General features: G+C 44.0%; 1 protein-coding gene across 1 annotated transcript; it reads left to right on the top strand.

Moving 5' to 3' along the window:
- The first annotated feature begins 32,971 nt into the window (after positions 1 to 32,971).
- On the top strand, positions 32,972 to 71,595 carry LOC142049378 (Golgi phosphoprotein 3-like). Its single transcript, XM_075077044.1, has 4 exons — positions 32,972 to 33,684; positions 58,947 to 59,078; positions 65,139 to 65,253; positions 70,567 to 71,595. Exons 1-4 carry the CDS (start codon positions 33,472 to 33,474, stop codon positions 70,989 to 70,991), a joined length of 885 nt encoding a protein of 294 aa, XP_074933145.1. The 5' UTR covers positions 32,972 to 33,471; the 3' UTR covers positions 70,992 to 71,595.
- The last annotated feature ends 494 nt before the right edge of the window (positions 71,596 to 72,089 follow it).

The raw sequence follows: 72,089 nt of genomic DNA, 5'->3' as shown, positions 1-72,089 counted from the left end.
TTTCCCTTGTTGTTTAAGAGGTTTGTGGGACATGCCTTCCCATATACAATCTCAAAGGGCTTACTCCCTCCTTAACCCTAGGGGTTATTTGAATTCGCAAGAGAACTAAAGGTAAGGCTTCTATCCACTTAAGGTGTGCTTCCTGGTAAAGTTTATAGACTTGCCTCTTGAGGGTCTGATTCAGCCTTTCTACTTTTCCACTAGATTGAGGCCTCCCAGAGGTGTGTAATTCCCACTTAATCTGTAAAAACTTGGAAATTCCCTGTACTACTTCTGTATAACATGAGGCCCATTGTCAGAGGAGATACCTTCTAGAATACCAAAACTAGGAATAACTTCTTTGAATAAAATCCTAATCACTTCTCTAGCTTTGTGGTGTGACAAGGAAAAGCCTCTGGCCAACCAATGAAAGTATCTACTAATACCAATAAATATTTATACTGATTACATTTACGTAATTCTGCAACCTCCTTTGGTTGGAGACCTGCTTGCAGAAGTCTCATAATTTCTGTTCCATATTTTATTGGAGCCCCTTGTGAGTTTAACAGTCCTCTTTCTTTCCACATTGCCCCGTGTGCATGTACCACTCCAAATGCATATTTGGAATCAGTGTATATATTAACTCTTTTCCCTTGACTCAGTTCTAAAGCTTGAGTCAGTGCTATCAACTCTGCCTTTTGAGCAGATGTATTACCAGGTAATGCTCCAGTTTCTAATATTTGGGTATTTGTTACCACCACGTATCCAGCTCTGCATTTTCCTTCCAACAGGTAGCTGCTACCATCGGTGAAGAGCTCCACTCTGCGTCAGGCAGAGGCTCGTCCTGTAAATCTGGCCTGCTGGAATACACTTGTTCAAAGGTGGTTAGACAATCATGCTGTAATTCATCAGACTCAGAAATTGGGAGTAAAGCGGCAGGATTTAAGGTAGAAGTTAGGGAAAGTGTGACATCATCTTGTTCTAGTAATACGGCTTGATATCTCACTAACCTATTCGGGGAAATCCAGTGGTGTCCCTTGTTTTCAAGGAGAGACGATACAGCATGAGGTACAAACACAGTAATCGGTTGACCCAGTGTCAGTTTTTGAGATTCCTCAATTAAGGCTACAGTTGTCCCTACTGCCCTGAAGCAGGCAGGTCAGCCTTTACTAACCTCATCTAATCATTTGGAAGAGTATCCCACTGGTCCCTTCCAGCTACCCAGCTTCTGTGTCAGCACTTTCAACGCCACTTGTTGTCTTTCATGTATGTATTGATAGAGTTAGAACTGTTGTGACTAAGACTTGTTGTTTTGGGGGAGTCAGAAAGGCTTCAAGACAAGAAGCACCTAAACAGAAAATTACAACGACAACATTTGACCTTAGAAAAGCAGATGTACAGAACCATAAAGATAAGGAACTGCAGAGCAAACACTAAACCAGAACAGACTATCCCTCAAGGACAGTATATACATGATCTCAGAACTTTGTGCAAAAGCAAAAGTTAAGTAGTGGCCACAGTGAGGAAGAGTATATCCTTCATCCAGAGACCCCTGATGACCACCTGGAGACACCAACAGGCACGTGCAAAGGACATTTGTGTATGATAATGAGTTATTGGAAAATAATGAATATGTATATGTTTTCTCGGAAAACTAATGAATATGTATGTAAAGCTTGTATAAGTTATGCAAGTAACCCTGTGCAGGCATGCACATTAGGAGTACTGATTTCCCCTGTGTGTCCAGCGCTGCAGTAAAGAATACCTGCTTAATAGTCGTTCAGACTACTGAGTACTGATTTCGGCTTTTCACGGCATCAGAGTGTACCCTCAGCAAGTTTGCTGATGATACCAAGGTGGGAGGAGTGGCTGATACACCAGAAGGCTGTGCTGCCATCCAACAAGACCTGGATAGGCTGGAGAGCTGGGCAGAGGGGAACCTGATGAAATTCAACAAGAGCAAGTATAAGGTCCTACACCTGGGGAGGAACAACCCCATGCACCAGCACATGTTGGGGGTTGACCTACTGGAAAGTAGCTCTGTTGAGAGGGACCTGGGAGTGCTGGTGGACAGCAAGCTGACCCTGACCCAGCAATGTGCCCTTGTGGCCAAGACAGCCAATGGTAGCCTGGTCTGCATTAAAAGGAGCGTGGCCAGCAGGTCAAGGGAGGTTATCCTACCCCTCTACTCTGCCCTAGTGAGACCACATTTGGAGTACTGTGTCCAGTTTTGGAACCCCCCAGTTTAAGAAGGACAGGGAACTGCTCGAGCAAGTCCAGTGGAGAGCTACGAAGATGAACATGGGACTGGAGCATCTCCCTTATGAGGAAAGGCTGAGAGACTTGGGTTTGTTCATCCTGGAGAAGAGAAGACTGAGGGGATTTCATCAATACTTGTAAATATTTTTAGATATCTATTTTTAGATGATCTCCAGAGGTCCCTTCCAACCCCTACCATTCTGTGAAAAGATTGGAGAAAACAACATCTAATGTAAACAGAACTGACTAGGGAACTTTGAAGATGAATTCTAATTATTAAGTTGTGGAGAACTTGTTTCTGTGGCCAGGGAAAGATAGTTTGGTGGGTTTTTTTTAAAGTGTGTAATGAACAGAATGAGGGGCACAAGCAGACATGGAGGCAGAACAGCTACAGGAACAAAATCAATAGATATATCCTTGTGCACTTGATCATAGTTGCAAGCTGTAGGGTAGGTAAGGGAGGTAGTGTGGTATATCTCAATCGTTTCTTAGTACTAGAGCTGTTGTAGACCTTGGGCTTCAAGGTTTATGCCTTATGCAGGAAAGGTGATCTGTTCTGGTTTTAATTGAGCATATTCGCTTGTGAGAGCTTTTCAGTTTCTGAATACTGCCTTTGATAGAAATAAAAGCAGTAGAGATTTAGGTTGCATTTAATCAGCTACAAAAAGTCCTAGTGAAATTTATGAGAGTGTAATGTTGCACTGGCCTCCTGATTTATCTTAGTTATTCCCTTTTTGATGTATTTTAACGCTTCTCTTCAGTTGCAGTGAAAACTGTTTAAAACTTTTCCAGGTAATCTTACATCTCATAAATTTGTGTAACCACCTTCTAAACCCCTTTTGTGTTTCTGGCTCTAATAGTAATCACTTCCAAAATCCAGCCTCCTTATGTTAAGCGTTAGATCATGCTTTAGAGTCAAGGCGACTGGAATGTGGAAGTAAGAATTCAATCTCTTCTGATTAAACCTTTTCCTTTTCCATTTTGTCAGCAGATTTATTTACTTGGTTTGGTTGCTATGAACCTATAGCATACTTTTTCTAAAAGTCTATGGTGCTACAAAACTTTACTGGTGTTTGTAGGACTACTTTACTTCCTCATTTAGTTATAGGGTGTTGACTTTAACAGTGATTAGGATTTACTGACTCCTTGATATTGGCTGTTGTATTACCCTTCATAACTGAAGGGTAATACAATGGATGACTGTTAATTAGCACTACGTATATGTGAGTAAGCCAATTTTGGGGTTTGGTTGGTTGTGGGTTTTTGGGTTTTTTTTATATGCTTCTGGGCAACTGATGTGAAATGGTTTTCATTATTGGAGAGCACGAACTGGCTAGAGATAATCAGGTTTTCTATATCTGTAATTTTCTGGGTTTCAAATTGCTGTTTAATGCATTTGTAGTGGTTTTTCTAGCTAGTTTCTTGAAATATGAAGACATTCTTCACCTCCAGTAGGAAATAAAATTGACAGGCTTATGGTCCCATTTATATCTTTTATTTCTACAACTTGAGACAGTATTTTTACAGTGCAGAATTGTGTTAAGCCTCCTGCATTAAAGGATGCGAGAAGCAGCAGATGATTCCAACTACAACTCTTCCAGCAAACCTCTTATAACTATAGATCCAGTAATTTCCCTTCTGCACTTAGTCACCTTCTTTCCAAACTGAAGAATATAATTTGTTTCTTGCATGAAACCTGTTCCGTGTCTCTGACTCACCTTGCTGTTCTTCTCTGTACTCTCTATTTCTGCAATATTCTTCAGGGTGGGATGAACTGCAGTATTCGAGATGTTAGCCTACTAAAGATTTAGAAAATGACAGTTGTTCTCAGTTTTGTCCCCTTTCTCTCCTGATTGTTCCTCAAGTTCTTTTTTCTTATCTCAGCAGTCCACAGTGAGTAAGTGTTGGAATGTTGTTGGCTAACGTAAGGCTAGTTATAGTGAAATGTTGAGGGGGTTTATTTGTTTTCAGTGTTACTTTGTGCTAGCTCTGTCTGCAAGTTTATTCTGTTATCAGCTTGTTACCATGAAGTGCTGCTGCACTTTTCTGCAGTCAGCTTCAATTCTTTCTAGTCTGAATAACAATCAATAAATATTGATAGCTATTCATTCCTTATTCCAGAATTTACATGTATGTTGAATGAGAGGTTCTAGCAAAGATCATGTGTTGAGAAATGCATTGACTAAACAGAGGTTACAAGTAGTTTAAAGTAAATGCCAGCCGAAGTTCCTAGCCTTACATTGTTTTGAGACTGGTCATTCCTATGCTTGGATCCAGTTGCTTCCTGGATCAGCCTGTTTTTGGCTCTTGCAGTCAGGAGTGCCTTCTCAGCTATTCTAGATGGTGGAAGAAAGAATCTGACAACTTCACACTTATGAAATAAACTGTCAGCTTCCATTAGTGGCCTAAGCAGCTGCAAGAATTCTAGTTTGTGTGTAAACTTTTGCTGAAAATAAAAACTTTATGAAGAGTTAGGTCTGGAAACTGTGCTGGTTTTGGCTGAGAAAGGGTTAATTCTCCTCACCGTGGGGGTGGGCTACCTTTCCAGCTTCCCGCGCTCTGCCGCGTGGCGGGGTGGGGGGGCTGGGAGGGGCAGGGCCATGGTGGGGACGGCTGACCCCGACTGGCCAATGGCAGGTTCATTCCATACCATGTGACACCATGACCAGTATATTGGGGGGGGGGGGTAGTGGCAGCGCGGTAGGCGGCGCGGCGTCTGGTCGGCGGGCGGCGAGCGGCTGCGGCGCATGCAGTTTGTTCCGGCGGTTCGTTCCCCCTCTCCCCCGGGGCTTTGCGCCTCTCGTTGTTCTCCTTTACATTGCATTTCTACTGTTGTTTCTTTTAATTTTAATTATTAAACTGTTCTTATCCCAACCCACGAGCGTTACCCTTCTGATTCTCTCCCCCATCTACCGGTGGGGGAGTGAGCGAGCGACTGTGTGGGGCTGAGCTGCCGCTAAACCACGACAGTCATTTTGGCGCCCAATGTGGGGCTCAAGGGTTGGAGATAACAACAGCTGCTGGTCACAGCACCATGTTGTCCTTTTTGCAGTTGGTGTTAAAAATCAGTGTTGGTTTGTTGAGTCTGCTGTGTTCTGCTGTGATTAGTAATGTTTTGCCTACAAGATTTGTTATACAAACACTCGTTTTCAGCTTTATCTGGTATTTGGGGTTTTTGCTGAAACCGTTACTGTACTTTGGATACCACCTTGTTGAGGCAATTAGCAATTATACCTCCTCCTCTGAGAGACTTTATATGGAGGAAATACAGAATAGTACCTTTGCAACTTTGTTCTATGATGTCTGTGCCTTTGTGACAACAACCTTTTTGTATCTTGACCATCCTTGGGTGGTTAAGGTGCACTTATTGTTAGTTTTTGGGCATGTTGTTTTGGTTTTGACTAAGCAACTTAAGAATATCACCCAGAAATCTGCCCCGAGGCTTGATAGTTAGGAGTGGCAGGGCATGTGGGATAGCATGGGCAAATACCTAGGGCAGTGGGCATCCCCAGTGTTTTGGAGTTTCACCCCCGAACAAGTGCAGAATCCTAAAAAACTAGTAGAATATTTGGAGAAAGTATGTTGTTACGCTGGGAACTCCAGAGAGACACAGATAACTGCAACATGCTGGGGTCTGGCCCATGCATACCGAGCCCTGCTCAACAGTATTCAGTGCCCCCAGGGGGAAGAGAATGTCTCTGGATTGAAATGCAAAGTGACTGGCACAGTAGACACTCCAGCCATGACAACAGGCACTGCAGCCACTCAAACCCCCACAACAAGTACCAGAGCTAGCTCAGAAAATAAACCCGTACCAGTATCAGTTGCCCCCATACACAAGACGAAATATTGGAAGCAGACATCAACTCGTTTAGAACGGGATGATGAAGAACCAGGGCCATCGCGGGGAGAGGAGGGAGAAGTAATAAATGAAATAGAGACCACCCGATCCCTGTCCTTAAGCGAGTTGCGAGATATGCGAAAAGATTATAGCCGTCGTTCAGGTGAGCACATTGTCACCTGGCTGCTCCGATGCTGGGATAATGGGGCCAGTAGCCTGGAACTAGAGGGAAAAGAAGCCAAACAATTGGGATCCCTTTCTGGGGAAGGGGGCGTTGACAAAGCAATTGGAAAAAAACCACAAGCCCTCAGCCTCTGGAGGCGACTCCTGTCTGGAGTGAAGGAAAGGTATCCCTTTAAAGAAGATGTTACATATCGCCCAGGGAAATGGACAACTATGGAGAAAGGCATCCAGTATCTAAGGGAATTAGCTGTGCTTGAGGTGATTTATGGTGACCTGGACGATCAACGGTCATCCAAAGATCCAGATGAAGCCAAGTGCACACGACCCATGTGGCGGAAGTTTGTACGGAGCGCACCATCTTCGCATGCAAACTCATTGGCAGTGATGTCCTGGAAAGATGACGAGACACCAACGGTGGCAGAGGTGATAGATAGACTCCGGGATTATGACACAAATATCTCTTCGTCGCTTGTCTCTGCTGTGGAGAAACTATCCCAAGAGGTCCAGCAACTCAAAGAAGATCTGTCCTACTCCCCACCTTGACAGAGCAGTGTCTCAGCTGTTAGGAATAAGCGTCCTTTGGCTCAAAGAAGGGGATACACACCACGGGCCACCCTATGGTTCTACCTGCGTGACCACGGAGAGGACATGATGAGGTGGGATGGCAAGCCTACCTCGACCCTAGAGGCACGAGTACATGAACTGCAAGGAAGAACAGTCACTCAGGGAGGCTCTTCCAGGAAAGCTGCTGCTCCAGTTTCCAGCGAGCAAGTCCCCAGACAGAGGAGTAGAAGCGCAGATTTTATTTCTAAGCATAATAGAGGGACTCCTGATTCACATTTACAGGAAGTGAGTTGTGACTGCTACGATGAGGACTAGAGGGGCCCTGCCTCCAGCCGGGTGGAGGAAAGGGATAACCGGGCTTACTGGACTGTGTGGATCCGATGGCCTGGCACGTCCGACCCACAGGAGTATAAAGCTTTAGGGGACACCGGCGCACAGTGCACCTTAATGCCATCAAACTATATAGGGGCAGAACCCATCAGCATTGCTGGAGTGACAGGGGGATCCCAAGAGCTAACTGTATTGGAGGCTGAAGTGAGCCTAACTGGCAATGAGTGGCAGAAGCACCCCATTGTGACTGGCCCCGAGGCTCCGTGCATCCTTGGCATATACTTCCTCAGGAGAGGGTATTTCAAGGACCCAAAAGGGTACAAGTGGGCTTTTGGTGTAGCTGCCTTGGAGACGGAGGAAACTGAACAGCTGTCTACCTTGCCCGGTCTCTCAAAGGACCCTTCTGTGGTGGGGTTGCTGAGGGTCAAAGAACAACAGGTGCCAATCGCCACCACAACAGTGCACCGGCGGCATTATCGCACCAACAGAGACTCTCTGATCCCCATCCATAAACTCATTCACCAACTGAGGAGCCAAGGAGTCATCAGTAAGACCCACTCACCCTTTAACAGTCCCATATGGCCAGTCCGGAAGTCTAATGGAGAGTGGAGACTAACAGTAGACTATCGTGGCCTGAATGAAGTCACTCCACCGTTGAGTGCTGCTGTGCCAGACATGCTAGAACTTCAATACGAACTGGAGTCAAAGGCGGCCAAGTGGTATGCCACAATTGATATTGCTAATGCATTCTTCTCAATCCCTCTGGCAGCAGAGTGCAGGCCACAGTTTGCTTTTACTTGGAGGGGCGTCCAGTACACCTGGACTCGACTGCCCCAGGGGTGGAAACACAGTACTACCATTTGCCATGGACTGATTCAGACTGTACTGGAACAGGGAGAAGCTCCAGAACACCTTCAATACATTGATGACATCATTGTGTGGGGCAACACAGCGGAAGAAGTTTTTGAGAAAGGAGAGAAAATAGTCCAAATCCTCCTGAAAGCTGGTTTTGCCATAAAACAAAGTAAGGTGAAGGGACCTGCATGAGAAATCCAGTTCTTAGGAATTAATAGGCAAGATGGCCGTCGTCAGATTCCAATGGATGTGATCAACAAAATAGCAGCCATGTCTCCACCAACTAGCAAAAAGGAAACACAAGCTTTCTTGGGCATTGTGGGTTTTTGGAGAATGCATATTCCAAATTACAGTATGATTGTAAGCCCTCTGTATCAAGTGACCCGGAAAAAGAATGATTTCAAATGGGGCCCTGAGCAACGACAAGCCTTTGAACAGATTAAACGAGAAATAGTTCATGCAGTAGCTCTTGGGCCAGTCCAGGCAGGACAAGATGTAAAAAATGTGCTCTACACTGCAGCCGGGGAGAATGGCCCTACCTGGAGCCTCTGGCAGAAAGCACATGGGGAGACCCGGGGTCGACCCCTAGGGTTTTGGAGTCGGGGATACAGAGGGTCCGCAGCCCGCTATACTCCAACTGAAAAAGAGATATTGGCAGCATATGAAGGGGTTCGAGCTGCTTCAGAAGTGGTTGGTACTGAAGCACAGTTGCTCCTGGCACCCTGACTGCCAGTGCTGGGCTGGATGTTCAAAGGAAACAGCCCCTCTACACACCATGCAACTGATGCTATGTGGAGTAAATGGGTTGCACTGACCACCCAGCAGGCTTGAGTAGGAAACCCCAGTCGCCCAGGAATCTTGGAAGTGATTATGGACTGGCCAGAAGGCAAAGATTTTGGAATATCACCAGAGGAGGAGGAGGTCACACGTGCTGAAGAAGCCCCACTGTATAACAAACTGCCAGAAGATGAGAAGCAATATGCCCTGTTCACTGATGGGTCCTGTCGCCTTGTGGGAAAGCACCGGAGATGGAAGGCTGCTGTATGGAGTCCTACACGACAAGTAGCAGAAACTGCTGAAGGAGAAGGTGAATCGAGCCAGTTTGCAGAGGTAAAGGCCATCCAGCTGGCCTTAGATATCGCTGAACGGGAAAAGTGGCCAGTGCTCTGCCTCTATACTGACTCCTGGATGGTGGCAAATGCCCTGTGGGGCTGGCTACAGCAGTGGAAGCAAAGCAACTGGCAGCATAGAGGTAAACCCATCTGGGCTGTCACATTGTGGCAAGATATTGCTGCCCGGGTAGAAATCTGGTTGTGAAAGTATGTCGTGGATGCTCACAAACGCAAGAGTTGGGCCACTAAGAACATCAAAACAACCAGCAGGTGGATCAGGCTGCCAAGATTGAAGTGGCTGAGGTGGATCTGGACTGGCAGCATAAGGGTGAACTATTTCTAGCTCAGTGGGCCCATGACACCTCAGGCCATCAAGGGAGAGATGCAACATACAGGTGGGCTCGTGATCGAGGGGTGGACTTGACCATGGATATTATTGCACAGGTTATCCACGAATGTGACACATGCACTGCAATCAAGCAAGCGAAGCGGGTAAAGCCTCCATGGTATGGGGGACGATGGCTGAAATATAAATATGGGGAGGCCTGGCAAATTGACTATATCACACTCCCACAGACCCGCCAAGGCAAGCGCCATGTGCTTACAATGGTAGAAACAACGACTGGCTGGCTGGCAACATATCCTGTCCCCCACGCCACTGCCCGGAACACTATCCTGGGTCTTGAGAAACAAGTCCTGTGGCGACATGGCACCCCAGAGAGAATTGAGTCAGACAACGGGACTCATTTCCGAAATAGCCTCATAGACACCTGGGCCAAAGAGCATGGCATTGAGTGGGTGTATCACATCCCCTATCACGCACCAGCCTCTGGGAAAATTGAACGGTACAATGGACTGTTAAAAACTACACTGAGAGCAATGGGGGGTGGAACATTCAAGCACTGGGATACACATTTAGCAAAAGCCACGTGGTTAGTCAACACGAGGGGATCTGCCAACCGAGCTGGCCCTGCCCAGTCAGAAATCCTACATACTGTGGAAGGGGACAGAGTCCCTGCAGTGCACACAAAAAGTATGCTGGGCAAAACAGTCTGGGTTCTTCCTGCCTCCAGCAAAGGCAAACCCATTCGTGGGATTGCTTTTGCTCGAGTACCTGGGTGCACTTGGTGCGTGATGCGGGAGGATGGAGAAATCTGATGTGTGCCTCAAGGGGATTTGATTTTGGGCGAAAACAGTCAATGAACTGAATGGCACAATGTGAACTGCTATATAATACTGTGTGTCACCTCTGTGTTGTATCAATGATATCAGAGTACGAGCCTCCCAACCCATGGAAGATCAACTATGAAACAAGCCGTGCAGCAGTGATGGAACGATGACTGACTCGGTATGCAGCAACCCAACGCCACACACCATCTCTCCCACCCTGAAAGACTGATACAACAGATGGAGCCCAGAGTCATGGACTGGGTGAACTCAATGGGCATTTTAATGGACATTTTACAGGGAAGGTCCATGAACTAAGGGAATGATGCCGGTGTATTATGTTAAAGGATGGGAAGGGGAGGGGAGGTGGTTGGTACGGTTGTATTGCATCATATGGGACCTGGGCATGGTGTAAATGGTATGGAATAAGGGGTGGAGAATGTGCTGGTTTTGGCTGAGAAGGGGTTAATTCTCCTCACTGTGGGGGTCGGCTACCTTTCCAGCTTCCCGCGCTCTGCCGCGTGGCGGGGGCGGGGCTGGGAGGGGCAGGGCCATGGTGGGGGCGGCTGACCCCGACTGGCCAATGGCAGGTTCATTCCATACCACGTGACACCATGACCAATATATTGAAGGGGGGGGGGCAGTGGCAGCGCGGAGGCGCCTGGTCGGTGGGTGGCGAGTGGCTGCGGCGCATGCAGTTTGTTTCGGCGGTTCGTTCCCCCTCTCCCCTCCCTTCCCCCCTCCCCCGGGGCTTTGCGCCTCTCGTTGTTCTCCTTTACATTGCGTTTCTACTGTTGTTTCTTTTAATTTTAATTATTAAACTGTTCTTATCCCAACCCACGAGCGTTACCCTTCTGATTCTCTCCCCCATCTACTGGTGGGGGAGTGAGCGAGCGACTGTGTGGGGCTGGGCTGCCGGCTAAACCATGACAGAAACCAGCAGCGTTACGTCTGGGTGTTTGATCTTTAATTCCACTCTGTGTTTCCTTGTGTAATGATAATCTCTGAATAAACTTTGCATGTTTACAAGATCTGATTGCTGATCCTTCCCTCTGCCTCTTAAAACCAGATTATGGGAGAAATATACCATGTAGTAGATTAGAACATAAGTGTGGCGATGTTGACTCTTTCCAGGTTAAAGTTCTGGCTCTTAGCAATTGTAATACTTTAGTGTGTGTGGTGGCTGATATTGATCCAGAATACAGTATTGTACTACAAAGGTACAAAGATGATAACTGGAAATGCATGACTAATGGCCAAGTAAAGATACCTCTTGAAAGTTTGCTCTTGAAGCTAAAGTTCTTAATTTACAGAAGTTGAGTGTGATTTTTGTTGTTTTAAAGGACTAGGCAAGTTTTAGTAGTCTGAAGTTCTAACCCCTTTTAGGGGACACTAATGTAAGAATCTTTTCTTTTTAGCTTCTTTAGATGTAGCTTAAGCTGCATAATATGGAGCATGAAAACTTTCTGAAAGGATATTTTTATGTTCTAGATATACACTGAATACCATAAAGTCTCTTTATTAAAAACACATGAAAGAATATGCTTATTGTATACAGAGCAGTTTATTTTCCTAGATTAAATAATCACATGGAAAACCAAACTTAATGTTAACCATTAAGCAATTTTTTTAATTAGTGATTTAGGTTTGTGTTTTTTTTCCTTTTTTCCCCCCAACACAAACACTGCCATTTGAGAAACCTAGCATGGGGAGGAGATGTTTCTAGGAGGCACCTGAAAGGGTGAAGAATTCATGTTGCATGAGGATGCAATTTCACACCTTGTGAAAAGACACATACAGGATAGGAAGGGTAAGGGTGGATAACTGGCCTGATAGCATGGGGCAGGAGGGGCAGACTGTGGGGGAGACTGAAGGGTGTAGACATCAAGGTGGTTGTCATAAAAGATTGCTTTTTGCGATTTTATTGTCAAAGTATTATCCTAGTATAAGCATACAAGAAACCTTAAGTTTTCACAAAAAGGAGTATTGGAAACATGGATTAACTTCTCTTTGATGGTATAACACTTTTAAGAAATGGTGAGCTTCTCTGAGCTTGAAATACAGTTTTGCTTGTGAAGCTAGAAATACATTGCTTTCTTACCCAAAGTTTTAGGAATGGCTTAGTAGACGATGTGGTTTCTGCTCTCTTCTGTAGAAGAGAGTGCTACTGATCTGTGCTGTGGAATCATAGAATCATAGAATGGTTTAGGTTGGAAGGGAGCTTTAGAGGTCATCTAGTCCAACCCCCCTGCAGTGAGCAGGGACATCTTCAACTAGATCAGGTTGCTCAAAGCCCAGCCAACCTGACCTTGAATAGTTCCAGGGATGGGGCATCTACCACCTCTCTGGGCAACCTGTTCCAGTGTTTCACCACTCTCATCATAAAAAAATTTCTTCCTTATATCTTGTCTAAATCTACCCTCCTTTATTTTAAAACCATTACTCCTTGTCCTGTCACAACAGGCCTTGTTAAAGAGGTTGCCCCCATCTTTCCTATAGTCCCATTTAAGTACTGGAAGGCCACAATAAAGTCTCCCCGCAGCCTTCTCTTCTCCAGCCTGAACAACCCCAACTCTCTCAGCCTTTCTTCACAGGAGAGGTGCTCCAGCACGTGGATCATTTTTGTGGCCCTCCTCTGAACCCACTCCAACAGGTCCATGTCCTTCTTGTGCTGAGGACCCCAGAGCTGGACACAGAACTCCAGGTGGGGTCTCACCATAGTGGAATAGAGGGGCAGAATGCCCTCCCTTGACCTGCTGGCCATGCTCCTTTTGATGCAGCCCAGGATACAGTTGGCCTTCTGGGCTGCAAGCGCACATTGTTGGCTCATGTCCAGCTTTTCATCCACCAGTAGCCCCAAGTCCTCCTCTGCAGGGCTGCTCTCAATCTCTTCATCCCCCAGCCTGTATTGATACTGGGGGTTGCCCTGACCCAGGTGCAGGACCTTGCACTTGGCCTTGTTGAACCTCATGAGGTTCTTACAGGCCCACATCTCCAGCTTGTCTCGGTCTCTCTGGATGACATCCCATCCTTCTGGTGTGACAACTGCACTGCTCAGCTTGGTGTCATCTGAACACTTGCTGAGGGTGAACTTGATCCCACTGTCTATGTCATTGATTAAGATATTAAACAGTACTGGTCCCAGTACGGACCCCTGAGGGACATCACTCATCACCAGTCTCCATCTGGACACTGAGCCATTGACTACTACCCTCTGGATGTGACTAGCCAACCAATTCCTTATCCACAGAACAGTCCATCCATCAAAACTGTATCTCCCCAGTTTAGAGAGAAGGATGCTGTGGGGGACTGTGTCAAAGGCCTTACAGAAGTCCAGATATATGACATCCATAGCTCTTCCCTTGTCCACTGATGTAATCTCCAGTCTTGTTCAAGTGATGATGGATTCATACAGCAGAACAAAGTCAGGGTTTCAGAGCCTTATTCAGAAGGAGTGGGTAGTTGGCGGACATGGCTTTTTGGATCATTGTAACCACTTACATAAAAGTGACAAAGAAGAAGTATGATTTATTTTTTATTATTTTCCTTACATACTATTTAAAAGCTTACTTGGCATAAGGAGGCATTTAGATGTCAGTCCAGAAGTTCTAATTACTCTGAGGATCTTTTAATTTTTTTTGTTTTATGGGTTGATGTTTTGTACAGTGTCACTATTTTTGCTGTTTAGAGTTCAGCAATGTCTTTATAACTAAAAAATAAATGTAAAAATTCCCATTCGATCTTGGACTCTTTAGAAAGATGTGTATCTTGTATTCTTTTAAACTGTGTTAAATGGTAGTGTCCATAGAAATAATTAAAGTGAACTGCATATTCTTGTCACATCTAGAGTTTAACTTCATACTGTCTTGCTAAATGTTGCAGTCTCACGTCTCCATTTTTGTTTGTATTTTGGGACTAGATCACATTGCTATAAAGAATGGAAATCATAAGTGTAAACTAATTGGTTCTGATCAAGAATTGCTATAAACTAGTTTTGCTTTGCCAACTTTAAAAGGCTGCATAGGAGCAACTTTTGTAGCAAGTTAATGTGTGCAAATTCAGGTTAGAAAGTGTTCATCTCTTCTGTCAACAATTGGCCAAGGGTAGCCAAAACCAGGACAGTAGCTCAGATGATAATTCAGAGTTCAGCCAAAGTTATATGCAACAATTCTGTAGTTCACCAGGTTTGCTGTCCTTAAGATTTGTATTTGGAGATGCTAAATACTATAAAATAAATAGTCGTCATCATGGAACATATTTTTTCTGAAACTGATGCAATATTTTTGTTATTTAGGATCCCGTTTTTCTGCTCTCGCTAAACTGTGTTTGGCAGTTGGTACAACAGTATCCTCCAGCATTTGAGTTCACAGGAACCTACTTAACTGTCTTGTCAGACAGCCTCTATGTGCCTGTCTTTAGCACATTCACAGAATCACACAGATTCACAGAATCACAGGTTGGAAGGGACCTCAGGGATCATCTAGTCCAACCTTTCTAGGAAGAGCACAGTCTAGACAAGATGGCCCAGCACCCTGTCCAGCCAAATCTTAAAAGTGTCCAATGTGGCCGAGCCAACCACTTCCCTGGGGAGATTATTCCAATGGTTGACTGTCCTCACTGTGAAAAATTTTCCTCTCGTGTCCAATCAGAATCTCCCCAAGAGCAATTTGTATCCATTCCCCCTTGTCCTCTCCATGTGACTCTGTGTAAAAAGGGAGTCTCCATCTTCTTTGTAGCTGCCCCTTAAGTACTGGTACATGGTGATGAGATCCCTTCTAAGCCTCCTTTTCTCAAGGCTGAACAAACCCAGTTCTCCCAGCCTATCCTCATATGGCAGGCTTCCCAGTCCTTTGATCACCTTGGTGGCCCTTCTCTGGACCCCTTCCAGCCTGTCCACATCCTTTTTGTACAGTGGGGACCAGAACTGTACACAGTACTCCAGGTGTGGCCTGACAGGCGCTGAGTAGAGTGGGATAATGACTTCTTTCTCTCTGCTGGCGATGCCCTTTTTGATGTAACCAAGCATCTTGTTGGCCGCCTTGGCCGCAGCAGCACACTGTTTGCTCATGTTGAGCTTCCTGTCCACCAGGACCCCCAGGTCCCTTTCCACAGAGCTGCTCTCCAGCCAGGTGGATCCCAGTCTGTACTGCACTCCTGGATTATGTTTTCCCAGGTGCATGATCTTACACTTGTCCTTGCTGAGCTTCATAAGGTTCTTGCTGGCCCACCCTTCCAGCCTATCCAGATCTTCCTGCAGAGCAGCTCTCCCTTCTGGAGTGTCTACTTCCCCACTCAACTTGGTGTCATCTGCAAACTTCATCAGGCTACACTTGATCCTGTTATCCAGATCACTTATAAAGATATTGAATAACATTGGGCCCAATATCGATCCCTGGAGGACCCCACTTGTGACAGGTTGCCACTTGGAAAAGGAGCTATTTATCACCACCCTTTGGGTGTGCCCTGTCAGCCAATTCCCCACCCACTGTACAGACCACTTGTCTAGGCCATAACGCATTAATTTTTCCAGGAGGAGGCTGGGGGGGACCGTATCAAAGGCCTTGGAGCAGTCCAGGTAGACAGTGTCCACCACCCGCCCCATGTCAACCAGGCAAGTCACTTTGTCATAGAAGGCCACCAGATCTGTCAAGCATGATCTGCCCTTAGTGAAGCCATGTTGGCTTTTCCCAATCACATGCTTCTTTTGACTTGTGATGGCCCTCAGGAGGATTCGTTCCATAAATTTCCCAGGGATTGAAGTAAGGCTGATGGGCCTATAGTTACCCAGATCCTCCCTCGAGCCCTTCTTGTAGCTAGGGGTAACATTTGCCTTCTTCCAGTCCTCTGGGACATCCCCCATTCTCCACGATGTTTTGAAGATTATGCAGGGTGGCCTCGCAATGATGTCAGCCAGCTCTCTCAACACCCTCGGGTGGATGTCGTCAGGGCCCATTGATTTGTAGGGGTCAAGCTCCTGTAATAATTCATGTGCTAACTCTTCCTTCACTGATGGTGGGTCGGTGTTTAGATCAATTGGCAATTTTCTTCCCGAAGCCTGCAACCCTACAGTGCTGGTAAAGACCAAGGTGAAGAAGGTGTTGAGGACCTCTGCCTTTTCTGCATCATTGGTGATTGATTCTCCTTTTCCGTTTAACAGTGGGCCTATGTTTTCCTTCTTTTTCTCCTTATGGTTGACATGTCTGAAGAGCCCTTTCTTGTTATTCTTCATGTCTACAGCCAGTTTCAATTCAAATTGGGATTTTGCTTTTCTGACTGCGTCTCTGCACGCTCTGGCAATGCCCTTGTAGTTCTCGACAGATAATCCTCTACTTCTCCATTTCTGGTGTGCTTCCCTTTTGGATTTGAGTAGACCCAGGAGGTCATGGTTGAGCCATAGGGGCCTCTTGCTCTGCTTACTTCCCTTTCCTTTGTAGAGGATAAATTGGCTTTGTGCTTCCAATAGGGAGTTCTTGAAGAACTCCCAGCACTCACTAGCTCCTTTGTCTTCCATGGAAGCTTCCCATCGAATCCCTCCCAACCGAGCCTTGAGTGAACTGAAGTTTGGTCTTCTAAAATCCAGAAACCTTCTCTTAGAGGTGACCTTCAGCACACTCAGCAGGATCCCGAACTCCACAATATTGTGGTCACTGCAGTCAAGGCTATCACTAACCGAGATATTACAAAGCAGGCTTTCTCCGTTTGTGAATAGCAAGTCCAGCAGCGCCTCCTTCCTGGTTGGCACATCTAACATTTGTATCAAGAAACAGTCCTCTATACATTCCAGGAACTTGGTGGATGACATGCGAGCTGCCATATTGTTCTTCCACCAGATGTCTGGGTAGTTGAAGTCACCCATCAGGACCAGGTTATGTTGGCCAGAATCTTGCTTTAGTGCCCCAAATATCGCTTCGTCAGCTTCGTCATCGTGGTTAGGAGGTCAATAGCAGATGCCCACTGTGAGGTCCTGCTTGGAGATGACCCCTTTGACTTTAACCCAGAGACATTCGATAGAGCAGTCGCAATCACCATAGTTGACTTCGATACATTCAAGGTTTTCCTTAATGTAGAGTGCAACTCCTCCACCTCTTCTACCCTGCCTGTCCTTACGAAAGAGCCTGTAACCGTCCATTGTGATTCCCCAGTCATTTGAGTTGTCCCACCATGTTTCAGTTACTCCTATGATGTCATACCCTTCTGAGTTCTGAGTGGGCACGGAGCGCCAGTGCCTCCTGTTTGTTTCCTAGACTGCGTGCATTTGTATACATACACTTAAGGTGATTACTCTTCTGTTTCACCTCTTGGGCGACAGCTAAGGAACCTTTATCACCACACTGCTTGACCCAACTTACTCCCCTGTTGGACGTGCTGGTGTGAGCGTTTTCACAACAGATCCCACCCCCAAGTCCTTCAGTTTAAAGCCTGCCTCACCAAATTAGCCAGCCTACTGCTGAAGATTCCCTTACCCCTTTTAGACAGATGGATTCCATCCCTCCCTAGCATGTTGTCGTCACTGAAGAACACCCTATTGTCATAAAAGCTAAACCCCTCATGGTGGCACCAGCCACATAGCCAGGAGTTGATATACATTATGCACCTGTTTCTGGCTGCTCCCTTCCCTTGAACTGGCAAAATGGAAGAGATGATGATCACCTGGGCACCAAAGTTTTTCACTTACTCCCCCAGGGCTCGAAAGTTTTCCTTGATTTTACCCAGGTTATGGCTCTCAGTGTCATTCTTGCCTACATGAAATAGTAATAGTGGATAGTAGTCTGTTTTCCTGATGAGTTGTGGCACCCTCTCAGCAACGTCTCGGACCTTGGCTCCTGGGAGGCAGCATACCTCTCGTGACTCCCTGTCAGGTCAGCAGATGGGTGCCTCGGTACCCTTCAACAGAGAGTCACCCACCACGAGCACTCATCATTTCTTTTTACGATGTCCACTGTGTGTTGCTGGTACAGTTTCCCCTTGCAGGAGACTTTGCAGACCTTGCTCATGGGTGTCCTCAGTCATTAAGGCTTCATATCTGTTTCTGATTGTGGTAGTGGAGGGTGCAGGCTGATGTGGAATCCTGCTCCTGTGAGTCACCAGGGTCCACAGTGCCTCATTCTCAGTGGTGTCTGCCACAGGAACATGATTCTGAAGCCACCTGTCTATCTCTGCCTCAGCTCCTCTAATACTGCGCAGCCTCTTAACCGTTTCCTGCAGTTCAGCCACCTGACGTAACAGGGTCATCAACCTGTGCACACCTCGTGCAGGTACTTACCTTTTCGTCAGGAGAGGTGTTTGGGCAATTCTTCTTCAACACATTCTTCTTCAACTCACAACATCAGAAAGACATTAATACAGTAAGGGTTTGTTATGTTGTAGATGCAATGTGTTGGAGAACAGGTTTGACCAACAAGCAAGGAACACTAAAAAACTAATAGCCCTAGCAGCGTGTTTTTCCATGCGTATTTTGAAAGGTGATGCCTTGAAGGGTGAATGAGTGTAACTTCGGGTATAAGGAGTCAAGTTCAGGCCTTCAGAGTTTATGATGACAAAAGGAAAATAACTCAGGAATATATTACTTCTAATGTGTAGCTATAGGTTCATGTTTATTGCTCTTCAATGAAAATGGAACTCCTTAACTTAAGAATATCCTGCTGTCCTACATAATGTTATCTACAAAATTAATGTATATTCTCTTTATTCCAAAAACCAATATTTCCTTAATGTTGATTTACATTTGGTTCATGCTTTTCTCTAGCCTAAGAAGCTGGAAGCAATGGGAGTATCATCTGCAAGGCTACACAGAGACTAAAAAAATATAGCGATGATCAGAGTCTTCTATATAAATAAAGTGCTGATCATAAAATTTAAACTGGTAGCGCTGCATAACTGCAGTTAACTTTTTAAGTTTGGAGATGTTTATTCCAAAATCCTGCCCCCTGTTTGAAGAATTCAAGTGTCTATTTACTGCCCAATTTTCAAAACTTTGGGGTTTTTTCCTCAGATTAAATAATCTCATTTTCAACTGTGAAAGGCATTCTTGGTGCTGTGTAATTGCACTGTTGAAATTAAACTGTCTGAAGTTAGAGACTTCTATATAGATAGCCTTCATGTCTGTACTTGCATCTAATACTGTTGTTCAGCTAATGAATACATAGGAATCATGAGTGTCATTGCAACTCTGGCCTTTTCTATGAAAAGCCAGTTTCTTAATTTCACCTTAACTTGGTCAGAATTCCTTTCTAGCAGCCTTAATTGTGACCTGTTTGTTTTGGCAGACTGGTGAAAGACTCAAGACACAAAGCGGTCCTTTCAGCTTTCTTACTGTGTGGAACTGGTCTGTGCAGTTTGACCCAAAGGCCCAGGATTGCCTGAACAACCCTCTATGCAGAGAAGCCGAAAACATATAAAAGTCACCAGAAAACTGCGTGATTCACAGAATCACAGAATGGTAGGGATTGGAAGGAACCTCTGGAGATCATCTTGGCCAACCCCACTATACCTGGAGCACGGCAATCCTGGATGTACATACAGACTGGGGAACAAGAGGCTGGAGAGCAGCCCCACAGAGAGGGACCTGGGGGTTGTGGTCGACGGCAAGTTGAATGTGAGCCAACAGCATGCCCTGGCAGCCAAGAGGGCCAACCATGTCCTGGGGTGCATCAAGCATTGCTGTATTGCTAGCTGGTCAAGGGAGGTGATTGTCCCACTCTACTCTGCACTGGTGCGGCCTCACCTCAAGTACTGTGTTCAGTTTTGGGTGCCACAGTACATTAAGGATATAAAGCTACTAGAAAGTGTCCAGAGAAGGGCCATGAAGTTGGTGAAAGGTTTAGAGGATGAACCATATGAGGTGCAGCTGAGGTCACTTGGTTTCTTCAGCCTAGAGAAGAGGAGACTGAGGGGAGACCTTATCACAGTCTGCAGCTTCCTCACAAGGGGAGGAGGAGGGGCAGGCGCTGATCTCTTTTCTCTGGTGACCAATGATAGGACCCAAGGGAATGGCAAGAAGATGTGCCGGGGAGGTTTAGGTTGGATATTAGGAAAAAGTTCTTCACCCAGAGGGTGGTGGAGCACTGGAACAGGCTCACCAGGGAGGTAGTCATGGCGCCAAGCCTGGCAATAGTCAAGAAGCACTTGGATGATGCCCTCAGACACATGGTGTGAATTTTGGGATTGTCCTGTGCAGGGACAGGAGTTGGACTTGATGATCCTTGTGGGCCCATTCCAACTCAGGACATTCTATGAAATGATATTTTAAATCATAGCAAACTTGATAATCTGCAGTGACAAGGCTTTTCTAGTTATACACTGGTTATTTACAGACTGTAATGGGGGGGGAAGCTGTGCAGTTTTGACCTGTCTATGCTTATTGGAGAGGTGCTGTCAGTTCAGGAAAGGGAGAAAGTTCAGTGCGATGTAGTAGGATGACTACTGGAAGTTACTAAGGTGGTCTAGAAAGTCTGCTGAATGTCAGTATTTGGGGGTTTATTAAACACCGTTTATTTCAGTCTTAGCAATGTACTTTACTTTCCCCCATTTCAAGGGGAAACATTGTTCTTACAGTATTAAACTAAGCAACTTCTTGAAATTACTACAGCAGAGTAATTCTCAAACCAAATGCATATTGAGAATGGATTGGGAGATCATCACAGTAAACTGTAGAGTACAAACGAAAAACATCTAATTTTTTTTCCAGCGATAACAAGTTACTAGCTTCTGCATGAAAACAGCACTAGCACAAATGACACCACTTTGGATATTTTCTAAAGAGACTGTTACAGACTTGTTCTTGAAGTCTCATACAGTAATAGTTTATGCAGCAGCTGTAAAGTGCCAGGTCATGCTGTAACAAAAGGTGTGCTTCTGCCTCATCCACATCTTCCAAAGACTAGTGAGTGCACTTTGACTGCTTGGCTTTGATTTAAGACTGCATTCACTGTAGGGAAAATGTTCAGCCATTGATGTATACGATACTGGAATGCAAATGTATACTTTTAATAAAGATACTTACAGCCAACTGATCTCTTGCTCCATTTAAAGCTTTTTCTATTTATGCTCAAAGCATGAAAGCATAACTTCTTTAGCAGGTAGTACTATACTTTCTATAGTGGATGTCTTATGACAAGTTACTTCTGTCACCAGACATTACCTTCATTCTAGTCTTCAGCTGGAAATTTGTGGTTTAGCCGGCAACTCAGCCCCACACAGCTGCTTGCTCACTCCCCTGCCAGTGGAATGGGGGGAGAATCAGAAGGGTAAAGCTTGTGGGTTGAGATAAGAACAGTTTAATAATTAAAATAAAACAACAACAACAGCAACAATAACACAGTGAAAAGGAAAACAATGAGGGGTGCGAAATATAGGGCCGGGGGAAGGGGGAATCAACAACCAAAACAAACAGCACATGACACAGACACTCACCGCCCACCAATCCAACAGTACCAGTCCCCAAGGCACAACAGCCACCCCCCACATGCCAACTGCCCCGGTTAATATACTGGTCATGGTGTCACATGGTATGGAATGAATATCCCATTGGCCAGTTGGGGTCAGTTGTCTTGGCTGTGGCCCCGCCCCTCCCGGCCCCTTGCCCACGTGGTAGAGCATGGGAAGCTGGAAAGGTCCCTGACTACTACAGGCACTAGAGTGAAGAGAATTAACTCTTTCTCAGCCCAAACCAGCACATTCTCCACCCCTTATTCCATACCATTGTCATGGTTCAGCCTCAGTCGGCAACTGACCACCAGGCAGCCGCTGCCACTCCCCCAACCCCTGTGGGACAGGGGAGAGAATAGGAAGAGCAAAAGAACTTGTGGGTTGAGATAAGCACAGTTTAATAATTAGAGTAAAATAATAATTATTATAATAATGATTTGATAATAATAATAATGATAATATAATAAAATGGAAAAGTGAAAAAAAAGAAAAAAAACAGAAACACAAACCAAACAACTGCTCACCACCTGACGACCGACACTGCCCGTCCCCAAGCCGCAATTGCTGCCTCCATCCTATGGCCAGCTCCTCCCAGTTAACATACTGGGCATGACGTTACATTATATGGAATATCCCTTTGGCCAGTTTGAATCTGCTCTCTTAGCTGTGCCCCCTCCCCTCCCGGTTTCTACCCGGGCAGCAATATCTTGCCACAATGTGGCAGCCCAGATGGCTTTGACTCTGAGCTGCCAGTTGTTCTGCTTCCACTGCTGTAACCACCCCCACAGGGCATTTGTCACCATCCATGAGTCAGTATAAAGATAGAGCACTGGACACTTTTCCCATTCAGCGATGTCTAAGGCCAGCTGGATGGCCTTTACCTCTGCAAACTGGCTCGATTCACCTTCTCCTTCAGCAGTTTCTGCGACTTGTCGTATAGGACTCCATACAGCAGCCTTCCATCTCCAATGCTTTCCCACAAGGCGACAGGACCCATCAGGGAACAGGGCATACTGCTTCTCATTTTCTGGCGGTTTGTTATATAGTGGGGCTTCTTCAGCACATGTCAACTCCTCCTCTGGTGGTATTCCAAAGTCTTTGCCTCCTGGCCAGTCCATGATCACTTCCAAGATTCCTGGGCGACTGGGGTTTCCTACTCAAGCCCGCTGGGTGATCAGTGCAACCCATTTACTCCACATAGCATCAGTTGCATGGTGTGTAGAGGGGACGTTTCCTTTGAACATCCAGCCCAGCACTGGCAGTTGGGGTGCCAGGAGCAGCTGTGCTTCAGTACCAACCACTTCTGAAGCAGCTTGAACCCCTTCATATGCTGCCAATATCTCTTTTTCAGTTGGAGTACATCGGGCTTCGGACCCTCTGTATCCCCGACTCCAAAACCCTAGGGGTCAACCTCTGGTCTCCCCATGCGCTTTCTGCCAGAGTCCCCAGGTAGGGCCATTCTCCCCGGCTGCAGTGTAGAGCACATTTTTTATATCTTGTCCTGCCCAGACTGGCCCAAGGGCTACTGCATGGACTGTCTCCTGTTTAATCTGTTTGTGGAGAGCAACATCTTGTTTAATAAAAACGGCATAGAAATATGCAGCTTCGGCCTGTTTGCTGAAACAACCAAGGACGATGGATCAAAGAAAGTGCATGTACAAAGCAAGCTCTGCATGTTCCAGCAGTTTGCAAACAACAGGTGGCTGGCTAAATTCCAGAGATGTGGAGCTGAGAAACAACAGTCGAGCGCCTGCCAGGGGGAACAGAAAATATAAGCATTGAGCTATACTGGGAACATGAATCAGGTGGTGACTGGGGAGTAAAGGGGCCTCCCCTTTTATTGAAATTAGAGAATTTTATAATAAAGTGATTCTGTGCCTACACCCTCCACAGTCCGTGTCCGTCATACACCACAAATGGTGCCCGAACAGGGACATGAAAAATAACAAAGGGACTTGAAAAATAAAAAAAAAGAAAGCACAATGATACCTACTGGTGGTGTACTCCTGCGCAGCTGGACGGAGGATATTGCATTGAGTGCTCATACACATTCATCACCAGTTGTTGAATGGCAAAGGTGAGCATCCATGGGGAAGTCTTATATACTGTCATTTTACATTATGGGGCAGTCAGCAACTAGGGGACAGAAGTTACATTCTGAAATTTTGCAACGCATTTTGCAAGAGCAATGATTTAAGGTCACTCTGCTGCAGTTGATGAGGTTGCTTGTATGTATTCAGGATCATTGTCCATGGTTTCCTAACGAGGGTTCATATGATCTCGCCCTATGGCAGAAAGTTGGTGAGGAGATGCAGACTAAGCAACTTTTGCAGTTGGAGCTCCCTGATGGTATATTGATTACCTGGCATGTGGTTTATACTGCTCTCAGAACTCTGCTACCTGCTGAACAGGTACTGCAGAAAGTAAAGGATCCTGCACCGCTGCCCACCGAGTCAAACAACAGAAAAGAACCCTGTTCATTTGAATTAATAGATCCTGAGCCAGAACCAGACTGTTCCAAAATGGCAGCTGAACTTCCGTTATTGGAGGAGGTAGATAACCCTGAGAATCCTTTTGATCCTGGTCCTGCTGATCCTGAATGGGAGCCGGCTTTGTACCCCTCCCCGCTCACTCCTGTAAAAATGATGGGTGCTTCTGCCCCTACGGCAGATGAGATTTTGCAACAACAATGACAAAAAACTCTCTCACACTTATCTTTGACACATCCTCCTGCCTCCCCCCCAGACCCCATGCAACCTCCACCCTGCCACTGCCGCTCTCACTGCTGCCTCCCATTTATCAATTGCAAGGAGCTGTTCAACCTACACCTCCGGACGGGCTGCCTGATGAATGTCAGACAGAAGCATTAAAAAGAGGGAATATATCACTTCTTCAAGCCATGCCTGTGTTGTCGACCACATAGGCCACCGGAGTATACTCATATACCATATGAAGTGATAAAGGAGCTGTGTAAGTCAATAAAGGAATATGGTTTACAGGCATCATTTACAATGAATTTGCTACAAGCTATAGCAGAATCCTATGTAATGACACCCATGGACTGGAAATTCATTTTACGCCTTAGCTTGTCTGCAGCACAATATTCTGTGTGGGTTTCTGAATACCGTGAGCTAGTTCAGGTCCAGGTAATGGACAATTTAACGGCTGGAACCACTATTGGTCTTAACGAGTTGATGGGGGAAGGTAATTATGTTACGGGGACAGCACAAGCTGGTATGCTACAAAATGTTTTTACTCAAGCGGCAGGGTTAGCCTTGAGGGCACTCCGATGGGTGCCAGATTTTGGAAAATGAGAATCATCATTTGCTGCCATTCGTCAGGGACCTCAGGAATCATATGTACAATTTCTAGATCATTTACAGACTGCTATACTCTTCTGAAGCAGTAGAATTATTATTGTTTCAGCTCACCATTGAGAATGCGACCACCGACTGTAAATGGGCTATTGATCCTATTTGCAATCGAGCAAAAACCTTGAATGATCTTATTAAAGCATGCCAAAACGTAGGTTCTGAGCGACATAAGGCAGATATGTTAGCTGCTGCCTTAGCTCGACAGTTGGTGGTTGCAAGAGCTGCTACTAACTGTTTCTCCTGTGGTCAGGAGGGACATGTAAAGAAGGATTGCCTGAAAGCAAAAAGAGGAGGACGAGGTCAAGGAGAGCAGGGACAGCAACCTACTCAGCTATGTCCTTGTTGTCAAAAAGGATACCATTGGGCTAATCAATGTTGTTCTAAGTTTGACAAACAGGGCAATCCCCTCTCTGGAAGCGCATCGGGAAACGGGAGGAGGGGCACGAGGTCTGGCACCCCGAGAATGGACAACAGGACCCAGCCTCCACTGGCACAGTCCTTGACATGGCTGGCGCATGTAAGCGAGCCGAGCATGGGCAATCTACAACAGTCGGGTCTCTCAAACCAGCCACAGCAGGCAGTGCCGGGTTGGACCTGGCCACCAGTCAATCCACAGTAATTCGAGATCAATCTGTACATTTCTTAGCAACGGGAGTGTATGGTCCTTTACCTAAGGGTTTATGTGCCTTATTGCTTGGTCGTTCCTCTACTTCCAGAGTAGGCCTATTTGTTTTGCCTGGGGTTGTAGATTCTGATTATACAGGAGAGAGAAAAATTATGGTTTGGACACCTACACCACCTTGCACTGTACCTGCAGGGGAGTGAATTGCACAGTTGCTCCTGCTGCCCAACACACAGATACAAGCTGGAAACCCTGCCCATGCTGGCAAAAGGGGATCTGCTGGGTTTGGAAGCACAGGTTTGCCTCGCATTTTTTGGACACAGAAAATTACCATGGGACAACCGCTGTTGGCTTGTAGAATAAACGGTCGGGTGTTCATGGGTCTAGTGGACACTGGAGCGGACATTTATATAATTCAACGGTCAGATTGGCCGCAGGAATGGCCATTAGTACAGCTGTTTGCTGCTGTTATTGGAATTGGAGGAACACAAGTACCTTGGCAAAGTATGCATTCCTTGATAGTAGAAGGTCCTGAAAACAAACAAGCGGTTTTAAAACCTTGTGTTTTGACTGTGCCATGTACTCTATGGGGTTGTGATCTCCTGCAACAGTGGAACATAGCAATAATGACACATTTTTAACACGGGCCACTGACATTCAGCCGCGACTCAAGCTGACTTGGCTGACAGACAAGCCAGTATGGGTAGACCAGTGGCTTTTGAAAGGTGAGCAGCTAGAAAGGGCTCATGACTTAGTCCAAGAGCAATTGAAATTAGGTCATATTGTCCCTTCCATGAGCCCTTGGAATACCCCTGTATTTGTTATTCCTAAAAAGTCTAGTAAATGGAGACTGTTGCTAGACCTCCGAGCTATTAATGCAGTGATGGGGGCTCTACAACTAGGAACTCCAAATCCAACTATGATTCTGGATAATTAGCATTTGAAGGTTATTGAGTTGAAAGACTGCTTTTTTAAAATTCATTTAGATCCTGATGATTGTGTTCGTTTTGCCTTTTCAGTTCCTGTGATTAATAATGATCGACTTATGCAGCGGTTTCATTGGGTGCTGTCATGGTTTTAGTTGGGAGAGAGTTACTTTTCTTCACTGCATAGTGCCGTGCTTTGGACTTCGTATGAAAACAATGTTGATAACACACAGATGTTTTGGTTGTTGCTGGTTAGTGCTTATACTAGTCAAGGACTTTTCTAACTTCCCATGCTCTGCTGGGTGCACAAGAAGCCGGGAGGGGAGGGGGCACAGCTAAGAGAGCAGATTCAAACTGGCCAAAGGGATATTCCATATCATGTAACATCATGCTCAGTATGTTAACTGGGAGGAGCTGGCTGGGGGGGAGGGAGGCAGCAATCATGGCTCGGGGACAGGCAGCGTCGGTCGGTGGGTGGTGAGCGGCTGTGTCGTTTGCGTTTCTGTTTTTTCCCTTTTTTTTTTTCCTTTTCCATTGTATTTTATTATTATTGTTATTATTATCATAATCATAATTATTATAATTATTATTTTTATTGTATTTATTAAACTGTGCTTATCTCAACCCACAAGTTCTTTTGCTCTTCCGATTCTCTTTCCTGTCCCACAGGGGTGGGGGGAGTGAGCGAGCGGCTGCCTGGTGTTTAGTTGCCGACTGAGGCTGAACCACGACAGTCCATTTTGGTGCCCAATGTGGGGCATGAAGGGTTTGAGATAATAGTTGCTGGTCACAGCATTGATTCATCTGTTCTCAATATTAGTTTGTCCAGTCTATACCATGCCAATTGTAAAGTACATGTTAAAAATTGCTGTTGGGTTTTGTAGTCTGCTGTGCTCTGCAGTGATTAGAGATGTTTTGCCTAGGAGATTTGTTATTAAAACACTGGCCCTGAGCGTTATTGTTTATTTAGGTCTTGCATGGAAGCCGTTACTGTACTTCGGCTACCACCTCATGGAGACAATTAGCAATTATACTTCCTCCTCTGAGAGGCTTTTTATGGAGGAAATACAGAATGGCATCTTAGATACCATCTTATATAATGTCTCCTCCTTCATTACAACAACTTTTCAGTATCTTGAACATCCTTGGGTAGTTAAGATATGTCTGTTGGTATTGCTTTGGCAGACTATTTCAGCTCTGTCTAAGGTTAATAAGCAATTTAAGAACATCATCCAGAGATCTGCCCCAAGGGTCGATAGCTATGCGTGGCAGGGTATGTGGTATAGTATGGGCAAATGCCTAAGACGGTGGGCACCCCCAGTGTCTTGGGACTTCGCTCCTGAATAAGTGCAGAATCTGGAAAAATTAGTAGAATATTTGGAGGAAGTGTATTGTATATTGTATATTGTCACCCTGGCATCTTCAAAGAGATACAAATCACTGCAATGTGCTGGGGCCTGGCCCATGCCTATTGAGCCCTAATTATCACTATTCAGTACCCCCAAGGAGAAGAGAAGGCTTCTTTTTAGAAGGATCTAAAAAGACAAAGACAAGGAAAGCGACAAGCACTGCGGCCACTCAAACCCCCACGACAGACACTGCAGCTACTCTAACTCTGGTAAAAAGCATTGCAGCTAAATAAAAGGACCAACCCGTGCCAGTATCAGTCGCCCATATACACAAGAAGAAATCTTGGAAGAGAAAGTCAACTCGTTTAGAAAGAGATCATGAAGAACCAGGTCCATCCCAGAAGAGGAGGAGGAAGAGGAAGAACTTGTACAAGAAATGGAAACTACCCGATCCCTATCCTTGAGTGAGTTGCGGGATATATGGAAAGATTTCGGCCGTTGTTCAGGTGAGCACATTATCACCTGGCTGCTCCGATGCTCGGATAATGGGGCCAGTAGTCTGGAATTAGAGAGGAAGGATGCCAAACAACTGGGATCCCTCTCTAGGGAAGGGGGCATTGACAAAGCAATTGGAAAAGGAACACAAGCCCTCAGCCTCTGGAGGCAACTCCTGTCAGGTGTGAGAGAAAGGTACCCCTTCAAAGAAGATACTGTATTTCGCCTAGGAAAATGGATGGCCATGGAGAAAGGTATCCAGTACCTGAGGGAATTAGCCGTGCTTGAGGTGATTTATAGTGACCTGGACGATCAACAGCCATCTAAAGATCCAGATGAAGCCCAGTGCACACAACCCATGTGGCGGAAGTTTGTACAGAGTGCACCATCGACACATGGGAACTCATTGGCAGCAATGTCCTGGAAACACATCGAGGCACCAACAGTGGCGGACGTGATTGATAGACTCCAGGAGTACAAGGCAAATCTCTCTTCCTCCCTCGTCTCAGCTGTGCAGAAAATGTCCTGGGAGGTCCAGCAACTCAGAGAAGATATGTCCTACTCCCCACCAGTACGGACCAGTATCTCAGCCATTAGGAGCAAGTGTCCCTTTGCTCAAGAGAAGGGATACACATGACAGGGCCCCCTATGGTTTTACCTGCGTGACCACGGAAAGGACATGAAGAAGTGAGACGGAAAACCTACCTCGACCCTAGAGGCACGGGTACGTGAGCTGCAAGGGAAAACAATCACTTAGGGGGGTTCTTCCACGAAAGCTGCTGATCCTGTTTCCAGTAAGCAATTCCCCAGACAGAGGAGCAGAAGTGCTGATTTCCTTTCTGATCTTAATAGAGACACTAGCGATTCATATTTACAGGAAGTGAGTGACGAATACTACGATCAAGAATAAAGTGGCCTTGCCTCCAGCCAGGTGGAGGAAAGGGATAACCGGGTTTACTGGACTGTGTGGATCCGATGGCCTGGCACATCTGACCCAGAGGAGTACAAAGCTTTAGTGGACACCGGTGCACAGTGCACCTTAATGTCATCAAACTATATAGGGGCAGGACCCATAAGTATTGCTGGAGTGACAGGGGGATCCCAAGAGCTAACTGTATTGGAGGCCGAAGTGAGCCTAACCGGGAATGAGTGGCAAAAGCACCCCATTGTGACTGGCCCCGAGGCTCCGTGCATCCTTGGCATAGACTACCTCAGGAGAGGGTATTTCAAGGACCCAAAAGGGTACAAGTGGGCTTTTGGTGTAGCTGCCTTGGAGACAGAGAGAATTAAAAAGTTGTGTACCTTGCCTGGCTTCTCGAAGGACCCTTCTGTTGTGGGGTTGCTGGGGTTCAAAGAACAACAGGTGCCGATTGCCGCCACAACAGTGCACCGGCGGCAATATCGCACCAACCGAGACTCCCTGATTCCCATCCATGAGCTCATTCACCAACTGAGGAGCCAAGGAGTCATCATTAAGACCCACTCACCCTTTAACAGTCCCATATGGCCAGTGCGGAAGTCTAATGGAGAGTGGAGGCTAACAGTAGACTATTGTGGCCTGAACGAAGTCACGCCACCACTGAGTGCAGCTGTGCCAGACATGCTAGAACTTCAATATGAACTGCAGTCAAAGGCAGCCAAGTGGTATGCCACAATTGATATTGCTAATGCATTTTTCTCCATCACTCTGGCAGCTTCACCACTGGATGGTGAAGCTCTACCAGAGTCAGCAGCCTCCTTCCAGATTCCGATTCTTCTAGAAAACAACTTCTTTGTTCTTGCTATCAATTTCAAAATGTGCACGTGCTATTAATCGTCCTTCAAGGAGAAAAATCTGCCCAGCAGTATCTGGTCATGATGCTGTGGCAGTAGCACTGCTTGATGGAGCCCTGCTTTTCTGGGGATGGCTGAACCCCTGCCTGCCCATGGGAAGCGGTGAATGAATTCCTTGTTTTGCTTGGCTTGCATGTGTGGCTTTTGCTTTACTTATTAAGCTGTCTATCTCAACCCATGAGTTTTCTCACTTCTGCTCTTCTGATGCTCTCCCTCACACTGGAGCAGGAGTGAGCGGCTGTGTGGTGCTTAGCTGACAGCTGGGGTTAAACTGCAACACCGGGTTAATTACATGTCCGTGATCTTGATTGTAATCCTCAGCAAAAGATCCAAGTGGCTCATATAGGACTAAATTAATAAAGATTTGCATATAATTACTACTCAGAAAAGACATTTCCAGAAAATAGATCTTGTAATGGTATTGTGGTGATATATGCTTTTATTTTTACCCAGTATTATCCTGTACATTATTAATGATGACTTTGGGTATAATATTTCATTTGTAGTTTAGAATAATTGGTAGCATTGAAATGTATCTTAGCAAGATAAGTATGTATCTTAGGTCGGAGCAAGGTGACCTACAAGGAATGTGACATAAAGAACAGACATATGGGCTCAAGGATGAAAAGGAACTAAGGATAAAGACAAAGAGATAAGAAGAGGCTTGTTACCACTAAATTAGCATTTCTAAGGCCAAAGATTATCCGACATATGAAAGGCCGGAAAGCAAACAACAACCAAACTAGATAAGACCAGTACTATGGTTTGGCAGATATAGAAGAAGAAAAAGGTGAAAAATTGAAGTGAGGAGGACTATTGGCCTTCCTCCCCTCGACCACCAGAGAAGACCCCCAGGATCAACAGTCTGCGCAAAGAGGAAGGACTGTATGTTAATAAGTTCTCGAAGTCTCCACCTTTTACTTTACATATGTATATCCCCTTCATAATTATGTATTTGTATGTGTATTTAAGTCCTGCCAATGAGTTTTGAGGTATGCACGTTAGGAGGAGAGATCCCCTGTGCATCCGGTGCCGTGAATAAAGAATGCCTGCCTTTTAACACTGCATTGGTGTTACAAGGTTTATTAACGATTTTGGTAACAGTGGTATCTCTTCTTCATGCAAATGCTTATTTGATAAAAGTAACAGTGATGTTATATCCTTAAGCTTTGGTTTGGTATTTGACCTGGTACAGCAAAACATTTTAATTAAAGAAATTAGAAAGATAAAAAAATCAGAATGTCACACAGTAAGTAGACTGTGAATAACTAGCAGGCCTCAAAACAGAGGAGGAACAATCTGCAAACACTTGTGTGATTCAGATCCCCCAGGGATCAGTTTTGTCTGTCTGCTATTCTTTTTTATCAATGATCTTGAAGAGGCTATACTGAATTATCACCAAGTCACATTAGCAGATTATGCAAGAATTGGGGCTGTGGGAAATAATGGAGTGACTTACAAAGTGACTTGTAGTTCTTGGTAAACCTGGTGCACCTAAAAAAAAATATTTATATAATTATTGATATCTTAGATACATGTTAAATATATATATATATTTTAAATATCTATGTATATCTCCATATGGCCAAATGCAATATCCTAATTATGGACTGAAAAGTATAGGCCATCCTTGCATCTTCAGCACCATTATTCTGCAATACAATACACTACCTGGAAACATATATAGGATTTAGCCTTGATACGTAGTTTTGAGTTTTTGGTGTGCCATGCTCAAAAGGGCTAAAGGTTTGAAAAGATGCTGTCACCGAAATCGGGAATAAACCTCGTAACACCAATGTAGTGTTAAAAGGCAGGCTTTCTTTATTCACGGCGCCGGATGCACGGGGGATCGCTCCTCCTAACGTGCATACCTTACACACTTTTCCCTTGTGATTTATATAGACCAAAAATATACATATTAATCTTATCCATACATATTCGATATTATTATCTTCGGTGATTGGCACAAACTTGCTCGCTTCACATGTAAATTATTGCACAGGCTCAGTTGTCCTTTCCCATTGTTCTCTTTTGAGTAGGTGGTATTACTTGGGTCAGTGGTCCGTGAGTCGATGGTCACAATCTCCCCCTGCCGGAATTACCTTTTACCTACTTGGTTCTTAATCTTGGCAGTCCTGGTCAGTTTTCTCAGTCCACTACACAAAACCACACTTTGTCATCCTTTTCTGACAGAAGCACATTGTCTATTGTTTCGTTCACAGTAATGATTACCTAGGGACTAAAATACAGATCAACAGATACACTGATTTGTACACTCCATGTTCCCATAATATAACAACATCCCTGGTTGATTAATTTCATCACTTTAGTTACAATGCCTCATCGACAGCAGAGCTGAAGGACTCCATTTATTCAGTTTAAAGTAAAGACTGTTAAGAGCTCCATGTGCTCACCTGAGCATATAAATAAATAAATATGAAGATATATTCCTGCGGAGGCTGCACGAGGAAACAGACATGGTGTTGGGGCTAAAAATGAAATGAAGCAGACTTAAGGGTGTAAATAAGGCACTTTTAAATAAAAAAAAAATATTAATTTAAGAGTGCACTACCCAACCCCTGGGTTATGCCATGGCATGCACCGGCCGGCCCCCCTCCCTCCGCTCTGCCCTGAGTGTTGGATTAACCGTCCTCCACAGCCCCGGGTAACAGTTAATAACAAACCAACAACGGCCAGCACCGCCCGTACTCCCTGCGGCCGAGGGGACCGCATTCCCGGAGCGCCCCATCCCCACCTCCTGTCCCACAAAAGGCTCCTCCCGCCCGCGGCCTTTTCCGGCCTCTCGCCCCCGCCTAACTGCGGCTACATCCTCCGCTGACATCAGCTCGTGCCGCCATATTAGAGGAGAAGCTGCCTCCGCCAAGCGTGGCTATTGCGGGGGGAGGGGGGGAGGGGAAGGGAAGAGGGGAAGAGAGGGGGACGGGAAGAGAGGGGGACGTCGGCTTTTACTGTCTCTGCTTCCGCCTCCCTTGCTGCGGCCGAGCTCTACTCTCCAAGGCTCCTTCCGGCTGGCTGCTGCCCCGGTGCGGATACGGCAGAGGCAGGAGCGGCTCCCGTCCCTTCTTCTCCCCTCCTGAACTGTCGTCAAGCTCTCCTCCTCACGTTTGGCCTTTGCTCTCCCGCCGCCTCCAGCCATGACTTCTCTGACCCAGCGCAGTTCCGGCCTGGTGCAGCGTAGGACTGAGGCCTCCCGCGGCGCTGCCGCCGATAAGGAGCGGGGAGTGGGGGGAGGCCCAGAGGATGAAGGCCGCCGGGACGAGCCCGGCGACGATGAGAAGGGCGACTCCAAGGAAACGCGACTCACCCTCATGGAAGAGGTGCTGCTCCTGGGCCTCAAGGACCGTGAGGTGCGGATGGGGCCGTGGCGGTGAGGCTGGGGCGGGCCGAGGTGAGGGGCGCTGGGAAGGGAGTGGCTGAGGAGTCCCAGTGGTGCTGGGGGGACCCTGGGGAGGGTGTGCACGAAGGGACACCGGTTCTTCGGGGGTTTATAGAGGTTGTTGATGGGGAAAGGGAGCCTCAGTGGCGCTAGAGTGCGGGTGGGATGGGGGCAAGGACGCTGCTTGGTGAATGTTTCTGTGGGGTTGGGGCAGAGGCGTTGCTGGGGTCGGGGACTGATGTTGCTAGGGGTAGGAGCGCATGCTGGAACAGGCTCGGGATTTTGGAGGAGGTGGGGAAGGTGCTTGGTTGTTGGATGAGAGGGAACCTGGTGGAGATTTTGGATCACCCTTTGGATGTAGGGCTCGCAGAGGGGCTTTGAGATGCTACAAACATTAAAGAAGGCAATGTAAGGCTTGGGGGAAGATGAGGACCTGGAGTCTCTGACAGTATCGGTGGTTGATTTGGAGGCCCTGGTCAGACCTGTGATATCTATACTCACCCATAGCTCTAATGTGGGAGCCTTGTCTACTTCTATGTATTTTGTCAGACACAAATGTATGGTACTTAGGGATTCTCAGGTGCTTTAAGATGCTCAGCAGCTGTTTTTAATAAGACTAACACATGTTAAAAATGCCTTAAACTTTTTTGGGAGATATGTTTGACGAAAATGGGCCTTGAATAATGAGAACTGTGTAAAAATGAGGAAATGGCATGATTATGTAATTCTGTGTTTTTACTGAATTTATAGCTTAATTGGGTGTCATGATACTCTGAATAACAGTCACTGAGAAAGGTATACTTCTACCAGTGTGCTGGATTTTTTGTTTCATTTGAAAGAGGTAATCAATATAAAAAGAACTTACACTAGAGAGTCAGTCCTGTCACTTTAGTTTGATATGGTGTTTGGCAAAGCACAATATGCTTTTAGATAGGAGTTTATTTCAGATATAAATTATACAGTTGTGGTTCAGCCTCAGTCGGCAACTAAACACCAGGCAGCCGCTCGCACACTCCCCCCACCCCTGTGGGATGGGAAAGAGAATCGGAAGAGCAAAAGAACTTGTGGGTTGAGATAAGCACAGTTTAATAAATACAATAAAAATAATAATTATAATAATTATGATTATGATAATAATAACAACAATAATAAAATACAATGGAAAAGGAAAAGGAAAAAAAAGGGAAAAACCAGAAACGCAAATGACACAGCCGCTCACCACCCACCGATCGACGCTGCCTGTCCCCGAGCTGTGATTGCTGCCTCCCTCCCCTGGCAAGCTCCTCCCAGTTAACATACTGGGCATGATGTTACATGATACGGAGTATCACTTTGGTCAGTTTGAATCTGCTCTCTTAGCTGTGCCCCCTCCCTTCCCAGCTTCTTGTGCACCTGGCAGAGCATGGGAAGCTAGAAAAGTCCTTGACTAGTATAAGCACTACCCAGCAGCAACCAAAACATCTGTGTGTTATCAACATTGTTTTCATACGAAGTCCAAAGCACAGCACTATGCCAGCTAGAGTGAACAAAATTAACTCTATCCCAGCTAAAACCATGACAGTATCCACCCCTTATTCCATATCATGTACATCATGCTCAGGTCCCATACTATACAATTTCAGTAACCCCTACCTGCCTTCTCATCCTTTAATAGAATATACAGATTTCATTTATCATTCCCCTAGTCTATGGACCACCCCTGTAAAATGTCCGTAAAATATCCATTGAGTTAATTTAGTCTATGATTTTGGTTCCATCTATTGTACGATTCTTTCAGAGATGTGGGGTGTGTAGTGCTGGATTGTTGCATGCTGAAGTCAGTCCTCGTTCCATCACCACTGCACTTTGCTTGGTTCAGTGAAAGTTCATTTTTTATTAATTTGGGAGATTCCCACCATGATACTGTTGATATGGCATATAGCAACCATAGTAGTGATGACATACAACATTAGATAGCAATTAACAGCATACCATTCTATTCATTGGCTGTTTTCACCCAAAATTAAATCTCCTTGAGGTACACACTGGACTCCACCATCCTCCTGCATCACCCACCAAGTGCACTCAGGTCCTTGAGCAAAAGCAATCCCACGAATGGGTTTGCCTTTGCCTGAGGCAGGAAGAACCCAGACTGTTTTGCCCAGCATACTTTTTGTGTGCATTACAGGGACTCTGTCCCCTTCCATAGTACGTATGGGTTGTGATTGGGCAGGGCCAGCTCGATTGGCAGACCCCCTTGTGTTGACTAACCAGGTGGCTTTTGCTAAATGTCTATCCCAGTGCCTGAATGTTCCAACCCCATTGCTCTCAGTGTAGTTTTTAACAGTCCGTTGTACTGTTCAATTTTTCCAGAGGCTGGTGCATGATAGGGGATGTGATACACCCACTCAATACTGTGCTCTTTGGCCCAGGTGTCTATGAGGTTGTTTCGGAAATGAATCTCGTTGTCTGACTTGGTTCTCTCTGGGGTGCCATGTCTCCACAGGACTTGTTTTTTGAGACCCAGGATAGTGTTCCGGGCAGTGGCGTGGGGGACAGGATATGTTTCCAGCCAGCCAGTCATTGTTTCTACCATTGTAAGTGCATGGTGCTTGCCTTGATGGGTTTGTGGGAGTGTGATATAGTCAATCTGCCAAGCCTCCCCATATTTATATTTCAGCCGTTGTCCCTCGTACCACATAGGCTTTACCTGCTTCGCTTGCTTGATTGCAGCACATGTTTCACATTTGTGGATAACCTGTGCAGTAGCGTCCATGGTCAAGTCCACCCCTCGATCACGAGCCTACCTGTATGTTGCATCTCTCCCTTGATGGCCTGAGGTGTCATGGGCCCACTGAGCTAGAAATAGTTCACCCTTATGTTGCCAGTCCAGATCCACCTCAGCCACTTCAATCTTGGCAGCCTGATCCACCTGCTGGTTGTTCCAATGTTCTTCAGTGCCACGACTCTTAGGGACGTGAGCATCCACGTGATATACTTTCACAGCCAGATTCTCTACCCGGGCAGCAATATCTTGCCACAGTGTGGCAACCCAAATGGGTTTGCCTCTGTGCTGCCAGTTGCTCTGCTTCCACTGCTGTAACCAGCCCCACAGGGCATTTGCCACCATCCAGGAGTCAGTATAGAGATAGAGCACTGGCCACTTTTCCTTTTCGGCAATGTCAAAGGCCAGCTGGATGGCCTTTAGCTCTGCAAACTGGTTCGTTTCACCTTTTCCTTCAGCAGTTTCTGCTACTTGTCGTGTAGGACTCCATACAGCAGCCTTCCATCTCCGGTGCTTTCCCACAAGGCGACAGGACCCATCAGTGAACAGGGCATACTGCTTTTCATGTTCTGGCAGTTTGTTATAGAGTGGGGCTTCTTCAGCACGTGTGACCTCCTCCTCCTCTGGTGATATTCCAGAGTCTTTGCCTCCTGGCCAGTCCATGATCACTTCTGAGATTCCTGGGCGACTGGGGTTTCCTACTCGAGCCCGCTGGGTGATCAGTGCAACCCATTTACTCCACGTAGCATCAGTTGCATGGTGTGTAGAGGGGACGTTTCCTTTGAACATCCAGCCCAGCACCGGCAGTCGGGGTGCCAGGAGCAGCTGTGCTTCAGTACCAACCACTTCTGAAGCAGCTCGGACCCCTTCATATGCTGCCAATATCTCTTTTTCAGTTGGAGTGTAGCGGGCTTTGGACCCTCTGTATCCCTGACTCCAGAACCCTAGGGGTTGACCTTGGGTCTCCCCCTAGTGCTTTCTGCCAGAGTCCCCAGGTAGGGCCATTCTCCCCGGCTGCAGTGTAGAGCACGTTTTTTATATCTTGTCCTGCCCAGACTGGCCCAAGGGCTACTGCATGGACTGTCTCCTGTTTAATCTGTTTGTGGAGAGCAACATCTTGTTTAATAAAAATGGCATAGAAATATTTCCTGTTTAATCTGTTCAAAGGTCTGTTGTCCCTCACGGCCCCATTTGAAATAGTTCTTTTTCCGGGTCACTTGATAGAGAGGGCTTACAATCAGACTGTAATCTGGAATATGCTTTCTCCAAAAACCCACTGCGCCCAAGAAACCTTGTGTTTCCTTTTTGCTAGTTGGTGGAGACATGGCTGCTGTTTTGTTGATCACATCCATTGGAATCTGATGACGACCATCTTGCCATTTGATTCCTAAGAACTGGATCTCTTGTGCGGGTCCCTTTACTTTGTTTTACGGCAAAGCCAGCCTTCAGAAGGATTTGGACTATCTTCTTCCTTTCTCAAAAACTTCAGCTGTATTGCCCCATACGATGATGTCATCCATGTATTGTAGGTGTTCGGGAGCTCCACCTTGTTCCAATGCATTATGGATCAGTCCATGGCAAATGGTAGGACTGTGTTTCCACCCCTGGGGCAGTCGGTTCCAGGTGTACTGGACACCCCCCCAAGTAAAAGCAAACTGTGGCCTGCACTCTGCTGCCAGTGGGATTGAGAAGAATGCATTAGCGATATCATTTGTGGCATACCACTTGGCTGCCTTTGACTCCAGTTCGTATTGAAGTTCTAGCATATCCAGTACGGCAGCACTCAGTGGCGGCGTGACTTTGCTCAGGCCACAATAGTCTACTGTTGGTCTCCACTCACCATTAGACTTCTGCACTGCCCATATGGGACTGTTAAAGGGTGAGTGGGTCTTACTGATGACTCCTTGGCTCCTCAGTCGGTGAATGAGCTCATGGATGGGAATCAGGGAGTCTCGGTTGGTGCGATATTGCTGCCGGTGCACTGTTGCTGTAGTGATCGGCACCTGTTGTTCTTTGACCTTCAGCAACCTGCAACAGAAGGGTCCTTTGAGAGGCTAGGTAAGGTAGACAGATGTTTAATTTCATCTGTCTCCAAGGCAGCTCACTTCGGCCTCCAATACAGTTAGCTCCTGGGTTCCCCCTGTCACTCCAGCAATACTTATGGGTTCTGCCCCTATATAGTTTGATGGCATTAAGGTGCACTGTGCACCGGTGTCCACTAAAGCTTTATACTTCTCTGGGTCAGATGTGCCAGGCCATCGGATCTGCACAGTCCAGTAAACCTGGTTATCCCTTTCCTCCACCTGGCTGGAGGCAGGGCCACTTTATTCTTGATCGTAGTATTCGTCACTCACTTCCTGTAAATATGAATCGCTAGTGTCTCTATTAAGGTCAGACAGAAAACCAGCGCTTCTGCTCCTCTGTCTGGGGAATTGCTTACTGGAAACTGGAGCAGCAGCTTTCCTGGAGAAACCCCCCTGATTGTTTTCCCTTGCAGCTCACGTACCCGTGTGTCATGATCCACTGTTGGGTTGCACAATTTGGCAGAAGTTGAGCCCCCTTGCTTTCTAACCAACCTCAGATAATTCTAGGTGGCTAGGGGCGGCTGGGCTTAACTTCTGAGCGATGTTCAATTGGATGTGTTTTCGTGACCAGGTTTGTTGTATTCTCGGGAACAGAATTAAGACTCAAAACGGAGTCAAGTGCCTAGTCACTTTATTTGGCCGTCAACAAGTATGCAAGAGAAAAGGAGAGAAAGATGAAAAAAAGGAAAAAGAGAGCTATTGTAACTCTTACTCTTTCTACCACCATGGATCTGCGGCGTCCCATCAGTCCGATATATCTTCAGTCCGGTGGGGGAACTTTCCAACTGGTCTCTGCTGGTTCTGCCTTTTATAGCATTGTCCTGTTGCATAGTCAATGAGCTGTTTTGCATAGCCACACCTCCCACTCGGCAGTGGGGCGCACGCGCAGTATCATCACTAGAGGGTGCTTGACGGTTCCAGAGGGTTCCAGGGGGTCCAAGCCCCCCTCCCATATGTTGTAAGATGACCCTGGGGCCAGGCGCATGTGCAGAGGAGTGGGCCTATGTGCTCTGAGACAACAAGGTATAGGTATATACCTATGTTCCTGTTGGGTAGAACCTCCTCAGTTGCCGTCGTGGTGAAGCCTTGGTAGTCAAGCCATTCTGCCGACAATGTTGAGACAAGTTTCTAGTCCCTTACACCGTGCCTCTAGGGTCGAGGTAGGTTTTCCATCGCACTTCATGTCCTCTCCGTGGTCACTCAGGTAAAACCATAGGGGGCCCTGTGGTGTGTATCCTCTCTTTTGAGCAAAGGGACACTTATTCCTAATGGCTGAGATACTGGTCCATACTGGTGGGGAGTAGAACATCCTCTTCGAGCTGGTGCACCTTCTGGGACAGTGTCTCCACAGCTGAGATGAGGGAGGAAGAGAGATTTGCTTTGTAATCCCAGAGTCTATTAATCAACTCCGCCACTGTTGGTGCCTCGATGTCTTTCCAGGACATTATTGCCAATGAGTACCCATGTGTTGATGGTGCACTCTGTACAAACTTCCACCACATGGGTTGTGTGCACTGGGCTTCATCTGGATCTTTGGATGACTGTTGATCGTCCAGGTCACTATAAATCACCTCAAGCACGGCTAATTCCCTCAGGTACTGGATACCTTTCTCCATGGCCATCCATTTTCCTAGGCGAAATACAGTATCTTCTTTGAAGGGGTACCTTTCTCTCACACCTGACAGGAGTTGCCTCCAGAGGCTGAGGGCTTGTGTTCCTTTTCCAATTGGTTTGTCAACGCCCCCTTCCCTAGAGAGGGATCCCAGTTGTTTGGCATCCTTCCCCTCTAATTCCAGACTACTGGCCCCATTATCCAAGCATCGGAGCAGCCAGGTGACAATGCGCTCACCTGAACGACGGCCAAAACCTTTGCGTATATCCCGCAACTCACTCAAGGATAGGGATCGGGTAGTTTCCATTTCTTGTACGAGTTTCTTGTACCTGGTGGCCTTCTATGACAAAGTGACTTGCCTGGCTGACATGGGGCGGGCAGTGGACGTTGTCTACCTGGACTGCTCCAAGGCCTTTGATACGGTCCCCCACAGTCTCCTCCTGGAGAAATTGATGTGTTATGGCCTAGACAAGTGGTCTGTGCAGTGGGTGGGGAACTGGCTGACAGGGCACACCCAAAGGGTGGTGATAAATAGCTCTTTCTCAAACTGGCAACCTGTCACTAGTGGAGTCCCCCAGGGATTGATATTGGGCCCAATGTTATTCAACATCTTTATAAGTGATCTGGATACCGGCATCAAGTGTAGCCTGATGAAGTTTGCAGGTGACACCAAGTTGAGTGGGGGAGTAGACACTCCGGAAGGGAGAGCTGCTCTGCAGGGAGATCTGGATAGGCTGGAGGAGTAGGCCAGCAAGAACCTTATGAAGCTCAACACGGACAAGTGTAAGGTCCTGCACCTGGGAAAACATAATCCGGGATTGCAGCACAGACTGGGATCCACCTGGCTGGAGAGCAGCTCTGTGGAAAGGGACCTGGGGGTCCTGGTGGACAGAAAGCTCAACATGAGCAAACAGTGTGCTGCTGCAGCCAAGGCGGCCAACAAGATGCTTGGTTGCATCAAAAAGGGCATTGCCAGCAGAGAGAAAGAAGTCATTATCCCACTCTACTCAGCGCCTGTCAGGCCACACCTGGAGTACTGTGTACAGTTCTGGTCCCCACTGTACAAAAAGGATGTGGACAGGCTGGAAGGGGTCCAGAGAAGGGCCACCAAGGTGATCAAAGGACTGGGAAGCCTGCCATATGAGGATAGACTGGGAGAGCTGGGTTTGTTCAGCCTTGAGAAAAGGAGGCTTAGAGGGGATCTCATCACCATGTACCAGTACTTAAAGGGCAGCTACAAAGAAGATGGAGACTCCCTTTTTACACAGAGTCACATGGAGAGGACAAGGGGGAATGGACACAAATTGCTCTTGGGGAGATTCTGATTGGACACGAGAGGAAAATTTTTCACAGTGAGGCCAGTCAACCATTGGAATAATCTCCCCAGGGAAGTGGTTGACTTGGTCACGTTGGACACCTTCAACAGTTGTCTGGACAGGGTGCTGGGCCATCTTGTTTAGACTGCTCTTCCTAGAAAGGTTGGACTAGATGATCCCTGAGGTCCCTTCCAACCTGTGATGCTGTGATGCTTCCTGTTCATCCTCCTCTTCTTGTGATGGCCCTGGTTCTTCATAATCTCTTTCTAAACGAGTTGACTTTCTCTTCCAAGATTTCTTCTTGAGTATAGGGGCGACTGATACTGGCATGGGTTGGTCCTTTGATTTAGCTGCAATGCTTGTCACTGGGGTTGGAGTAGCTGCAGTATCTGTCGTGGGGGCTTGAGTGGCCATTGTGCTTCTCACTTTCCTTGTCTTTTTCTTTTTACATCCAGAGGCCTTCTCTTCCCCTTGGGGGTACTGAGGTGTGTTAAACAGGGCTCAGTAGGCATGAGCCAGGCCCCAGCACATTGCAGTGATTTGTAACTCTCTGGAATTGCCAGGGTGACAACATAGTTTCTCCAAATAGTCTACTAATTTTTCAGGAGTGAAATCTCAAGACACTGGGGGTGCCCACCGTCTTAGGCATTTGCCCATACTATCCCACATACCCTGCCATGCATAGCTGTCGAGCCTTGGGGCAGATCTCTGTTTGATATTCTTAAATTGCTTATTAACCTTAGACAGAACTGACACTGTCTGTCAAAGCAATACCACCAAATGTATCTTAACTACCCAAGGATGTTCAAGATACTGAATACCAACAGATGTATATTAACTACCTGAGAGTGCAATAGCCTGTTGCTATAGGAGTAAAAAACACCAAAATAAAATACTTTGCTGTATTAGGTTAAAAGTAGTATTGCAGTAGGATAGGTCAAAGCCACAGCAATAGGGAGGATATTCTGTAGAAGTACTGATGCATCTGAGGTCATCGCTTCCAAAAGAAGGGAGTGATAAATCTTAAGCTAGCTTATTTAAAATTGACAGCTAAGAGATGAGTACAGGTTGGTTTGTTCATTACAGCTCTTATAGACGTCTTATAACTCAGTCCCATAGAAAAGTGAAAGGTTGCTAGGTGGCTGTGCTCTATAACTGATGCTCCATTTAAGTTTTTTTTTACCTGTATGGGTTTTTATGGTTGGGGTTGGGTTTTTTGTTTGTGTGTTTTTCTTTTCTGTGTTTTTTTTTCTCCTCCTTTTTGGAGTTCTCCCGGTACAAGTTGGGAATCTATTAAAATGCAGCAGTGCACACAGCTGTTCCTGTCCTCTGTACAATGTGCCATGACTAAACAAATTGAAGCAGCTATAGAGACATGGCACCTACTTTTGTAGTTCAGATAATTATATTTAGTAAGATAAAATACTTATTTGATCTGTAACTAATTCCTTATTTGCTGAAAGAAAACTCACGTAAAGTATGCCAAAATAATTGTCATGTACTGCAGTCTGCTGCAACAGTAAATATTTCTGGGTTTGTTTATGCTTTTGCTGGTGAAAACTAAAATGTCATTTTTTGAGAGTGAAGTAATGATAAATCACTTTGTGAGGTACAGAAATTCTCTTGGATCTTTGCTTACTCATGTTGGGCTTTCAGAAACTTTACTTATTGCTTTAGGTTTAGTGTTATGGCGTAGCTTTTTGTCTGAATAGTTCATGTGAAGGTTTCCAGCTTATGATACTTTTTGTTGTATTGAAATAAATTATTAGGGAGCCAGTTTGCCTGCTTCAGATGTGCTGTTTTGTGTTGATCAGATTAGTGCTAAAATGTAGTTTCTTTATTTTTCTTACAAATCTGAGTAGCTGGATTTGTTACTGAATTTTATATTTTAATCCTAAAGAGATTTTTCTGAAAGGTGAAATAGGAATTTTGAAAACATTCAAAATACAGGTGGCATTTTCCGTGATCTTAAGATTTAGCTTTGTGAAATTCATATTATGATGCAGAAGTCTGGGATTTTTTGCCTGTGTAACAAATTACCGAGTTAGTCATCTTTGTATCTTTTTAGTATCTCTTTTTTTTTTCTTTTTTTCCTCCCCCCAAAGTTTCAGCAACAGCCTGAATGTCAACTCAAAAGCTCCCAAATGTTGCTGGAAAACTTCTGAGACAAATGAGTAAAACATGAAGAGGCATCTACTGTCCTTGACAAAGGTGTGCTTTTTCTCAAATCATAGAATCGTTTAGGTTGGAAAAGACCTTTAAGATCATCGAATCCAACTGTAAACCTAACACTGCCAAGCCCACCACTAAACCATGTCCCGAAGCACCCTGTCTACAGTCTTTTAAATACATCCAGGGATGGTGGCTCAACTGCTTCCCTGGGTAAAATGTTCAGGGCCTAATAACAACAAAGTATGTAATGTCTGTGATGAAAAATTCTTTCATAGTTGTCTACCTTTTTGGTCTCTTTTTATTTCATGTCCATATATAAACTACAGGCTAGCAGAAGATAGGCGGTGTGGGAGGAGGAGTACCAAACTTCTGTGTGCTACAAGATGCAGTAAAGTGCCTCTTTACTGTGCTGCTGAGTAAAACCTGCTTTTGGGCTCTTTGGAGGACAACATGCTGATTTGGAAGCAGCACTTTGGATACAAGTTGACTTTGTGTTGAAATAGCGTTTATATTTCATGGTTCTGCATGCAGCTAGTGTGGTTATCCCTACTCTTACAGCATGGCTAATTGGTAATCTATATTATTTATTCATTGATTGCTTCTAGTGTAGCGTAGTCCCTTCTTTCATGTCAAGCTGCCTAGTGTAGGACAAAGTTATATTATTGCAGGTGTTCTTTGATACTAAAGTGGCTCAAGTACTGCAGCGCTTATCTCAATTAGTTAAGCTATGGTAATGGACCTTCTTTGCAATGCTAAATTGACCAGGCTAAGTGTTACAGTTACAGTGCCACAGTTAAGTATTACTTCCCCCCTTCCCTGTGTTAAACAGAGCTTGGTAGGCATGGACCAGGCCCCAGCACATTGCAGTGATTTATATCTCTCTGGAATTGCCTGGGTGACAACATACTTCCTCCAAATGTTCTACTAATTATTCAGGATTCTGCACTTGTTCAGGGGCGAAGTCCCAATACACTGGGGGTGCCCACCATCCTAGGTATTTGCCTGTACTGTCCCACATGCGCTGCCACCCATAGCTATCGACCCTTGGGGCAGATCTCTGGATGATATTCTTAAATTGCTTATTAACCTTAGACAAAACTGAAACAGTCTGCCCAAGAAATAACAGATGTATCTTAACTACCCAAGGATGCTCTCAAGATACTGAAAAGTTGTTCTAATGAAGGAGGAGACATTATACAAGATGGTAGCTAAGGTGCCATTCTGTATTTCTTTCATATAAAACCTCTCAGGGGAGGAGGTATAATTGCTAATTGCCTCCATGAGGTGGTACCCAAAGCACAGTAATGGCTTCCATGCAAGACCTAAATAACCGATAATGGTCAAGGCCAGTGTTTTAGTAACAAATCTCCTAGGCAAAACATCTCTAATCACTGCAGGGCACAGCAAACTACAAAAACCAACAGCTATCTTTAACAGGCACAGCAAAAACAGGAGCATGGTGTAGATCTGATAAACTAATATGGAGAAACAGATGAATCAGTGCTGTGACCAGCAACTGTTATTATCTCAAACCCTTTGTGCCCCACATTGGGCAACAAAAAGGGCTGTTGTGGTTTAGCCCCAGTCAGCAACTAAACACCACACAGCGGCTCGCTCACTCCCCCCACCCCTGTGGGTTGGGGGAGAAAATCGGAAGGGCCAAAGTAAAAAAAACTTGTGGGTTGAGAGAAGAACAGTTTAATAACTAAAATAAAACAGTAATAATAATATAATGAAAAAGAAAATAACGAGAGAGAGGTGAAACCTTGGGAAAAGGGAAGAAACCCAAACAACAAGTGTTGCAACTGCCAACTACTGGCTGACTGATGCTGCCGGTCCCTGAGCCGTGATCTCTACTTCCCCCAGCCAACTCCCCCCAGTTAATATACTGAGCATGACATCATATGTTATGGACTATCCCTTTGGCCAGTTTGGATCAGCTCTCTGGGCTGTGCCCTCTCCCCTCCTGGCTTCTTGTGTACCTGGCAGAGCATGGGAAGCTGGAGAAGTCCTTAAGTAATGTAAGCACTACCTAACACACAGATGTTTTAGTTGTTGCTATCAACATTGTTTTCATACTAAGTCCAAAGTGCACAGCACTAGGCCAGCTACAGTGAAGAAAATTAACTCTATGCCAGCTAAAACCATGACAGATTGTTAATTTTACATTTCTCTATATTACTAGATGCCAGTCAGCTGTATAGAATCGTTAAGGTTGGAAAAGATGTCTAGGATAATCCAGTCCAACAGTTAACCCAACAGCACCATGCCTCCTAAGCCATGCCCTGAAGTGCTGCGTCTACATGTTTAACACCTCCAGGGATGGTGACTCCACCACCTCTCTAAACAGCCTGTTCCAATGCCAGACCACTCTTTCAGTAAAGGCATTTTTCCTAATATCCAATCTAAACCTCCCCTGATGCAGCTTGAAGCCATTTCCTCTTGTTCTATCACTAGTACCTTGGGAAAAGAGGCCAACACCCACCTCACTACAATCTCCTTTCAGGTAGTTGTAGAGTGATAAGGTCTCCCCTCAGCCTCCTCTTCTCCAGACTAAACCACCCCAGCTCCCTCAACCTCTCCTCATAAGACCTGCACGCCAGACCCTTCACCAGCTTTGTTGCCCTTCTTTGGACACGCTCCAGCAACCCAATGTCCTCCTTGTAGCGAGGGGCCCAAAACTGAACACAGTATTTGAGGTGTGGCCTCACCAGTGGTGAGTATAGGGGCATGATCACTTCCCTACTCCTGCTGGCCACAATATTCCTGATACAAGCCAGGATGTCGTTGGCTGCCTTGGCCACCTGGGCACACTGCTGGCTCATGTTCAGCTGGCTGTCAACCAGCACCCCCAGGTCCTTCTGCACTGGGCAGCTTTCCAGCCACTCTTCCCCAAGCCTGTAGTGTTGCATGGATTTGTTGTGACCAAAGTGCAGGACCTGGCACTTGGCCTTGTTGAACCTCATACAATTGGCCTTGGCCCATTGATCCAGCTTTCTCCTCATCCTTGGTGGCAATGTTTCCCTCCGTGTCCAGTAGAGGATGGAGATTCTCTTTGCTTCTCTTTTTGTTGTTAACGTATTTGTAAAAACATTTTTGTTATCCCTTACAACAGTGGCCACATTGAGTTCTAGCTGGGCTTTTGCTTGCCTAATTTTCTGTCTGGAAGACCTAACAAGGTCTCTCTACTCTTCCTGAGTTGCCTGCCCCTTCTTCCAATTGTGGTAAACACTCCTTTTTTTTCCTGAGTGCCAGCAAAAGCTCCCTGTTCAGCCAGGCCGGTTGTCTTCCCCGCCGGTTTGTCTTGTGGAACTTGAGGACAGCCTGCTACTGTGCCTTTAAGACTTCCTTCTTGAAGAAAGCCCAGTCTTCCTGGACTCCTTTGCCCTTCAGGACTTCCTCCCAAGGGACTCTCCCAACCAGTGCCCTGAACAGGCCAAAGTCTGCCCTCCGCAAGTCTGTGGTAGTGGTTCTGCTGACACACACCACCCCACCCCCACCCCCCACCCCCCCCGCCTTCTTACTTCACCAAGGATTGAGAACTCAATCATATCCTGGTCGCTAAGCCCAAGACAGCCTCCGACCACCACATCTCCCACCAGTCCTTCTCTGTTTGTGAACAAGCGGTCAAGCGAGGCACCTCCCCTGGTAGGCTCTGTGAGGAAGTTGTCTTCCACACACTCCAGGAATGTCCTAGACTGTTTCTTCTCTGCTGTGTTGTATTTCCAGCAGACATCTGGTAAATTGAAGTCCCCCACTAGAACAAGGGCAACCAATTGTGATACTTCCTCCAGCTGCTTGTAGAACACTTCATCTACCTCTTCATCCTGGTTGGGTGGTCTATAACAGATTCCCAGCAGGATATCTGCCTTGTTGGTCTTCCCCCTCATCCTTACCCATAAGCACTCAACCATATCATCACAATTGCTAAGCTCTATGCAGTCGAAGCACTCCCTAATATACAGGGTCACACTGCCTCTCCTTCCTTGCCTATCCCTTCTGAAGAGCTTATAGACATCCACTGCAGCACTCCAGTCATAAGAGTCATCTCACCATGTCTCTGTGATGGCAACTAAATCATAGATATCCCTCTGCACGATGGCTTCCAGCTCCTCCTGTTTTTACCCATGCTGTGTGCATTGGTGTAGATGCACTTGAGCTGGGCTATTGGTTTCACCCCCAACCCTGGCACACCACCCCTAGGGTTCTTTCTAGTGGGCCTGGCTATATCCCCCTCCCCCTCTAATGATACCTTAAGCATTATGTCCTTTGTGTTTTCTGAGCAGATTGTGCTCATGAATGGCTTCAGCATAGGTAGCCCAATAACGTATGATTTTTTTAAAATTTGGTTTTTGAGCTTTTTATCCCAAAGACTAACTGAATAGTTCTAACTGTAACTATTCAGGTTGTGAAAACTATTCAAGTTTTGAAATAAGTTTTTTCCATTGAAGTGTGGGTTATCACTGAAGGGGATGCTGATGCTCTTGCCTTTTGCTATCTGTCCCAGCCATGTTACCTCCCTTTTCCATGCTGCCTCTGCTATTTGTTCATCTTCTCAGTGAATCAGGTGAAGAGACTGATCATTAGTTTTCAGACAGGCCATGTTCTCATCTAGTTGACTGCACAAATGCTACTGTGACATCAAGAGAGATAGCAGCAACGTGCTGCGATGGGGTGAAAAAATAAATACTTTGTTTTCAGCAGCAGTTCATGCTTTGTTGGACTGCATTCTCGGTTTTAGCCCTCAAATGGCTAAAAATGAAGACATGGGGGAGGACGTACCTTCTCAAGATACATGATTTTTTGCATGATTAAAATGATATGCTGTGGCATTGATTTGAAAGGTCAGTAAAACTGAAATTAGCCTCTTGAAGGAAGAATAGTTGAAGTGGTATGCAGAAAGCAGTGGTTCAAGAGAGATGCTTATGCTGTGAAAGTAATTAAACACTGGGATGTCATTTTGTCTTCATTTTCTTTTCCTGCTTTCCCCCCCGGTGTTTCTCTCTGCCACTTTAAGTACCTCTAAGAAAAGATACCTGAATTTATTTATATATAAAACATGAGTCGTTTTCTCAGTATTGAGATAACTACTCAAAGCAAGCATTCAGGTATTCTCACTTCATGACATATGCTATGTAAATGTCAGAAGTAAGCAGGCTCTTTGCCAATTGTGCTATGCAACATGAAAATCAGCCTCACACATATCACTTATACCAGCAGACTACTCAGTTTGCTTCACCTAACTCTACAAATGACTTAAACTGACTTTCAAAGTTCTTCCGAATTCCATATTTGCGTGCGTTAGTCCATCTCAGGCTATACATCTGTTGACAACTCTTTCTTGTCATTTTCATCTTAAAAGTAGAACTGAACCTTGTATGTTTTACAGGTCTCTAAGTTGTATTTTTATTATGCTGGCATGTAAATTTTGTGAGGGTGATTAATGAGACCTGGAGATAATTGCCCTCAGTAGTTTACCATGATGCCAGCAGGCACAGAATATTTTCCAGTATGTTTGTCATCTGTGTTTTCTGAGAACATACCATAGAAATAGTCTGCCATATATCAGAAAGAATAGATGGCAAGGAAGAAACCATTGTTTGGGAAAGCTAGATAGTTATGTATAAACAAAACAATAGTTTTATGTCTCAGAGCTTTTATATTGCTACCACTGACACAGTATTTGAATGTGATCCATGCAGGAGTAATAGCAAACTCCAGCAGAGTTCAAGAAGTCTAGTTTTTCCTGTCTTTCAGCATCCAAGTAGAGCTGGCTGAAATTTTTCTTCTGAAATATTCTTCTAATGGAGAACAGGCTACCTGTAAATTGAGAATTTACTGTTTGCTGAAGTGAAAGCTTTCTCTAACCTAGGTTGTACTTCCTAGCTGAGAAACCCTGAAGTTAGGGGTTTCATGTCTTCTTGATAGACTGTCAGATATATTGACTCAGAGCTAGGACTTTCAGACTCCTCAGGAGCTGTAATTGTTGTCTGTCTTGGCTTTCTGTTACTTTCAAGGTTGGCCAGCTCCCCTTCTGATAGGGCTACCATGGCTAAGAAGGGTTAAAACAACATCTTATTTCTACTGTCTCTAAATGAAGTTTCAGAAATTGCATTCTTTACGAAGTTTTGAAGTATTTTTGTTTGCGTCTGTCATGGTGTAGCACCAGTCAGCAACTAAACACCATGCAGCTGCTCGCTCACTCCCCCCTGGTGGGATGGGGGAGAGAATCAGAAGGGTAAAAGTGAGGAAACTCATGGGTTGAGATAAAGACAGTTTAATAGGTAAAGCAAAAGCTGCGAGTGGAAGCAAAGCAAAAGCAAAACAAGGAATTCATTCACTACTTCCCATCGTCAGGCAGGTACCTGTTCAGCTGTCTCCAGGAAAGCAGGGCTCCATCATGCGTAACGGTTACTTGGGAAGACAAACACCATAACTCCGAACGTCCCCTCCTTCTTCCCCCAGCTTTATATACTGAGCATGATGTCATATGGTATGGAATATCCCGTTGGTCAGTTTGGGTAAGCTGTCCTGGCTGTGCCCCCTCCCAGCTGCTTGTGCACCTGGCAGAGCATGGGAAGTCCTTGACTAGTGTAAGCACTACTTAGCAACAACTAAGACATCTCTGCATTATCACCACTGTCTCCAGAACAAATCCAAAACATAGCCCCATACTAGGTAATATGAAGAAAATTAACTCTATCCCAGCTGAAACCAGGACAGTGTCTTTCATAAAAGAAGAATTTGGATTTTCCTGAGAACCAGGAATTCAGGGTTTTGGTTAACTCTGGTGATGTTTCTCCTTCAGAAGGTTCCCCTTTGGTTTATTTCAGTTTGGTTACAATAGATCTTTTGTTTTGCTTTTAAGCAGAGGGTGCTAGGTGAGGGTTTAAGTACTATTAAGTCTGAATGTAAAATGAAAAGGCATTTAGAAAGAGAAGTATAGACTGGGCAGTGTTACATGCGTTATCTCAGAGGACCTCTGCTGTTGTGGTTCTTCATAAATGTAAATTGAGTCTGAGGGCCAAGACTTTGACCTAACACTGACCTCTAATTCTGAATATGAGTCTGTGTGGATCTGAGGATGGGCCTGAGGGGCCTGCTGTTGCTAAAATAAATAAATATTTAATTTTCTTTTATGTTGAGCAGGCTATTGTAAACCTCAGTTATCTTCACATACTATTACATGGCTTTATGATGCTTTTTTGAAAGACTTACAAAGCTGATTTCTATTTGCCATGGTTCTGTGGTCGGTAAAGTAATCTATAATAGCTTGAGACTCACTGGGTTAGATCAGGAAATGCATTGACAGCCACAGTCTATTATGGCATACTGTAGAAGGTTCTGTAAACAGATGGCCTTAACAAAGTAAGTTAAACACATCATTTTTTTTATTACCATGTGTGTATATTGAAGCCTCAGTGCTGGAACTCTGAAAGTGTTTCTTTTCCTTTCTTTTGAAACAGATATTTTCATGGATTGTTCACTCTTTCCCACCCTTTTCTGGTCCGTGCTAGGTATAGTAGAACTTCTACTCTCCTAACAGGAGTTAACTGAAAATTAGAGAGAGAATGTATATTTCTGTAGTGGGAAGAGATTTTTAGTAACTGGAGTGGTGTCCCTCAGGGGTCTGTACTGTGACCATTACTGTTTAATATCTTCATCAATGACATAGTGGGATTGAGCGCACCCATAGCAAGTTTGCAGATAACACCAAGCGAAGTGATGCAGTTGACACACCAGAAGGGCAGGATGTCATCCAGAGGGACCTAGATAACCTCAAGAAGTAGACTAATGTTAACCTCATGAAACTCAACAAGGCCAAGTGCACCTGCACCTGGGTTGGGGCAACCCCCAGTATCAATACAGGCTGGGGGATGAAGGGATTGAGAGCAGCCCTGCAGAGAAGGACTTGGGGCTACTGGTGGATGAAAAGCTGGACATGAGCCAACAATGTGCGCTTGCAGCCCAGAAGGCCAACCATATCCTGGCCCGCATCAAAATAAGCATGGCCAGCAGATCGAGGGAGGTGATTCTGCCCCTCTACTCTGCTCTGGTGAGACCCCACCTGGAGTACTGTGTTCAGCTCTGGGGTCCTCAGTACAAGAAGGACATGGACCTGTTGGAGTGGGTCCAGAGGAGGGCCACAAAAATGATCCACGTGCTGGAGCACCTCTCCTGTGAAGAAAGGCTGAGAGAGTTGGGGTTGTTCAGGCTGGAGAAGAGAAGGCTGCGGGGAGACTTTATTGTGGCCTTCCGGTACTTAAAGGGGGTTTATAGGAAGGATGGGGACAACCTCTTTAGGTCAGCAAGCAGTCCTTGTGACAGGACAAGGGGTAATGGCTTTAAACTAAAGGAGGGCAGATTTAGACTGGATATAATGAAAAATTTTTTTACAATGAGAGTGGTGAAACACTGGAACAGGTTGCCCAGAGACGTGGTACATGCCCAGTCCCTGGAAATATTCAAGGTCAGGTTGGATGATGCTCTGAGCAACCTGATCTAGTTGAAGATATCCCTGCTCACTGCAGGGGGATTGGACTAGATCGCCTCTAAAGGTCCTTTCCAACCCAAACCTTTCTATGATTCTTATGGGTAAAACAAAGTAAGTATTCTGAAGTAAAACATTACATGGCCTCATAAGTGAGAGTTTTGTCCTCATTTTTATGAAGGAAGAAATTTTTTTTTAACCTTTGCTCTGTAATCCATTAAAGAGACTTTCTCAAGATTTTGAAGTGTGTAATGACTATAAATGTGAAATGGCATCTGCAATTTAATGTTAGTTTTTGCACTGCTACTGCTGGGTGGCTTTAATTTGTACTTGGGATAGAGAAATGTCAGGGTTTTAGCTGGGACAGAGTTACTTTTCTTCACTGCAGCTAGCATAGTGCTGTGCTTTGGACTTAGTATGAAAACAATGTTGATAACACACCGAGGTTTTGGTTGTTGCTAGGTAGTGCTTATACTAGTCAAGGACTTTTCCAACTTCCCATGCTCTGCCGGGTACACAAGAAGCCAGGAGGGGAGGGGGCACAGCTAAAAGAGCAGATTAAAACTGGCCAAAGGGATAGTCCATATTATGTGACATCATGCCCAGTATGTTAACTGGGAGGAGCTGGCCGGGGGAGGGCGACAGTTGCGGCTTGGGGACCAGTGGCATCGGTCGGTGGGTGGTGAGCAGTTGCATCACTTGTTGTTTGGGTTTTTTTTTCCCTCCTCCCGAAGTTTCATATCTCTCTCTTGTTATTTTCTTTTTCATTATATTACTACTATTATTATTGTTATTGTTGTTTTATTTTAAGCTGTTCTTTTCTCAATCCATGAGTTTTCTTACTTTGGCCCTTCTGATTCTCTCCCCCATCCCACAGGGGTGGGGGGAGTGAGCGAGCGGCTGTGTGGTGTTTAGTTGCTGGCTGGGGCTGAACCACAAGAAGAAAATACTAAACTTTTTTTTTTTAAATAGAACTGGCTTGACAATTGCCTGGAAGCCGAGTAGAACAATGTAAGAGGTAGCTGAATTACTGCTCCATGAAGGTTGGCTGTTTTATGCTTAAGTGAGATGATTTTGAAGTTTCATGCAAGTTCTTAAAGCAGCATCGACTGTGTAGAAATTGCTAACATACTTGGCTCTGATCCTTGCCAAATACCTTCACGTAGTCTGGTCATGTTAGAATATTCTCATTCTGATTGTTTACGTACTTAGTAAATTATAGTGGTCATTACTGCAGTACCTTTTGGGATTAGAGGTGGAGAAAGTGGTGTCTTATCTGTCTTTAAAAAAAAAAATTTTTACGAATGATCTTTGACTTATGAAAACTCTTCATTAACTTATGAATTTTAAATATCCAAAATTTTAAATTTTGAGTGTTTTGAAAAACTGGAAATCAATGTGATCTGTAGAAGTGTACTTTAATACTTTTGCAATAGCTCTTATTCTGTAGTACTTAGTACTGAGTGATTCAACAAAATATTTGAATAGCCAGCAAATTCAGAATGCTATGGTGTTGTCAGAGCTAACGTGTACGTGTTTTCCCTCTATAGTTTGCTGTGGCTTTATTATAGCATAAACAGATGATCTCACTAGATTTTTCACAGCTGGTGTGATAGTGTTTGAGCTGTTGAGTGACATCAGTTCTTTGTCTATGCAGGAGTTCTCATAATTTCTGGCAATCTTTAAAACACTTTTTTGCAAGTCATAGAATCATAGAATGTCCTGTGTTGGAAGGGACCCACAAAGATCATCAAGTCCAACTCCTGTCCCTGCACAGGACAAGCCCAAATTTACACCATATCTCTGAGGGCATTGTCCAGGTGCTTCTTGAATAGCGTCAGGCTTGGTGCCGTGACTACCTCCCTGGGGAGCCTGTTCCAGTGCTCCACCACCCTCTGGGTGAAGAACCTTTTCCTAATATCCAACCTAAACCTCCCCGGCACATCTTCCTGCCATTCCCTTGGGTCCTGTCATTGGTCACCAGAAAAAAGAGATCAGTGCCTGCCCCTCCTCCTCCCCTTGTCAGGAAAAGGGGAGTCCTGGGACCCTATTCCATTTTAAGTACAGCTTTGTGAAGTTTGAGAGTCAGGGATCTTGGAGGCAAACTGGGAAATGATGTTGTTAGGGAACAATGTAAATTGAAGTTTTAAGGGACATTGGTAGGGCACTTCCACTCGGAGTCTCTTCCCTGTCCCTTCCTTTCCTGCGGGCTATGTGTATGAACCCTGCCTCCTGTTGCACTCTGCATGCCAGCATCTGTAGGAGGCTGGGTCCTGGTATATGTTTATGCTGTTTTGTATGTAGATCTGAGCTGGGGTATTCCTACAGTAAGTAGGACGAAGCTGCAAGAACTTGCACTTTGCTGGGCAAAACTAGACCCAGCATATCAGTAAGGCTTGCTTGTTTGTATGCTAATATAATCATGTGGCCTTCCCCCCCGGCCTTGGAGCAGAGACAAGAATAAGATGGCTGTTCACCATATATAGTGTACATACTTTGTTATCTTGTCCGCACCATTTTGTGAACAAGTCTAAGGAAATCCATGACGGTCACAGAAATTCAGATCTTTATGAACCTGGAAGTGAAAAGTTTGTATTACATATCATGGTAAGATGAGGTGGGGAAGGAGGCTGCAGTAGGAGAGAGTGTGTCACAGATTGATTGTGGGGAAGTGCAGCTGAAGAGGCAAGGTAAAAGCAGGGAGTGGAAGATAAGGTAGGTTGGGTAACACTGAGGCACAGGGCCATTGTTAGGAGATGGACAATATTTAATAAGTGAGAGTTTCAAGTGATTAATGGATAACTGAACAGGAAGATGTGAGAGCTTGGGAATTGGGTAAGGGGCATGCAAAGAAGAGAAAGTGAATAAATGCTACAAGAGGTGGTGGGAGAGAAATGGTCTAATGAACAGGGGTTTTGGATAACTTATTCTTTAAGTAGAAAGAGGATCTTAGTCTTAGCTCTGTGCTTTGTCATACCTGAGTGGAAAGTCTGAGCTTTCAAAGTTAATATGGTAACAAGTTTCTGCTATAAACTTTATTTTCATCTCCCTTTATGCTTGTCTAGCAAAACTAGTTTTTACTTTAAAATTTCTAGGTCAGCTCTGACAAAAAATGCTTTTGTGCTGTCTTTGTAAATAAACATGACAGTTGTAAACATTCTTTTGATCTTTGAATCAATGTAGATTTAAAATTTTGTCTTGTCAGCTATTCATAGCTTAAAGTGCTATTCTAGTGTGATTGCTGTCAGATAAAAATAATTCCCTGCCTTGTAAAACTGGTTTTTTCCTTCCCCCCCCGCTGCTTAGCAACTCTAATGAAATAAGTATTTCATTGAGTTAGGATGTTTATAAAATTATAAAAGACTTGTAGGAGGACAGATAAAGCAAAAATATTTGGTGGTGTGTTTGTGAGAAAGCTAGTGCTATTTAAGAGCATTAAATAGTAGAATGACTTGCATCTATAAATAGTAATCTTTGATCTTCAATCTAAGTGTTTTAGACTGTTAGCTATTTGGAATATAATGAGAACAGTGATAAAAGTTCAAACCAAATCCTTGTTCTGTAACCAGCGATGGTCAGGCCATGTTCAGGGAACATGGAATTGACTATTCCTCCAGCGTACACTGACTTCAACTGGTTGGGGGCTTCCCAGGCCATGTGTGGCTTACAGATCCACTGCTGTCTGTCAGACTTCATTATCAATCTCCTATGAATTTAAGTCTTTTTTTTTTTTTTTTAAAAAAAAAAGAGGTGTTTGTGGTGTGTGTTTGGTTTTTTTAAAACTTTTGCCTTCCTATAAAAACAGTTGAATAGAAACAGAAAAGAAGTTGGCCTTTGACTTTTCCAACCTGTGAGCTAGCTTTATTTACCACCTTCTAGTTCTTCTCTGTGGAAAAAGAAAAAAATAATTGTTTCCTGTGCAAATAATACATTATTCTATATTGCTATTCTCCCTCTATGTATGTTGTTGTTCTCTCTATCCCTTTTCTTCACTGTCCATCTATGGCCTCTTTAATAGGCAGTAGTTCTATAATGCTGAGCATTATTGTTTCTCTTTTGTGCACCTTTTTCTAGTTATGCTGTATGCCATTTAAAGTAGGTGCCAAGGAGCTGTTTGCAATGTTGAAGATAAATGTCTGCGTCTACTCAGTTTCAGGTACACCAGGAAGCTTGAGTTAATTTAAAGGATGATTTAGTTAGACTGTTGTGTGCTAAACTGACCTTCTGTGAAGGTTTCTTCAGTTGCCTGAGGTCTTTGCAGTAAGTGCCAAAAACGATCAGTCTATCTGCCTGAACTATCTGGAAAGATCAATTTAATGGATTGAAAAATGTTCAGGATGACGCTCTTATAAAATATCTTTTTCCTCACTGTTTAATAGCAGTATAATCCCTGTATATTGAAATATGGTGTTCCTTCTCTTATGGATCACCTGCAAACTCCTGAGCCTGGGAAAAAAATTCACCAAAAGACCCAAACCAGAAGGTGAAGCAGTATATGTTCTATGACTTTAATGTCATCTAGCCCACTAGAGCAATCAGTTCCATTTATGAAGACCATAATCTTTTTGGACTGACTTTCAGGATCACTTGATTAAAAACTCTTAGATGGTTGTGCAGTCTCTATCCTTGGAGGTTTTCAGGACTTGACTGGATAGAACCCTGAGCAACTTCATCTGACTTCATAGCTGAACCTGCTTTGAGCAGGAGGTTGCACTAGATATCTCCTGTGGTCCCTTCCAACCTGAATTATGCTATGATCCTGTATTTCTCTACAACCCACAACCTGAGGCCATATATGTTGAAAAACTGCTGGAGCAGAGGAGTTTACATCTGGTAATTGCTGCTGGGAGTGTTGTAGTTAATGTCACTTCATTGAAAAAGACTCACTTTAAAAATAAATTCAGTTTTCATTACTAAACAAGTGAAGAAATTTCTAGTGCTTGAATTGTTTGCATCATAATATAACACTTTTTGTAAGTAGAAAGAAGTGTATATTTATCATGCCACAGCTGTAAGTTTGTCCAATAGATTTTTAGTTTGCATGTGTTGTCTGATTTCAAAAATTAATTTTATGTAAAGAGGCTATTTGACTAAAAATAGTAGAATGTAGGAGTCATCTTTTTTGTTGGTTTTTTTGGGGGGTGTTTTTTGGTTATGTTTTTGTTTGATTGTTTGTTTTTCATCAAGTAAATACTGCACCTTATCCTGCATGTTTTTTGGCAAAGAAATGTCTGGTGCCAACCAAAATCTTAATTTACAGAATGGCTGACTTATGAGAGTAGCTGATACTCGCAAAGTATCAGCTCCGAGTAGAAGGCTGATTAGATAACTTCTCACGCCTTTCCGACCTTATATTTATGGACTTTAAAATAAATGTCTGTGACATATTTCAGTAATTACTTTCTAGAGATTCAGAGCTTTTGTAGACTTTTTGGAAGTATTGTTCACCTATATAATACAGCTCTTGAAAATAGCTAGGTGCTAAATGGAAAGAAATATTTTCATGTTCCTAGAAATCTGTATTTAATGACATGTGTTAGTGACTGGTTTGTGTGTTTAGCAGACTTCAGATGTATGCATCTGATATCTCTATACATTGGCAGCTTTTATTTGCAAATAGAATAAAATTGTATTGCTCTTGCTTTAAGCTAATCTTTGTTGCTGGTTAGGATAAATTTTATGAAAGGGGGCGTTCTCTTTTTTTTTTTTCTTGTTTCCTGTACTTTTCTCTAAAGAATCCCAAAGTGAATGTTTTGAGATGCGTCACTAGAGCAGTTCTGTAGGGTCTTTCTGGATCATAGCAAGTGTTTCCTCAGTCATTTCTCAAAAGACAAATAATTTCTCAGAATTATTTTGTTTTGTCTTAGATACTGTTCTTGCATGTTTTTTTAATATTTAACTGTTGGTTACTCTGTAATTAAAATAGAATCCTTTTTATAAGAGTTGTTTTTGGGGGGGGCAGGTGTCATAATTGTTGAGCAATGGAGTACCAAAGTCAATACATGTATTTCTAGATATTGAGTAAATTATTTGGGTCAAATATTCTGTTCTGCCATTTAAGCAGACAGTCAATGTAGAAATATAGATGAAAAAGCATGGTAGATGTGGTGTAGTTCATAGAATAAATGTGGCTTGCAGTTTTGCAGTCTGTATAAGAACAATATGCAACAAGTTTTAGAAATATATGTTTTCAAAGGATTTAAATGGCAAAATAATAGCTGATCCAAATATTTGAAAACTTTTGTCTTTTGGTTTGCTATATTCAAGCTGAAAAATCTGTTCTGTGGTTTGTGCCGATTGCCACATTTGTGTTTGGACTTTAATTTCCAGTATACTCCATATTTACGTAATATTGATTTTTTTTTCAGGTTATTATTACTTCATCAGTGCCATATTGTTTATGGATGTAAAATCATGTTCATATTTCTCAGGAAACTCAAATAAGCCTGTTGGTAATGCCAAATGTTTGATGTCTTAGTACATTTTTAAGTTTATTTTGACTATATATAAACTACACTTTATATCTCGCATTTCTTGATATCTTGCTGTTTTGTTTTGTATCACTTTCCTGAAGTTTCCCTGCTTTTCAAAGAGCAGAGACTAAGTGTCAAAACTAATAGGGGATGAGTCTATCTTCTCTTTCATGTTTTCAATACAGGAATGGTAGTTGACTAGTGATACTACTTCAGAAGTATATGAGGGCCAGAGAACTGCTTAGAGAATGCAGTAAGCCTCTTTTTCTATTTGCTTTCGAGTGGAGATGGAAATACCTTACTGTCTTTCATTCTTCACAGGGCTATACATCATTCTGGAATGATTGCATCTCCTCAGGATTGCGTGGCTGTATGTTAATCGAATTGGCATTGCGAGGGCGTCTTCAGTTAGAGGCTTGTGGAATGAGACGCAAAAGTCTATTAACAAGAAAGGTAAGTGGAGGAAAATGGTCCCATTTACTTTTGTATCATGCTTCAGACAATACAGTAGCTATAAATTACAACTGGTTGTAAGAAAAAGACCTTTTTTTTCTTTATACAGGGATAGGGATTCTGAGTAGTGACTTAAGTTAGATACAGAGAGTTATTACCTAAAGAGTTTAAATAGTGAGCTGAAGTGCCTTGTAAAATCTTCTGTACTTGTTCTCTGCTCCTGTTTGTTCTCTTGATGTGTTCCTGCTGCTGCTGGGAACCTTGCACAAACAGTTGGCAGTGGCTCAGGCCAGGGTGCAGTGGCAGCAGTCGCTGCTGAGAGCCAGTAGCACCAGTTGTAATCTGCTGAAGGAACTGGATTTTGCAGTGTTGGTGAGATGTGGGCTGGGGCTGAGAGGGATGGCTAACTGACAGCCTACCGGATGTATCCTGCAAGTCACCAGTTTAATTCTGGTGTACAGAGTGTTGCAGTTAGTGCTTGCAACGCATGGGAAGGAAATAATCCTTGTACCTTGGGCCCCTGAACACAAAGCTGTATCTAGTTTAAGCATGTGACTGGTGCATTAAATTTGTTGTTCTCGCTGATCTTTAACATGGGCAAATTTTTAAGGTTTTTTATTGAATTAGGCTGAAGATTTGAGGTGCCTTAATTTATTACTTTTGCCACTGGATTTTTTTCCTTAGTACAAAATGTGCAAAGTCACACTGAAGAATTTTTACTTCATCAGCATTAGAGGATACTTGTAAAATAAGCTTATTGAAAACACGGTCAAATGTTGTCTATCCATCACAAATAAGTTCTCTTTTATGGCACATTTACCTGTCAATATTATCCCTTGCTAAATTTTTTTAAAGGAAAGCTTACAAATTCCCCAATCTTCTAGCTTCCTCCTCTTCTGAAGAATCAAACCTCTGTTCAGACAAACAGCTCCTACTACTTCTAGCTTCATTTAAGCATATTCAGTATTGATTAGTTTGCACAATTCTTTTTTTCCTTCAAAGCTTTTGGCTCCTTAGGCATTCAGGAATGTTCTTTAGCAGTTATTTTCATTCTACGCAAACCTTGTCAGCTCTATCTAACTGAAATTTTAACTGTGTCTTTTTAGGAAAATGGAAAAATAACCTGTGCATATCTTCAATAAAGAATACAAGCAAAATTATTGTTTTCCTTTTTTTATCACATGATTTTTGGGGGTGGGTTGGTGTGTTTGTTTCAATTTTTATTTTTTCCCCATTGTTTAAGGAGAGCTAAGAGCTACCCAATATTAAATGCTTTGTTCTTTCTGCTGTTGTAAGGCAATTGAGAGATTTCTTTTTGCAGGCGGGGGAGGGTTCTATGAAAAAGGCTTAATATAAAATTCAAATGAAGATTGATTTCTGCTTAAGGAATTTCTTGCAAATAAAATCCCTAACTACTGATATATATGATGTTTCTTCTCCACTTGCCCTACCTCTCAATTTAGAAATCCTTCTCATGAATGACTTGTGTTGTTTTATACCTTGTTTGAAGTCTTGCATTAACACTAAATTTCAGTCTCATTTCTATGTTTGCTAGATTTAATTGTCTCAACTCTACCAAGTGTCCCCCTTGTCTCCCTTTTGCAGGCTTTGCTCCCCTTGCCCTCAGCTTTCTCTGTGAATTAAGTACTATGCTTAGTGAGTGGAATGAGCTGTCTAGTTGCATCCAAGGTTGTGATTCAGTGAGGTGGAGTTTCAGTGGCAGTTCCATTTTTATATAATTTCTGCCCCTCAGGCTAGCCCTTCTCCCTCCCTGCCCCTGCTCCATTCTGGGACTCTGTGGAAAGGTAAAATCTCATTAAAACTAAAGCTTTGATTTGCGACTCAAAACCCTGTATCTTCAAGCTGTGGTCTGAAGGGAGGAGTTTAGGCTTCAGTCACTTCAGCCTGTGCTGTAGCTGAGAAGGGTAGTCCTCTTTGCAAAGAGGCTTATTATTGGAGTCTCTCTTGGGTTGTTACTAGTGTTTGTGCAGCCTTGTCAGGTAACCACTCTGGCTGAAAAGTAATTCACTTCTTTGATCAGTTCAGTTTTTATTTGAATCACTTCATTGATCTTGTCATCAGGTGGGGCACAAGTGAGACTACTGGCACAAGCAATAAGGTGAGAACAGGAAGAGGATAGAACTAGTTCTTTGGACAGTAGTATGGATTTATAACCAGCTAACAGTGGCCTTGGTCGCACAGCTGACTTAAAAGAATGCTAGCTACAACGATTTCCACTTCAAATGTTAAATCAGGTGGATCTTTGCTGATTGCTTTTTGCAGTTTCTAAGACACAGCTTCAGAAGTGATCAAAACGCATTAAATCCATGCTTGAGTGCCACAGAGATAAAAATGAGATTGAGAAACCGGCAGACAAGGACTTCTCAGTATCACAGAATGGTAGGGGTTGGAAGGGACCTCTGGAGATCATCTTGGCCAACCCCTCTTCTTGAGCAGGCACACCTAGAGCAGGGGACACAGGACTGCGTCCAGGTGGGTTTTGAATGTTTCCAGGGAAGGAGACTCCACAACCTCTCTGGGCAGCCTGTTCCACTGCTCTGTCACCCTCACAGTAAAGAAGTTTTTCCTCATATTCACTTCCTGTGTTCCAACTTGTGCCCATTGCCCCTTGTCCTGTCATTGAGCTCTCTCGAACCCCCTTACCTTCTAGAGCCCTAACCCATGGGATTCCTCCAAGCAGGTCTTTGAAGAAGCCAAAGGTAGTTCTCCTGAAGTCCAGGGTTGTAATCCTACTTGTTGCCTTGCTTCTACCACACAGGATCATGAACTCGACTATTTCATGGTCACTGCAGCCAAGGCTACACCCAACCCTCACATCCTCAACCAGACCTTCTTTGTTTGTTAGTATAAGGTCCAGCAGCACATCTCGCCTCGTTGGCTCCTGCACCACCTGTGTCAAAAAGTTATCCTCAATGCTCTGCAGGAACCTCCTGGATTGCGCACGCCTCACTGTGTTGCTTTTCCAGCAAATATCAGGGTGGTTGAAGTCCCCCATGAGAACCAGGACCTGCGATTGTGAGGCTACTTCCAGCTGTCTGTAGAAGGCCTCATCAACTTCCTCTTCCTGATCAGGTGGCCTGTAGCAAACACCCACGACGGTGTCACCCATATTTGCTTGCCCCTTAATTTTTACCCACAAGCTTTCAACTTGTCCTTCCTCTGCTCCAAGGCAGAGCTCAATGCATTCCAGTTGCTCCCTCACACAAAGAGCAACTCCCCCACCTCACCTTGCTGGCCTGTGTTTCCTAAAAAGCCTGTAGCCATCCATGACCACATTCCAGTCATGTGAGCTATCCTGCCATGTCTCTGTAATTGCAATGAGATCGTGGCCCTGTGACCGCACACAGACCTTTAGTTCCCCCATGCTGCATGCATTGGTGTACAGGCATTTCAGAGAGGTACTTGAGCATGCAGGTTTCCCTGGAGGGGTGTACGAGGACCCACTATAGCCATGCGAGCCCTTGAGGTGGTTGATCTCCTGATTGTCATCTTGTGAGGCAGCTATGGCAACTTTGTTGCTGCTCCAGTTGGCCTGGCTTATTCCCCTGTTGGATGTGATGGCATTAGCATTGCCACTTTGAACCCCACCCCCTGAGTCCTTCAGTTTGTAATCCGCCTCATCAAGTTGGCCAGCTTGCTGCCAAAGATTCCCTTGCCCCTTCTAGACAGGGGGATTCTATCCCTCCCTAACAGGCTATGGTTCCTGGGGAAAGTCCCATTGTCATAAAAGCCAAAACCCTTGTGATGGCACCAGCCACATAGCCAAGAGTTGATTTGCATTTTTCGTCTGTTATCGGCTGCCCATTTTTCTCTAACTGGTAAAATAGAAGAGGAGATGATTTGGGCACCGATATTTTTCAGTTGCTCCCCCAGGGCTTTATAGTCGTCCTTGGTTGTGAAACAGTGAAGAAACAGTGCTGCATGCCTGGCTGCAAAGAACAGTAAACTTGGAAACAAAATCGCTGTGTATTGTGGCTTCCCATGAGCTTATGGAGCCCTGACTGAGTTGAATGGGAGAGTCTATGCTATGGCTCATACTGTCATGGTGGATTATATTCAGACTAGCTTCTTAAACTTCTTTGCAGTGGTAGAAAAAGGTATCTTAACCCTAAATAAGCAAGAACAGTTTTCTAAACTTTTTTTTAAAAAAAATCTTACTTAAAAAATGCCTTTAAGCGTGGGATATATCTCTTCAGGGAGGTGTTTGTTTTAATAAACTAGGTCAAAAAGATGACTTCACATCTTACCTGTTAAAGTGAGATGGTGAGTAGTTATGAGTAGTTAGTGCGTATGAGTGAGTTAGAGATGGTTACCAACTGCAGCAGGCTGGAGTGATCCAGTGTAACTAAGGTTACTGTGGAACAAATCATATGGGACACATCAAAGAACCTAAAATACCGCTGGAACATCATTTTTAATAAGAAGTAAAGATCAATAAATTGGGTGGGTTTAGGCTAATTATTAAAGGAATATATGAAGGGTGGATATTAATAGCCATAATCTAGCAGCTTAAAAACACAACTAGAATTACTAGATGGTTTTTCTACCATTCTGAACTATATATTAATTTATTATATCTTATATGTTGTCTGTTTTCTCATCCTGACTATATTAATTTGCATTTTTTTTAAATTTCATCTCATTGACTTTGTACACATCTCCAGTTTGGGATCATCTTGCCAGTATTGAAGCTGTCTTACCATTGCAACTCATTTCAGTGTCATCTACAGGACCCTATGAAAATGTATTGTACTCCTCTATGGTTTGTAGTAAGGATTATTAGAACTATGGAACAGAACTGAACTTGGGATATATTTCAATAGGACACTTAAAGCTTTTCCAGGACACCTTTCTGACTACCATGAAGCTTTACTAAAAATAAGATCTTTCTCCTGCTGCTTCTCTTGTACATGTGGGATTGTTTTGATGTGTTAGTTTTTCTGTCAATTGCATGTTATCTTGTTACCTGCTGCTTCTAAAGTGCTAACTTGTAAAATTATTTAAATTGCCAGATTTAATAATTATTTTCATAAATAGCTTTGAAACAGTAGTAATTCTTTTTCTAAAGAAAGATAGAATTTTGTTGTTGTTTTGTTTTTATTCAAACATAATGATTTGGGCTAGTTAAATCTGTATGTTTTAGTTTGGTGCTCTTGTTTTTCCAACTAGGAAAAAAGGTATTTATATGGCTTATATAACTACTTATACTGGTAAACAAGCAGTTAATAAAATTTAAGAATTTGAGTATGTTACTGTGAATGCTTTTGGTTGGTTTTTGGTTTTGTGGTTTGTTTTTTTTTTTTCTCCTGTTCTCTCTTGGGAGAAGAACTCAAATAATTTTAGAAGTTATTAAATAACAAACTTATGTGATATTGCATTTATTATTGTATATTAAGGTTTTTATTGGTATGTACATATTTTGCCTAATATGTGTATTTTAACTGTTAGTGAATGGAACAGTGTGTTGCTGGTCAACATGTTCTTCAGAGCTGTAAAACTTATAGATGTTGTTTTGAACCTACTTTTATCCATCAGTATATGGAAGAAGAAAACCAGTTTTCCTGCTTTTTCACTTTCTAATTGATTTCTCAGTTTCACATGACCTAGTTGTTTAATGCAGTATTCTGAATAAATTGACTTGAAGCAGTAAAATTGACTGCCATCAGAGAGCAATTTAACACTGTAGTATACTTTATTTTGGGGAGGAAGCAAAGGACCTGGCTAGGTTAGTGGATTAATCCCTTAAAAAATTAGGTATTAAGCCTGTTACTAAAACTATAGTTTTAGTCAATTAAGGTTAATTTAGGTTATAGAGAACTTAAGTCTTAATGTAGCTTTGTAATTAAAACCCTAGATAGGTTTGTTTTTTTTTTTTAACAACTAGGTATTTTTTAAACTTGCATATTCTTAGAGAAGATTCCTCACTCCTTAAAATTTTCCTTGGTTCTGATAACAGGTAGATTTTTCCAGGTTTTATTGTTGGATGTTTATGATATATGAATTAAGTCAAAATACTGACTGCACTTTATTCTGTCCTAGGTGATTTTCAAGTCAGATGCTCCTACAGGGGATGTTCTGCTTGATGAAGCTCTGAAACACATAAAAGAGACCCAACCTCCTGAAACAGTACAAAATTGGATTGAACTGCTTAGTGGTAAGCCTTGAACATAATGTATTTGCTTCCCCCCAAATAAAGCTAATTATCTGGCATCACTAGAGATAAACTTTTTTGCATACTTTCTCCCCAAAAAAATCTTACAGTATAATTAGTCTGTCCTCTAGAGTAGTCTCCTGTTGATTGTAGCCTTTAATCAAATATAACTAACTGTTGCTTTTGACTTAACTTGGTACAGAAAGGATCTAGATCGAAGTGTCAGAGGACATCTCTACTCTTTGGAAGAGGGGTCTTCCACTGGCTCTGAAGTTGATCAGGACTGTGCCCTGGAGGGATAACTTTACATAGAATATCATAGAATCTTTAGATAGAGGTCTTTTCCAACCTTAATAATTCTAAGATCATCAAGTCTAACCGTCAACCCCAAACTACCATGCCTCCTAAACCACGCCCTGAAGTGCCACATCTACATGTTTTTTGAACACCTCCAGGGATGGTGACTCCACCACCTCTCTGGGCAGCCTGTTCCAATGCCTGACCACTCTTTCAGTAAAGACATTTTTCCTAATATCCAATCTAAACCTCCCCTGATGCAGCTTGAAGCCATTTCCTCTCATCCTATCGCTAGTAACTTGGGAGAAGAGACCAACACCCACCTCACTACACCCTCCTTTCAGGTAGTTGTAGAGAGCGATGAGGTCTCTCCTCAGCCTCCTCTTCTCCAGACTAAACAACCCCAGCTCCCTCAACCTCTCCTCATAAGACCTGCTCTCCAGACCCTTCACCAGCTTCATTGCCCTTCTCTGGACACACTCCAGCAACCCAATGTCCTCCTTGTAGTGAGGGGCCCAAAACTGAACATAGTACTCGAGGTGCGGCCTCACCAGTGGTGAGTACAGGGGCACAATCACTTCCCTGCTTCTGCTGGCCACATTATTCCTGATACAAGCCAGGATGCTGTTGGCCTTCTGGACCACCTGGGCACACTGCTGGCTCATGTTCAGCTGGCTGTCAACCAGCACCCCCAGGTCCTTCTGCACTGGGCAGCTTTCCAGCCACTCTTCCCCAAGCCTGTAGCATTGCATGGGGTTGTTATGACCCAAGTGCAGGACCTGGCACTTGGCCTTGTTGAACCTCATACAATTGGCCTTGGCCCATTGATCCAGCCTGTCCAGGCCCCTCTGTAGAGCCTTCCTATCCTTGAGCAGATCAACACTCCCACCCAACTTGGTGTCATCTGCAAATTTACTGAGGGTGCTGGTTATTCATCCAGATCATTAATAAAGATATTAAACAAGACTGGCCCCAAAACTGAGCCCTGGGGGACACTGCTTGTGACTGGCCACCAGCTGGATTTAGCTCCGTTCACCACAGCTCTCTGGGCTTGGCCATTCAGACAGTTTTTTACCCAGCGAAGAGTACACCCCTCCAAGCCATGAGCTGCCAGCTTCTCTAGGAGGATGCTGTGGGAGACAGTGGCAAAGGCTTTGCTAAAGTCCAGGTTTAGATAACAGCCACAGCCTTTCCCTCATCCACCAGGCGGGTCACCTGGGCATAGAAGGAGGTCAGGTTGGTCAGGCAGGACCTGCCTTTCACAAAGCTATGCTGGCTGGGCCTGATCCCCTGGTTGTCCTGCACTTGCCTAGTGAGCTCGCTCAAGATGTATCGCTCCATAATCTTCCCCGGTACTGAGGTCAGGCTGAAAGGCCTGTAGTTCCCAGGATCTTCCTTCTGGCCCTTCTTGTAGATGGGCATCACATTGGCAAGCCTCCATTTGTCTGGGACCTCCCCTGTTAACCAGGACTGCCTTTCTCTGTAATTGGAAATGAGGGTTAGTGGAAGTTTGGAGTCTAGCCATATGGATTCAGTATTCAGATCTTTTGATACAGAAAGGAGATAAGGACCTGTCATGGTTTAACCCCAGCTGCCAGCTAAGCCCCACACAGCCACTCGCTCGCTCCCCCCACAGTGGGATGGGAGAGAGAATCATAAGGGTAAAAGAGAGAAAACTCGTGGCTTGATACAGTTTAATAGGTAAAGCAAAAGCTGTGCGCGGAAGCAAAGCAAACCGAGGAATTCATTCACTACTTCCCATGGGCAGGCAGGTGTTCAGCCATCTCCAGGAAAGCAGGGCTCCATCACGCGTAACGGTTACTTGGGAAGACAAACACCATCACTCCAAACATCCCCTTCTTACTATTTCTTCTTCCCCCAGCTTTATATGCTGAGCATGATGTCATATGGTATGGAATATCCCTTTGGTCAGTTGGGGTCAGGCGTCCTGGCTGTGTCCCCTCCCACATCCTTGTGCACCTGGCAGAGTCTACTTGCTGGTGGAGTGGGGTGAGAAGCAGAAAAGGCCATGACTCTGTGTAAGCCCTGCTCAGCAGTAACGAAAACACCCCTGTGTTATCACCACTGTTTTCAGCACAAATCTAAAACATAGCCCCTTACTAACTACTGTGAAGAATATTAACTCTATCCCAGCCAAAACCAGCATAGGAGCTCACTGTTCAGATGTAAAAATTGACGGTGATTTGGCCATTAATCATAAAGAAATAATAGAGTCAGGAGTTCTTTCAATATTTTCATTCACTGGAGAAGTTTAACAAATATTTTTCAAATATTAGATAGTTCTAGTTGTTCAAAACAAAGTCTTCAAGATGAGTCCTTTGCACACATCTCTTCCTGTAAAGGTAATATATTGTTGCAAAAAAAAAAAAAAAGTCAGTTAGATTTCATCTTTACAATTGCATTTAACACTTTTCATATACCTGCCAATGTTTGTTTTCTCCAGCTGCATAAATTAAACGGAAATTAACAGTGACCATCTTTTAAAATGTAGTGCTTTTATTGGCTTTTTTTGTTTCTTTGGGTTTTTTTTCCTTTTTTCTGTAGCCAAAATTAATCACTAATGTTTGTCTGTTTTTATAAAAAAAAACACACAAAATGCAGCTTCCCTGGAGTAGATCAGAAGTGTACTTAGTTGTGCAAACAGTGCAGGAAAAAACCCCTACTGTTCTGTCAACAATATGACCTTGGGAGGTAGCAGGTAATGAGACTTGAAGTTGACTATCTAAATCTATTTTTTACTTGTAACAACAGACAAGTAAGAGTTACAAAAATGAGCAAAATCTCTCTAGCTTTCTCTGCCTCCTTGTTTTTGTTATGTTCTTCCTGTTCATCCCGCACCACCTGAAGCAGCCTTCCTTGCATACTCACATACAGTTCATAGGTGCCCTTGCTGTCCCTCCCCTGTTGCTCCTTGACTGTCAGGCAGAGGGGGGAGAGAGGAGAACAAAGCAGCCCTTGTCAGTAGGGGGCATGGCTGCTGGGTAGCCTTGCAGTTCAGTTCTTGCTCAGCTCCCCTTCACTTTTGCATCCTGCAAAAACAGTTCAATTTTTTTTGTCCCGAATACATAATTTGTGCTGACATTTTATTTTCTCTCTCAGTGTGGAGCACATCAAGTTAGTACTGATTCAAAAAAGGCCAACTAATGAATGAACAATGTAGATTTTCCTTGAGCTAAGCTAAGGTTTTCCTGACCCTGATAAGCTTTGGCTCTGGGAAGATCGTTATCGTCATTGTGACTGAGACTTAAATCAATCATTTTTACTTACACATGGGTATTTAATTACTAGTTCTTGGATGGTATTAGGGTTCTTTGCATTTCCCATGGTTTGGAGAACTGCCCTTTGAAGAAAAATAGTTTGGTGTTTTGTTTTGGGTTTTTGATAAACTCTTTTGGAATTTTTCTTTAGGGCCTGGTCCTGGAAAATAGCTACTATATCCATAATTATCAGTGATGCAAAGAATGCTGCTTGAAGTTAGTGTTCAAAGCTATCATAGAAATATTTATATGTACACTTAAGGCAATGTTTGCCAGGCTGATCTTGTTTATAAGATAGCTTCTAAGGGAAGCAAGTATAGGGAATACAGAAGTTTAGATCAAAATGTCAGGTCTTCCTGTAGATGTAACAAACATCTGTCTGTGTGTGAACAAGCAAGTGCCTGTGTAATTGAGGAGATTGGTCACAAGGTGTCACCACAGTACTGATTTTTATTATCATATAGCCATATCCACCTAACAAATTTAGAAACATCTAGGAAATTACTTTATATGTGTGTGTGTTATAGCTTCATTCATGGTCAAGCTGGGGAATCACATTCAATGAAAATGTGATTCCTACAGGGACTTGTGGAGTTCAGGCCTGGGTGGGTTTTCTACCTTTCACTATGCAGTTGGTGTTACCTCATTTGTTTACTTGTCTGTTACTTGGATACAGTGTACGTCACCTTCCATCACAATGGGAGAAACCTTAAAGTAATCTGTGTATTATTATTATTATTCATTAACCAATGATTTTTTTAAAAAGCTTTCTGATATACAAATTCTCTCATCATTTATGGGAAAAACCCCATCTGTGTAAGAAATACTTTATGCTGTTTCTTCCCTTGCCTCTTAAAATGCATAGGTTCTTTTATATCAGGAGGAGATTTTAATACTTGTGATAAATACTTAGGACCTAAAATTTTAGCTTATTAAGTAAACTCTTAAGCAAAGATGGATTTCTCAGTGCTTAGCAAGTTTGGCTTTCTCAGTAGTTCTTGATGCTGATTTTGCTCTTTTAAAATTCCCTCCTCTAAGCACGCGCGTGCACACACACACTCTGAAGTGCCCAGTTCTCCTGCCTTAACAAAAAAAAATTAGAAATAATTTTTATAGAAACATCAAAGCCCTTGCCCTACACGTGCCTGGGTGTCACTGTTTCATCTGGAAGGGGGCAGGAAGGGAGAGAAGAATGTAAACCTGAAGAAATAGAGAAATGAAGGGGGCATTAGCTTGTCTCTGTGGCAGAAAAAATGGCAATGACACTTCTTCCAGCTTCTGAATTGATAAAAGGCTGGAAGTAGACAGACAAGATTGGAGGAGATGCTTTTTTTATTTTTATTAACTCTTTCTTCATGACTGTGTGGTGGGGTTTTTTTTTGGGGGGGGGGGTTGGGGTGTTTTTTTCTTTTGTGGGGTTTGTGGTTTTTTTTTTTTCTTCCCTCCTTCAGTACAAGAGCGCTTATTTGTCATGTCCCTAATCAAGACATGGCTTAGCTAGTATTTTGTCCAAACTTTAAATGTACACCAAAGCTCCTTAAAGAGGCTCTTGTGGTCTCTGTCTCTATGCATATATTTGGGTAGGTCAGAGATCAGAGAAATGCTGACATGAGCACAATATCTTAGTGTAATAGTCAGCTATATGAATTTGACAGCTCATTCTGCAGTAGGGGAGCGAATCACTAATAGTACAGCTTAAACTTTGCCTGACTCCTGGCTTTTTTACTTGTTTTTTTTTTAGGTGAAACATGGAACCCATTGAAGTTGCACTACCAATTGCGAAATGTCCGTGAACGGTTAGCTAAGAATCTAGTGGAAAAAGGTGTACTAACAACAGAGAAACAGAACTTCCTTCTTTTTGACATGACTACGCACCCTCTCACCAACAACAATATCAAACAGCGCCTCATCAAGAAGGTTCAAGAAGCAGTTCTTGACAAATGGGTGAATGACCCTCACCGCATGGACAAGCGCTTGCTGGCTCTTGTTTATTTAGCCCATGCTTCAGATGTTCTGGAGAACGCTTTTGCTCCCCTTTTGGATGAGCAGTATGATTTAGCCACAAAGAGAGTGCGGCAGCTTCTGGATTTAGACCCTGAGGTTGAATGTATGAAAGCCAACACAAATGAGGTTCTGTGGGCTGTTGTAGCAGCTTTCACAAAGTAACTGCGTTCAGACTGAAGTGTTCGCTCTAATTTCATGTAAACCAGTTGTTTTTCTTCTGTTGACTATTCATGTTTTCTGTAATTTGTACCTTCTCACATGATGAATCAACTCTTGTTTAATGGGAATTATAAGTGGTGTGTTCCCTCCTTCTCTGTATCTGTATACAGGATTCTGCTGGTACAAGAGACCTTCCTGTTTAAAAACAACAGAAAAAGGTTTTACTGCCATATTGGCATTCTATTTCCTATTCAGTTTGAGTTATCTGAAATACTTCGTTTAATCTACTTTTCATCTTACTGTTATTGAAGTGGTTTAACATGGAAAGTACCTCAAGGAGGAAATGTGCATGCAGTTGGATCACTAGTCTCAGCTGACACAGATGTGTGTATGCATTAATACTTCTGCAGTACAATTCACAACAGAATGACAAAAGGCCTTTTAAAATCACCAAAACTCCATGTTGAAGTGTCTGTCAGGACATTTTATACACAAATGTTGTTTCAATTATATCTAACAAAATGACTTTAAAAGCAGAAATGCCGTTAAGCAGCTTTGTCGATAGTTCCTGTAAAATGCCCCATAAATTTTACTTTTCATGCAAGTCTCTTGTGTACTTATGTTTTCATTAGAATGATAGCTGAGTCGTAAGGCTAGTGTAAAAAGGTCCGATTGTTTCATAAACCAGTTTTGGGACGGGATACATTATATTGTATATATAGTTCAAATTGTATATTAACTACCCCATCTTAGTATTTTGCAAGATCTACTTAGCTGTACATCTGGTGCCCCTTATTTGCTATCAGCCATTGCTATTTGATGGAAAGAAAGGCCTCCTATAAAGAGCATGTATGTGAAAGCTGTTGTTTCCAGTGTCTACAGAGTTTGCCATCCAGGTATTCTCAGTCTATGCACTGCCTTTGCCTAATTAGTGTATAGAGAGAGAGACCACTTTTTATCATCAGGGTTTTTTTTTTTCCTTCTGTATGGAAGAGGCTTGCAACCAGTACAGTTCTTGAGTGCAGTTTTTAATTTTGTTTGTACACAAAATAATGTTTCTCTCTTAAACCTAGTAATCTATTTTACATTATAAAAACAAAA

Source organism: Phalacrocorax aristotelis, chromosome W (genome assembly GCF_949628215.1).
Source record: "Phalacrocorax aristotelis chromosome W, bGulAri2.1, whole genome shotgun sequence".
In the NCBI taxonomy this organism is placed as follows: Eukaryota; Metazoa; Chordata; class Aves; order Suliformes; family Phalacrocoracidae; genus Phalacrocorax; species Phalacrocorax aristotelis.
This window is presented reverse-complemented; position numbering and strand designations above follow the sequence as displayed.

Coding starts and splice junctions, on each gene's coding strand:
- LOC142049378 (XM_075077044.1), top strand. CDS start 33,472: ATGACTTCTCTGACCCAGCGCAGTTCCGGCCTGGTGCAGCGTAGGACT. Junction 59,079..65,138: donor AAAGTCTATTAACAAGAAAG/GTAAGTGGAGGA, acceptor ATTCTGTCCTAG/GTGATTTTCAAGTCAGATGC. Junction 65,254..70,566: donor TTGGATTGAACTGCTTAGTG/GTAAGCCTTGAA, acceptor TTTTTTTTTTAG/GTGAAACATGGAACCCATTG.